Genomic DNA, 72,089 nt, shown 5'->3' on the forward strand with positions numbered 1-72,089 from the left:
TAGACAGACCTGGAAAGAGACAGACCTGGAAAGAGACAGCCCTAGAAAGAGACAGACCTGGAAAGACACAGACGGGCAAAGAGACAGACCTGGAAAGAGATAGACGGGGAAAGAGACAGCCTTGGAAAGCGACAGACGGGAAAAGAGACAGACGGGAAAAGAGACAGACGGGAAAAGAGACAGACGGGAAAAGAGACAGACGGGAAAAGAGACAGACGGGGAAAGAGACAGACGGGGAAAGAGACAGACGGGGAAAGAGACAGACGGGGAAAGAGACAGACGGGGAAAGAGACAGACGGGGAAAGAGACAGACGGGGAAAGAGACAGACGGGGAAAGAGACAGACGGGGAAAGAGACAGACGGGGAAAGAGACAGACGGGGAAAGAGACAGACGGGGAAAGAGACAGTCGGGGAAAGAGACAGTCCTGGAAAGAGACAGACGGGGAAAGAGACAGACGGGGAAAGAGACAGACGGGGAAAGAGACAGACGGGGAAAGAGACAGACGGGGAAAGAGACAGACGGGGAAAGAGACAGACGGGGAAAGAGACAGACAGATGCACACATAGAGACAGCCACAGAGATAGAGACGGACAGACACAGAGATGGAGACAGATAGACTGATATAAATACAGACAGAGATAGAAATAGTCAGACAGAGACATAGACACAGAGTGACAAGGAAAGAGAAGAGACAGACAGACAGACAGCGACACACAGACAGAGACTGGGAGAGAGACAGTTACTATCCTGGGCAAAGCCTGGGTACTACAGCTAATATATATATATAGATATATATATATATATATATATATATATATATATATATATATACATATATATATATATATATACATATATATATATATACATATATACATATATATATATATATATACATATATATATACATATATATATATATATACATATATATATATATACATATATATATATATACATATATATATATATACATATATATATATATACATATATATATATATATATATATATATATACATATATATATATATATACATATATATATACATATATATATATACATACATATATATATATACATATATATATATATACATACATATATATATATACATATATATATATACATATATATATATACATACATATATATATATACATACATATACATATATATATATATATATATATATATATATACATACACACACACACACACAAAGACACACACACATGTCTGACAAGAGACCATTGTGTTGCATAACAAAGTGGGAAATTAGTAAATGTGATCATATCAATTAGTGACAGCAAAGGATGGGGCAGAAGCTATTATTTCTCTAATTAACACCCAATTAACTGTTCTCTGTACGACTAAGAAAAGTGGTGAGGTGTGCATTGTCCTGAGGTTACTGGTTGTGCACGCCCATCAGTGGAATAGACCTTGCATGGATGGCGGTAATGCCACAGGGAAAGCCACAGCCAGCTGGGCCTCCAACGTCTGCAATGAAGCCGAGGCAGCATGAAAAATGCGTAGCCAAGCGATAAGAATGGAATAATTTATGTTCCAAGAACACATTCACTCCGGCAAGGAGGAGAATGCTGTGTGCCAAGGATGCCTGCTAACACGTAATCTTTTATTACACAAATTATTAACGACTAAGAAATAAATGACCATGAGATCAGATCAGGTTGCCAGCTCTCTTATTCTCTCTTTATAAGTATACATCTCTTCGAATCTTCCCTATGGTTTTACGTCTCTCTACTTGAGATACAGCATTTACCTCTCCCTCCTCCTTCTTCCTTCCTTATTTGGCAGGAGGATTATGGATCCTGATTCACAAATCATAGCTTGGCTGTGCCACGTCCTTCGTCGCCCTACACGCTGCCAGTTATTGTTTGGAACACAAGTGACGAGTCGGATTACTGCGCAATTCCAACTCAGATGACATTGGTAGTCTCAATTAGAGTCTTTTCTGCAAATAATACAGCTTACAGGGAACACTGTCATAAGGATCCGGCGAGTACTAAATGAAGGAGAACAGAATAAATAAGGAACATTAGCAATTTTAGAAAAAGGAACAGTGCGATCACACTATGATTTCCAATTGCAGACTGGTCTATGTACAAACTTGTGCAAAACTAAAGTGAGTACATATACAATGATCTTAAAAGTAAGTTTTTGTTGGTAAATTGGGCCACAAGTTAAAGGAGAAGAACCTCTAATATTACTATGGACTTCAAGGAATACATAACTCGTTTTTTTAATGAATAAGGTCCTAAGTGCTTTGCACCTCAATAGAGTTAACCAACATGATTTTGGCCTCTATCAGTTACCGCTAGAGTAAGACTTAGGCGGGCTTTGCACGTTGCGACATTGCACGTGCGATGTCGATGGGGTCAAATCGAAAGTGACGCACATCCGGCGTCGCAGTCGATATCGCAACGTGTAAAACCTTTTTGATACGATGAACGAGCGCAAAAGCGTCGTTATCGTATCATCGCTGCAGCCTCCGACATTTCCATAATGCCGGTGCAGCGACAGGTGCGATGTTGTTCCTCGCTCCTGCGGCAACACACATCGCTGTATGAAAAGCCGCAGGAGCGAGGAACTTCACCTTACCTGCCGCCGGCTGCAATGAAAAGGACGGAGGTGGGCGGGATGTTTACATCCTGCTCATCTCCGCCCCTCCACTTCAATTGGCCGCGTGCCGTGTGACGTCGCTGTGACGCCGCACGACCCTCCCCCTTAGGAAGGAGGCGGGTCGCCGGCCAGAGGGACGTCGCACGGCAGGTAGGTGCGTGTGAAACTGCCGTAGCGATAATAATCGCTACGGCAGCTTTCACTAGATATTGCACGTGCGACGGGGGCGGGACTATCGCTGCAGCATCGGTAACACATTGTTACCGATGTCGCAGCGTGCAAAGCCCGCCATAGGAGTTTACTGAAGACAATTGTATCATGCCCCCCTGAGGAAGCTGAACTCGAAACACATGTCAGGGAGGTGACCAGGGCATAGCACTCTACTATACATTTGTATGCACTTCTTTACATCAACAGAGTTTACCCATGCCACAGATCTATAAAAAAAAACACCTAAAAATACAGAACTGCATGGAAGAGTGACAGTTAAACACAGAGATTGCACCTATCGAGCACTGCATATGGGTATCAGTCTGCATTACCCAATGATAAATCTGTCCAAACATCAATAAATATACTTTAAATCTGTTATACTGATAGTCTATGGCCATAACTAGAAAATCAATCTACCATTCTTAAAGTTCTTTCATTGTAACATGGAATGAGAGGAATCTTGAACGAAAAAAAATAATTATATCAGTAATCTGTAGCAAGTCTCTCAGGTGGTCTGGACCTGCGTAATCCTTTACAATATCACCAAGCTTTTTGAATGCTTCAGTAAGTTTCTATGTGATGTTCTCCGAGATGTCTATAGATAGGATCTAGGTAAAAGATGGTGGTGGTCTTTTGAACACTTTCGATGAGTATAACAGATTTCTTAGTAACAAACACACAAGACTAAGCTGGCTAATCTCTAAAGAAAAGATAAAGAAAAGATAAAGCGACAAGGCACAACAGAAAGAAAAATTGTATTAGAATTTTGGTAAATAGCAGCTTATATGAGTGAACCCATGTCTGTAAGTCCTGATAGGGTATATAAATATCAATGTGATATGAGGGGAAGCCACACTGTAAAACCATCTCCCAGTCTGGCAGACCTAGTGCGTGCATGCTCTACACCACAACTCACCGAATAGGTACCATGAGCTGCCATGTTGGATAAACGTCAGAAGCCTTAATAGATCATTGCTAGGGGTAAGAGAAGCCTCATTGAAAAGCTAATCTTTGCAGCTATTTGGTTTTCTAAAAAACAATGGTATGGTCTTCATGAGACAACTAGTTTAAGACCATGGACATCTTTGACATATTATTTGACTAAAGCCCCCCCGTCACATTTAACGACTTACCAGCGATCCTGAAAACGATGTGACCTGATAAGGATTGCTGGTAAGTTGCTGGGAGGTCGCTGGTGAGATGTCACACAGTCACATCTTACCAACGACGCAGTAACGATCAGTGACCTGTGTAACGATCTCGGCGGGCATTGGGACTATGTTAGGAGGTCGTTAGTAGGCGTCAAACACAGCGATGGGTCCTGCCCAGCAGGACATCGCCTTTGAAGAAAATGGTCCCAACCATTCATCAACAACTAGCGATCTCACAGCAGGGGCCTGATCGCTGGTAGGTGTCACACATAACGAGATCGCTGCTGCGTCACGGAAAAAGGTGACACAGCAATGATCTCGTTAGCGATCTCGTTGTGTGTGACAGGGCCTTAAGGGTCAGCACACACAGCGAGTAATACGGAGCGAGTGGAATGTGATAAAAAGAAAAAAGAAACGCATTCCACTCGGACCAATATTACTCTATGGGGCAGCTCCCATGTGAGATTATTTTCTCAGCCCTAATTGGACCAAGAAAACAGTTGCCGCATGCTGCGAGTGCAATCCGATTCTGTTTCACTCGCACTCATACAAGTCTATGAGGCGAGAGAAACATCGCTTTGCTCTTGTGTTACACCGGTGTAACGCGAGAGCAGTGCGATTCTCGCATCAGACGGTAACGTAGGAGATAAGGAGATAAATCCCTCCCTCCGCAGTGCCGGTCCTCCCCTCTGCAGCGCCGGTCCTCCCCTTTGCAGCTGTGGTCTGATCGCACGATTGGACCACAGTCGCATGACACTTGGCTCCCGCTGTGCTGCGAGCGTGTGCCAAGTGTCATGCGAGCACTCGCAGTAATCCCCGTGTGGCCTCAGCCTTATATGTTAGTTATTATCTTTACAAAAATGCAGTAAGTTTCAGTTTTCAATCCTCATTAATTGTTAAATCTCTTGAAATTCAGTTTGCAGCCCAATTTCAAGTTTCACATTTTTCTCTTATGGTGTGTCATTACATGTAATACACGCTGATGTGAGGTCTGTGTGTGTCTATGGGTACCACTGTCTTCATTAGCTCATATATCAGAGATGAGTGCACCATTAAAAGTTCTGTTCAGCAATGCAGCTGGACTTTTGAAAAAGTTCTGTTTGGGTCCCAGACACTAACTGAACCCCAATGGAAGTCAGTAATTGTGCATGTCGAGTCTCTGCCCACATACAACCAGCCATAAACAGATCACTTCTGGGGAAAGGCGGGCGGGGTTGTTTTTGTTTTTTTTTTGAGTGACCACTACATTTGATCAAGCTGTTGTTACACCCAGTGCAAACCGATCAAACACAACAAGCGGCTCACACTGGGCTCAGCACTGAGTGTAATTGGGCACAGTGATGTTCGTGCAAGTGGTTTGCATACATAAAGCACCTGATCTCCGAACTCGAACTTCGCTCATCTCTAATCAGCACAGCTCCAGAACTGCACTTATTTCTCTCCATGTTTTCTCTGCTATCCACTAAACTTTAGATTTTTCCTCTCTTTACTCCAGAACTATGCAAATTCATCTTCCTCCTGCTATTAATAATAATGAGAGAAGGAAGGGATTGCTGAGAGATGTCAGGAGCGGGAATTCAGCCGGATTTGTAACTTTTTTTTGCAGAATATTCAGCTAGACAGATGACTAAGGGTGTGTGCCCAAGATCAGTGTTTGCTGCGTTTCGGACACAGCAAGCTTCACCTGTATTCAAAAAGCAGTGTTTTACAGTACAAGCATAGTGGACGGGATTTCTTGAAATCTTGTACCCACTATGCATGTTTTTTTCTGCAGCAAACACTGACCTGCAGTGCGTCTTTCCAGACGACAGCATGTTACTTGTTTGCTGCGGAATCGCATACGTCCTCCGTAGGGAAAACACAGCGAGGAGACCGCAGCGCACTGAACCTTGATCGTGGGAACAAGCAGCTGCAGTCTCCTGCATTCTCCTGCGGAGGAGACGCGCGGCCCCACAGGTCAGGACTCCCTGCATCCAAGAGGCAGTGAGTCCTGATTGTGGGCACATACCCTTACAGACACTCTGCAGCAGAAAACTGGAGAAAGTTTTTTTTTGTTAATTAAAACTATTTAGAAAGTTGCTTAACTTTGCACTTAGGAAGCAAATGACCAATTAAAAAACATATGTATGAAAGTGTAAGTACCTTTTAAAGGGGATTTCCCATAAACAACATTTACCACTTAGCCACAAAATAGATGATAAATGGGTGAGGTTAACAAAATAGTGTGCATGTGCATGAATTACTCTATTTTACTATCTATTGGAGTGGTCGTCACACATGCTCACTACTGCTCCATTCAGATTCGGGACTTTAGGAACCCCATTCTCAGGATTGATGATGGTCTCGCTGGCTGGAGACCCCAAACATTTGGCAAATGTTGCTCGAAGTGCTTCTTTAAGAAGCATTAGTTTTCTCCCAGCTGTCATCCTTTATCATTTCCAAAAAAAATAAATAAAAAATTATAAAAGCATGCAAATTCCGTTGTGATAATGCATTTGCTTACTCAGCCTGTCAATGAAGAGACCTTTGCTTTGGTGATGGTAGGTTGAATTTACAAGCCGCAATTTCTATAGTACTCTTCTGAGAATTTTGCAAATTTACAATGAAGTGAGCTCAGGATTGTTCGCATTACAAACTGCACATGCCTTGGTGAATACAGAAATGCCAAAATGTTCATATTTGTTTGGACATCTTATGTGTGCCCTAAGGTGTGGTCATCACATATAAGGTGTCCTTTAAATGGGTTGTCTGGTGAAAACACATTATCACTTATCCACAGGACAGGAGAAAACTTATTGATTGGTGGTGCGACCACTGAGATCTGCACCAATCAGCAGAATGGGACACTTTTATCCTCGTTACAATAGAGAGGCAGTGTGCATCCTTGACTGCTGGTCCATTCATTCCATATGGGGCTGCCAAATGCTGCCCTTTGTTTTCTTCTGGCAGCCCTGTAGTGAATGGAAGGGATAGAAGTTTGACCCCAACAGATTAGGAAGTTATCACTTATTGTGTAGATAAGAGATAACTTCTTTTTTCCTTGTAAAGACTATTAATTTGTTCAAAAACGAATTGAGCTGTATACCTTTTAAAAATATCTAAAGCCCCCGTCACATTTAGAGACTTACTAGCGATCCCGAAAACGATGCGACCTGATAAGGATCGCTGGTAAGTCGCTGGGAGGTCGCTGGTGAGATGTCACACAGTCAGACTTTACCAACGACTCAGTAACGATACAGGTCGCAGTAGCAACCTGTATAACGATCTCTGCTTTCATTGGGACCCGGTCACACAGTGGTAAACATAGCGATGCGTCCTGCCCAGCAGGACATCGCCTTTGAAGAAAATGATCCAGGACATTCAGCAACCACCGGTGACCTCACAGCAGGGGCCAGGTCGTTGCTGGATGTCACACATAACGATATCGCTAGCAAGATCGCTGTTGCGTCACAAAAACTCAGCAGCGATGTCGCTTAGTGAGACGTGGCCTTAAGCTTCCGATTCTGCCCAATTTTTCATTGCATCGCTCAATTGTAGAGATTTCCACATTTATTGGTTTTGGAGCACAATATGTGAAATCTCTGCTTATAGTTCGACTGGGAGGTTCTGTATCATTTTCTCTGGGGAGCTTTCACCCCTCCTTACAAGGCGTTGCCAATCACAGCTCGGCAGCTGATCTAGCGGTCTCATATACTGCCAAAATGTGATTTTCAGTGTCTGGTAGGGAGACTTGAAAATACCCAGTTGAACTGCAAGCAGAGATTTCACATACTGTGCTCCAAAAGTAACAAATGTGAATACTTCTGTAATGGAGTGATGCAGTGCAAAATAGAAAAATCTTTGAGCGTTCCTGGTTTTGCTGCTTTTTTTGAAGGTAGTTAACTCAATTTTTTTGAACAAGAGACAGGTGTTCTTTAAAGCCTCCGTCACACATCTGTGTCTCCGGTATGTGTGACGTCCGTTTTCACATGTACCGGAGACACGGGCACACGTAGACCCATTAAAATCAATGGGTTTGTGCACACGTGCATGTTTTTCCATGGACTGTGTGGAGCATACATGTGTCAGTGTGCTCCACACGTAGACATGTCTGTTTTTCTCCAGCAGCAAGGGAGTCACATGGACCACACGGATGTGATCCGTGTGACAGCAGTGTGACACGTACCGGAGAAAACACACATGTCTGTGAAATAAAATGAATTTCTATACTCACCGTCTCCAGCACTGCTGTCTCTGCTGCTGCTGTCACTTGCTTCCGACCCCCGCTCATTACATATGCACGGCAAAGAGGACTGGAAGAAGTAGCAGCGGGGAGTCGGCAGTGCCGGAAAGCATAGATCAGCACCAAAGACAGCAACGCCAGGGACAGGTGAGCAGAAAGCTCCTGCTCTCCATGTGTTATCACGGATAGCACACAGAGAACACACGTGTGCCAAGATCACAGCACACGGAGGGCAATACGCACCTTTTACACGTCTGTGCAAAACGTGCGTGGTTTTCACGGACGTGTGAAAGAGGCCTAAATGCAGTTTCCTAAAGTATCACTCCTAGTAAATCCTTTTATAATTGTTTTACAAAACATTCATCTACCGTAATCCCAGCAAGAATTTTATTTTTCAATGGAAGTTTGGCTCTCAACAGCACTATTACCTTTGACATAGAATACAAATTTAAAATGAGATGTATCTATTGTACAGATTAATATGAAAACAGAAATGTTACATTATAAAATACCTGTGAGCATTTACTATAGCCAAATATGTTAAACATTGAGGGAATATATTAAAATACAATTTCTTGTTAAAGTGTTATGATGAAGACAGAGCCTATATAAAGCCGCTATTGGCCAAAAGTGTATCATGGGCTGTGGGTACATTTAACATGTCTTTTGTGGTGTGTTTAAATTTCACTGCTCCGTGCCGCTATGTAGGTAACCACAATGTACTTGTGTCACAATTTTGCAGCCCACAATTTATTTCTAGTGTGGTTTTCTAAGTGTATCATCTGTTAACCCTTCACCAGAAATATCGGAGTTCTGTATTGTATTTTGTTACAAGGTGGAGAATAAACTGTAGTTAGTAGCTGCAAAGAGGATGTAGTAGTAATCTGGAAATGAAGCATGTATTTATATTTTGCAGTTTTACTTTTGAGAAGCTGCAAATGTAATTGTAAGAACATTTTTTTTCTATATCTTATTGGAGACTGTCAATTAATATCATAGTAAGAACTAATACTCACCTTTCAGTGCCTAATACAAATGCTAGAAGATTTGACATTGGTCTTTGTACATACTGGCAATTTAAAAATAGTCACATAGACCCTTAGAGAAGGATATCTTCTGACTGGAGAGTCCTTGAAAGGCTATGTGCGCACAGTGCGTTTTTTGCGGCGTTTTTGCGCGTTTTTCGGGTGCGTTTTTGGCCTCAAAACTGCAGGACTTTGCTTCCCCAGCAAAGTCTATGAGTTTTCATTTTTGCTGTCCGCACACATCTGTTTTTTTTACCTGCGTTTTTGAGTTAAAAAAAAAAAAATGGACATGTCAATTCTTTCCTGCGTTTTTCTGCGTTTTCCGCCCATGCAATGCATTGGAAAAACGCAGCAAAACGCAGAGATCAAAAACGTAGCAAAACGCAGCCAAAAACGCACCAAATCGCGGCAAAAACGCATGCGTTTTTTGATGCGTTTTTTCAACGCAGGTGCGTTTTTGTGCGTTTTTAGCGGCCAAAAACGCACAAAAACGCAGCATCAAAAAGACGCAGTGTGCAAACCTAGCCTAATGTGTTCCTGTAATTAACAGGAAAACATCGGAACCCTAATCTCAAGTCTGTATTATTGTCATCTCTATTTTATCAGTAGTTAGACAATGTTTTTCTCCGGAAGTCATCATGATTACTTATATTGCTAGTGTATTGGCAACATGTAGGGGATGAAAGCTTTGCTAAAGAGTAATGGCCAAAGGAACTGTATGATGTAATTTTTTGGGAAACTGTATAACTTTTATTTGGTCATTTAATAGCAGCATCTTTTGGGCAAAGAACTGACGTAAAAATTGTACAGTGGAACCTTGGTTAACGAGAACAATCCGTTCTGGGAGTGTGCTTGTTAACCAAGTTACTCATTCAGCAAAGCAAGATTTCCCATAGGAAATCATTGCAATGCAGACAATTCATTCCACAACTTGTTAAATGTCCCATCCTGGTCCCCTATTGTGCCATTCCACACATGTACAAATACATACAAACACACACAAACACACACAAACACGCACACACACAAACACACACGCATTATGCTCACCTTACCTTTCGTTCCATCGCCAGCCTCCTGGATCTTGCAGTTCGCCGGTACAGTATGTGTATCGGGTAACCATCGCGACCAGGGAGGAACTTCCGCTGCCAGAGCGCTGACGTCAAAGGCAGGAGCCGCTTGCCTCTGATTGCTCAGCGCGCTGCCTTTGAGTAGCGGTTGACAGCAGAAGTTCCTCCATCGTCGCGATGGTTACCCAATACACATCCTGTAGCGGCGAACTACAAGAACCATGAAGCCAGCGATGGAATGGAAGGTAAGGAGAGCATAATATGTGTGTGTGCGTGCTTGTGTGTGTTTGTACGGACTGTAAGAGCGAATTAGAGCGCGGTGGATGTACGGAACCGGAAGTGTGTGCGGTGAGTATTTTGCTCGTACAGCAAAGCTTGCTCATACACTAAGTTACAAATTTACAGCAAGCATTGCTCGTTAAGCGAAAACTCGCTAACTGGGATACTCGTTAAGTGAGGTTCCACTGTATTCTAAACAATGGAATTTTAAGGACATAAATCAATATTCATAATTTTCTAATGCAAAAAATAAACACAAAACATTTTCCATCTGATATCATTACAACTTACAGGCAGTACATTTTTTTTTCTTATAGTATTACATATGTGGAAGCAGACTAATTATATCCGGATGGCAATACAGACAACAATATAACAAATGGTTTAAAGTACATGTCACCAAGTCAACAATTTTTACATCACATAGGACGCTTGACTAAATGATTCCAGTTTCCTTATTTTTTTTTGGGCAGTCTATGAAAAATTGTTTTAATAATATTTAAAGTGAATTTCCTATTTTATAATGAGCGCATAACTTGCATTGGGCAGGAGAAATGTCAGTCCCATGGTTGTTATAGCAATAAAATGCCCAGCTCTATTCTTTAAGTTGGGTTCACATGTAGCATTTTTCACTGTGTTTTTAACAGCATTTTTTTATGCAGCCAGAGTTTAAATTTAAGTCTATAGTGTAATATTTAATATGACACAGTTGGGTGAATTTACTAAGACTGATATTTTATAAATTGAATTAAAGTGGTTGTCTACTACTAGGACAACCCTTTCTCATTCCCCATGTTTGGCTCCATTAAAATAAAAACATTTATAACCCCCTCCCGTGCCGTTGCTCGTGTTCCCAGCGCTCATGTGAGTTTGTTATGTCACGTGAGCCCTGCGCCCAATCACCGTCAGCTTTTCTCTCTCCGCCTTGGGACGTATGGTTAATAAACAGGAGGTAATTCTGCAGCTGTCGCTCACTCCTTGTTGACTACACATCCATCCGATGAGGGGAGAGAGAAGCCAGCACTGAATTGGAGCGGGGCTCGCGTGATGTCACAACCTGACATGAGCCCTGGGAACAAGATCGCTGGCACGGGATGACGATTAGGATTGTCTTTATTTTAATGGAGCCAAACATGGAGAATGAGAAGGGGTTGTACGACTAATGGCCATTTTGTTTAAATCCATAGTAAATATAAATGTGACCAGCATCACTGAAAATGAGATATTTACCAATCCATTGCTCAAATACCAGTTGACTGTAGGATACAGACAGGCCCCAATCGTATATATAATGAAGTTAGCACAGGTGCAGAATACTGATGAACATCCACCCATGCATTTATGCACACAGATAAGGTTTGTATTAGGTGACAGTCAAAATGTTACATGTAGTCCACATGGCTGACTAAAAGCCGATTGGTCACACTCATACTATTAGATCAGTATTAAGATAATGATAATATTATATAATAATAGATGATATTATTATCAGCAGCTATTATTACAGCTGATAATATATTTCAACTCTACCCCACATGTGGTTTCATTGGTCATATATTGTTTTTGCTTGTTTTTTTAATCACCATTGGGTATAGTGTTTTTTCCTGACTCTATAAACTTCTCTGTAGAAAAGAATATACACTGATGAACTTTTGACTTTCAGGCTCCATATCTCAACATACACTATAGTTTCAAACGTGAGACAACCTTTATTTTATAGACAATCATTTTGGCTATCTCATGCATAAATTTGACTTTGAACTATTTAGGATATGATTAGTTAAGCAGTTTCTTGTAATTTCACCGCATTGTTACTGTTCTGCCCCTGATGGTGGAATTGCTTTTTTCTTCCTGCATACTACAAATTACAATCTGTTCTCACTTTCCTTAATACCTCTTAATACCTCAATGTGCAATGTAAGGAGGTGGACCAGTGGTCTTGTTTTTCTCCGTGAAGACATTGGTTGTTTTACTACAGCTGTGTGATATATGTTACATTGCAAATATGTGGGCTTTAGTGTTTTCACTCTCATCCATATGGCCACAGTCTGTTTTAGGACCATTATAGGGTTAACTGTGGGGCCGATCCTTTTTGGGCTGAATAATAGGGATTCGAGTGAGTTAAGTATTGTAACAACGGTGTAGTGTAATATAAGAATGTATAGTGTAAGGTATTCTAATGTATAAGATGTAGCAGAGTTGATAATGTAATGCATGTGTATTAGGTCAAGGTATAAAGTAATGTGTAATGCATAGTAATGTTGGTATATATTTATATAGGTAATGTAGGATCTGATAATGCAGTGTTATAATGTGTGTGTACAGAAATGTACGTAAAAGGTCAAATCTGCCCAGCAACAAGCAGCTAATAGGGTCAGTTGGTTAGGGAAACAATGAGTCGTGTGGTTTGGATAACAGAAAGTGAAAGTTCAGGAGGTGCAGTGGTGCGAAGTATTAGGCTCGAAATGACAGTTTATCGGTTATAGAGGGTTAGAGCAGTTCAGTTAAGGATTGGTGACAGGAGAAAGAGGAGTCCTGCAACAAAGGAAGTCCTATAGATCTGGGACAGGTGTTCGACAGCAAAAGGAGGCCTTTGTCATCAAAAGGTTGTCCTAAGCTATGGACACTGTAATAGGAGTATCGGCTCTAGGAGTCATAGCGACGCACATGGACCCATGTGGCTCTTTATCAGGAAAGATGCAAGTTACCCAGATATCTCCCCATAAGCCTGTGGTTTCTGTTGTCAAAAATAGGATGCTACCTGTAAGGCCTGATTCACACGTAAGTGAAAAACACAGACAATTTTTCCCTGACGTGTTAAAAACGCCTATGTCCCTTCGTGTGCCCTGATTCACGGCACACGTGAGTTGTCCATGTGCAATCTGTGATCCGTACTCCGTGATTGCACATGGCGATAAAGTCTTCTGTCCCGCTCCTGCTGTCCGTGGTGCTGAACTCTCCGGCTCCACTGCATCCGGCCGCCGCTCTCTCACCTCTGCAGCTACTTCCGAGTCGACTCTGGCTGCATACATGAATATGCATACCAGTAGTGAGCCGGCCAGGAAGAAGCAGAGAGCAGCTGTCAAACACAGCATCGCTGGAGACGGGTGAGTTGAAAATGCTTTTTAATTTGCAATGTCTGTATTTTGTGGTCTGTGGGACATCAGTGATGCCAGAAAAAAAACCGAACATGTCTCTGTCGCGGGCGGGGAGGAGGGTGTCAGCACACCGCGCTCACCTCCTCTGCTCGGGTCCGGCAGCTGCTCAGTGGTGGCTCGAGCTGTGGGCCGGATCCCAGGGTTTCTCGAGCGACACTCCTCGCCCGTGAGTGAAAGGGGATTTGTGGTTGGGTGTGGGGGATTGTTATAGTTCGTGACGCCACCCACGGTTGTGGTGATTTCACCACCGCTGCTCAATTCGGGGGTCCCGGGGATGGTGATGCGGAGCAGCCAGGTGTTGTGTTGCCCCTCCGTGGGTAGGGGTTGGTGATCCCGGGGCCCGGTGGTGGAGAAGGAGGTGCGGGGCCTGGTGGGCGCAGGGACGCGGGGGCAGCGCTGTGCCTTGCGGCACTGTGGTACTCACTCAGCCTGAGACTTGGACACAGTTTGTACGGTAAACCAAACGGCTGGTAGGACGGTCCCACAGACGGCTGCACCTGCACTCCCGGTAGTTGAAGGTGATGTCCCTCTTCCTTGCACCTAAGTTTTACTGATGGTAGCGGTGGATTCCCTCCGGTTACCCGCTCCCCGACTGCAATCTGGGCCGGAGGAGCTCTACACTTTGCCCGCAGGCGCTGGCCCTGAGAAACTGGTGCCTTGGCGGTGGCGGTGTCTCTCTGCTTCAGGTTGGGCTGTTGCCGTCAATCGGGACTTGGTTGCTGGGGGATCTACGTCCCCTTCACTGACGGATTCGGCAAATCTGGCGACTCCTAGCCTTGCCGGGGTCCGAGAGGCCCCTGCCCTGGTGCTGACTGTCCTTCGGAACACTGCTCCAGACTACCGGGCACACAGCCAACGGGGTCCTTCCAGGAACTTCCAAACGGTCCCCCTCCAGACAGTCACCGCCGTCGCTGACCTTGCTGTTCTGGCCCTACACAAAGCTGGACCCTTCAGGCTTTGCACACTCTCTGCTCTGTCACCACTTCTTGCTTTCCTCCTTTACTACTCTTCTTTCCTCCACTTTCACTTCTCTTATCTGCTCCTCACTCAACTCCGTTGTTTACTCTTGCCCTCCCCGGGCTAATCTTTACTCCTTCCACTTCCTCCTCCCTGACTAGACTGCCTGGTACTTCCCGCCTCCAGAGCTGTGATCTCCTTGGTGGGCGGAGCCAACCGCCTGGCCCACCCCCTGGTGTGAATCATCAGCCTCTGGAGGGAGGCAACAAGGATTTCTGGTTAGCTGTGATGTGCCTACCTGGAGTGTGGGGTGTGGTGGTGTTGTGACCTGTGACCCCTGGCTTGCCCAGGGCGACACATCTCCATGCGGCAATCACGGACACGCGTGTACGCAGCATGGAGACACGGTCAGTGAAAAAAAATCACTCATGTGTGCGCAGACCCATTGATTATAATGGGTCTGCATATGTCAGTGATTCTGGTACGTATAAAAACTAGCACTTACGTACCAAAAACCACTGACGTCTGAAACAGGCCTTACTCAGGGGAAGGAGTTGGTGCATTGCAGAGTATGTGATGCAGAACCTATGTCATATTAACCTCTGTTCACCAGTCTGGCCGTATGTAAAAGGGACACTGCTTTTAAAAGTCGACTCAGATTCCTTATTGAATTGCAGAAACAAAATGGTTCGGCACTTAGTATTTAGAGTGGACTGTGGCGATCTCATACTATGAGATCACAACCCAAATACCCAATTTTCCGTAGCATGCCCAGGTGTAGAAAATGAAGACCTCTCCCATGATTACCGCCTTGGGCCACGTTACACATTGTTACTGTTTTCCTCCTGGTGTTGGAAAAATCTTTTTCTTCCTGTATACTAGAAACTACAACCTATCCTAGCTCTATGTGTTATTAGGTTGATTCCCTAATGAAACATGACTGGTCTGAATTGAGGAGCAGCCATTAAGAAGATTTCCCAAGAAAAGAGAAACGACATCGTCCAGCTCATGAATAGTGGTCTTTCAGCCAAGAAAATTGCCAAAGTGCATCATGTGAGTGCCATGACAGTTGGAAGAATATGAAATGAAGTACATCCATCCATTCAAAAGACAAAATATCTAGGGAAAATATCGGAGTCAACAAGTCAGCTCATCACAAGATCTATTAGTTCTGGAGCGACAAACACGGCACTTGAGGTGGCTCGTATGCTTCGGAATAGTGAGATCACAGATGTCCATGCAAGTACCGAGTGATGCATGTTACACAAGTCTGGAATGGTGGCCCGAAAAAAAGATGAAGAAAGCTCGACCTTAATATTGTCTTAAGAGTAGTCTCAAGACTGCAAAAAAGTATGAAAAGTGGACAACAGAAGATTGAAAATGGGTGGTTTGGAGCGATGAAATGAAAGTCAATAGACTAGGCTCTGATGGGTCAAAAGGGGTCTCGAAGAAACAAAGGGAAAATTGGCTAATGAACTGAGAAATGGAAGGAACGTCAAGTTTGGTAGACAAAGCCTCATCATATGGGGTTGTTTAACAGCCAAAGGCGTTGGATACTTGACCAGGATCGATGGTGGTCTCATTGCTGAGCTATATGTAAGTATCCTACAAGATCAGTTACTTTGTACACTTGAGTACTAGCGGTATGGAAAGGATGACAATTTTCTAGCAGGTCAATGACGTCAAGCATACATCGAGATTGGCAAAAAAATGGTGATGTAGAGGTGCTAGATTGGCCCCCACAGTCCCCAGACCTCAACCCAATCAAACGCTTGTGGTTAGAGTTGAAGAAAAAGCTTAAGTGAGTCGACTTGTGTGCCCCAACATTTGGAACGTGTAGAAGAGACCTCGGATGAGATTTCGGTCAAGACATGCTTGAAATTGATTGAGAGCATGCCCAGAAGGATTCAGGCAGTGTTGACACCAAAAAGGTGAATTTACAAAATGCTAGCAAAATAATAAAAATGTAAATTTAGAGTTTTAGAAGCAAGACAGTAACAATGCAGTGACATGACAAGAATCGTATAACTAATCATATGCTAAATAGTTGCAATCCAAATTTATGAATGAGATAGCTAAGATGATGGTCTATAAAATAAAGATAGTCTAAAGGGTACTTTACACACTGCGACATCGCTAGCGATCTCGTTAGCGATGTGAAATTCTAGATCGCAAGTGTGATCTTTAGAGATCGCACGTAGGTCATTTTACGCATGTGCGATCTCAACTCAAAAGATCGCACTTGCGATCTAGAATTTCACATTGCTAACGAGATCGCTAGCGATGTCGCAGTGTGTAAAGTACCCTTAACACTCAAAGCTGCAATGAATGAGATATGGAGCCTGGAAGTCAAAAGTTCAAAACATTGTTACCCATTTGCTGATCAGTGTATACCAGAAAAAGGCATGATCTCTAGGAGCCCCAGCGATCCTAACAATGAAGATGCCGCAATTCCCTGCAGAGTGCTCTTATTGTCAGAATAACTGGAGTTTAGACTCCCAACAATCATTGTGTAATGGTATATATCAGCAATATGCCATAATTTTAAACGGATCTATTACTAGATTTCACAATACAAGCAGTATACCTTATAAAATAGATCTTTTAAGACCTGATGACGCTTGTATACTTATGATAATAATGACTCCAAGTGTATTCAGTCAATTTCAACCCAGCGCAACCAAGAGCTGCAGCTTGTATTGAGCAATGTGAGATCTCAGCAGCAACAGGAAGGAGGGACACTAAGGGAATGTCCATCAGGCTACGTGGATGGAGACTGAGTTTAAACTTTAAAAAAAGGATTATACTGCCAATAGGACAGGGCTTTGTAAAACCAACATGTCACCTGATTCACAAACCACAGACAGCATGAATCAGAGCCTGATTGCAGCCAATTATATGCTTTAAAGATCCGGCGGAGAACCATAGCCAGAGACGAGACAAGTCTGGCGACTCTGTAGGTGACTAACAGGTCTCTCGCTATGGGAGAGACCTCTCAGTCACTTCTAGCAGCACTGGAGAAGCTGGCTGGAGGTGGTGCCAGATTATTCTCAGCTCAGACTGTAGTGCCTTTCGGATCGTTAAAGAAAAAAAATGTACCTTGCTGCAACTGTACAACCAGACTCTGAGTCAAGCTTAGGCAGTATGCGTCAGGTGACAGGTTCCCTTTAAAGTACCCAAGCTTCATCAGGTCTATGATCTTTTGAAAAGTGTATGCAGTTTGTATTGTAAAATCCAGTGACAGACCCACTTTAAAAAGTTGAGTGAACCCTTTTAGTGTTAAAGGGCTTGTCCAGGACTTTAACATTGCTGACCTATCCTGATAGGTCATGAATAGCTAAATCAATGGGGGCGTGACACCCAGCACCCCACCAAGCCTTTTTTCCCGCTGCAAGCCATTACTATTTGTGGAGCAGCACAGCATAAGCGGATATGAAGTACCCCACCAAGACCACTAGTCTGTCTACAGAGTTGTGCTGTGCTGAGTAGTTGCGGCCGGTGGCAGCAGGGGTGGCAGGTATTGCCCCATCACAGATCAGAGATTGATGGCCTATTCTTAAGGATAGTTCATCAATGTTAAAGTCCCTAACAACCCTTTAAGCATTCATTCATTCATGTAAACACCCACTTACAAAAGAATATACACTGCTCAAAAAAATTAAAGGGAAGACTCAAATAACACATCCTAGATCTGAATGAATGTAATATTCTCATTGAATACTTTATTCTGTACAAAGTTGAATGTGCTGACAAGAATATCACTCAAAAATCATCAATGGAAAACAAATGTTTTAACCAGTGGAGGCCTGGATTTGAAGACACACACAAAATGATAGTGGAAACAAGTCAAAATGAGGCTCAGTATTGTGTGTGGCCTCCACCTGCCTGTATGACCTTCCTACAACGCCTGGGCATGCTCCTGATGAGGTTAAGGATGGTCTCCTAAGGGATCTCCTCCCACACCTGGATTAAAGCATCCGCCAAATCCTGGACAGTCTGTGGTGCAACGTGACGTTGGTGGATGGAGCAAGACATGATGTCCCAGATGTGCTCAATCGGATTCAGGTCTGGGGAACGGGCGGGCCAGTCCATAGCTTCAATGCCTTCATCTTGCAGGAACAGCTGACACACTACAGCCACAAGGTCTGGCATTGTCCTGCATTAGGAGTAACTAAGGGCCAATCGCACCAGCATATGGTCTCACAAGGGGTCTGAGGATCTCATCTTGGTATCTAATGGCAGTCAGGCTACCTCTGGTGAGCACATGGAGGGCTGTGCGGCCCTCCAAAGAAATGCCACCCCACACCATTACTGATCCACTGCCAAACCGGTCATGCTGCAGGATGTTGCAGGCAGCAGATCGCTCTCCACGGTGTCTCCAGACTCTGTCACGTCTGTCACATCTGCTCAGTGTGAACCTGCTTTCATCTGTGAAGAGCATAGAGCACCAGTGGTGAATTTGCCAACCCTGGTGTTCTGTGGCAAATGCCAAGCGTCTTGCATGGTGTTGGGCAGTGAGCACAACCCCCATCTGTGGACGTCGGGCCCTCATGCCATCCTCATGGAGTCGGTTTCTAACCGTTTGTGCAGACATATGCACATTTGTGGCCTGCTGGAGGTCATTTTGCAGAGCTCAAGCCTCCTGTTCCTCCTTGAACAAGGGCGGGGATAGCGGTCCTGCTGCTGGGTTGTTGCCCTCCTACGGCCCCCTCCACGTCTCCTGCTGAACTGGCCTGTATCCTGGTAGCGCCTCCATCTTCTGGACACTACGCTGACAGACACAGCAAACCTTGCCACAGCTTGCATTGATGTGCCATCCTGGATGAGCTGCACTACCTGTGCCACTTGTGTGGGTTGTAGAGTCCGTCTTATGCTACCATGAGTGTGAGAGCCCAACCAACATTCAAAAGTGACCAAAACATCAGCCAGAAAGCATTGGTACTGAGATGTGGTCTGTGGTCCCCAACTGCCGAAACACTCCTTTATTGAGTGTGTCTTGATAATTGCCAATAATTCCCATCTCATGACCATCCCATTTACACACGAGCATGTGAAATTGATAGTCAATCAGTGTTGCTTCCTAAGTGGACAGTTTGATTTCACAGAAGTTGGATTAACTTGGAGTTATACTCGGTTGGTTAAGTGTTCCCTTTCATTTTTTGAGCAGTGTATTTGTTTCAGAATCTGGCAATATGGTCGCTGGTGGAGACTTTATAACAGTCACAGACAATCATTTACACATAATGTTATAGCCTAAATAATCATTAAGTAATTGCTATATTTAATGTTTATTTAATACCAGCAATGTCACGTATCACAGTTTCATAGCGACCAACAATTATTTTTAAGCTCATGTAATTGATTACTCTCACAATCATCTAGCATTTTAATGGCTTTCATTTTGTCGCTTCCCCAGTATACATTAAGATATTATCTTGCACTCCTTTATTATACTTTATAAGATCATATGCTTGTGTAAATCGGCCTTAGCTGACACTAGATAGTACAAGTAAAAGGGGCTGGCAATTTGTATTTATTTTTTATCTTCTTTTTATTAGAATTCACAATTTAAATCTGGATAAATACTTTGCTTCACTTATTTTATAATGATTAGGAATTACGTCATGTCTTTTCCTCGAACAATATCTATAGCTGCTTTCAAAATACTCCTGATTTCTCTACATTTGACATCACAAAATGCAGCAATATTACATTTTTATGTCTTTTTTACGTCTGTATTAGCATAATTTGCTCATAAAGCCTTGTGTTGTATTAGGATGCATGCATGAGTTTTGCTCTCACGCTATGTTTAAGCTTAGCATAGGTTGGTGGAATTGTATAATAGGATTATAGATACCATCAGAACTTCTCTCCACGCTACACATTCCTTCTCCACCTCCGCTCCTTCGCATTGACAGCTATGGGAGACAGGTTTTCCTCTCTCTGCTATGTGTATATGTGTTGTCACATCAATTGCTGCCAGGGTGAGCAGGTGGCGAAGGAGGTTAGTGGCAGATATACTATGTTAAACCTTTCCAAGCCAAATGATTCACTAAAAACAAATATACGCTGCTACATGATAGATATTTTTGCTGCCTAGTAACGTGTCACTCATGACCAAATATATATATCGCTGAAACTGAGATATAAAAAGTAAGATGCCTCTTGGACTTCCTCTCTTATCATTAGCGCTAACTCACCATGAACATTTATGCAATATAAATTTTGCAAATATTTTGTTGTTTTCCCGCACTTTTTTGTTTCAACTGTTCACATGTTTAACCCCATAGCGACGGCCTAACGTCTCAAGACGCCGGAAAAACAGGGTACTTATTCTGTTTCGACTCTTTGAGACGTCAGGCCGGAAAAAGCCTGTAGCGCCCCCCATTGATGGAAAATCTCGGGGGTTTCAGCTACCAGAGGTAGCTGAGACCCCCAAGATTATGAATCGGGGTGTTTTTTTTGGACCCCGATAATGTGATCGCCGGTATACATCGTATACCGCCAATCACATAAAAAAAAAATGGCAAATAATACTGATTTCTTTCTCATCTGACATGATCAAACATGTCAGATGATAAAGAAATATAAGGCCATAGTGCCCCCAAAGCCCCCGGTACCGGATAAATCAACCCCCACCACCCCCACCCCCTCCGGAACATCCAAAATGGCGCCGACGCGCGCCGAAAACTGCAGCCGCCGCCGGCTCTGCATTCATTTCCCTCTGATCTGGAATGATGAAACATTTCAGATCGGAGGGAAATGTCCTCCCCGAGCCCTCCTCCGGGACACCGGAGCCCTCTGGTCCCCCGGAGCCCCCTTCGGTTCTCCAGAGCAATCCCCCCTCCCCTCCGGAGCATGCAAGATGGCGACGTGCACAGTAGTGCGTGGCCTGCATTCATCCTCCTTCCCTCATTTCTGTTGCATGTGACATGTCACATGCGACAGAAAAGTCGTCCCTAGGTCCTGCCAGGTCACCCCCCGTCAGCCCCAGCCCCCCGATCTTCCCCGGTACCTGGCTGCTGCTCCGGTCCCCGCGATCACTCCGCCTCCCTCTGAAAAGCTGGAGGCGCATGCGCAGACAGCGGCTGTCAGTTGGCTCCCTGCAAGCAGGGACACTGAGCTCACTACCGCTGAAACTGCTGTACTGTGGACCGGGGGAGTGTGAGTGCAGTAATCTGCAGCCACACTCCTCACATGGAGGGCCTGCTGTTCCAGAAAATGGGGGGTACATTCTCTCAGCGTGCCCCTCATATTCTGGAATGAGGTTACTGCAGGTCACTCTGCCCTTGGTTGAACCGGGGCAGTGTGAGTGTAGTATTCTCAGATTACTGCACCCACACTGCTCACAGGAAGAGCTTGCTCTTTCGGAAAATGGGGGAAACGTTCCCTGAGCATGCCCCCCATATTCTAGAAGGTCCAGAACCTCCAAAATGGATTACGGCGGACCGGAATTTTTTTTATTTTCAATAAATTGGTGAAAGAGGGAATGTTTTGGGGAGTGTTTTTTCAAATACATTTTTTTTGTCGTCTTTATTTTTTTTCTATTACTGACTGGGTTAGTGATGTCGGGTATCTGTTTAGATGCTGTGACATCTCTAACCTCTGGGCTTGCTGCCAGGTGACATTACACATCTGGCATCAACCCCATTTATTACCCCGTTTGCCACCGCTCCAGGGCAACGAGATGAGCTGGGGCGAAGCGCCAGAATTGGCGCATTAAATGGATGCGCCACTTCTGGGGCGGCTGCGGCCTGCTATTATTAGGTTGGGAAAGGCCAAATAACTATGGCCCTTCCCACCCTGATAATACCAGGCCACAGCTGTCTGCTTTACCTTGGCTGGTAATCCAATTTGAGGGGGATCCCACTTTTTTTTTAATCATTTATAAATAATTATAAAAAAACAGCTTGGGGTGACCTCCAAATTGGATCACCGTCCAAGGTGAAGCTGCCAGTTGTGGTCTATAGGCTGCAACCGTCTGCTTTACCGTAGCTGGCTATCAAAAATAGGGAGGACCCCACGGTTTTGTTTTTTTTTTAATTATTTATTTATATTTGGGCTAAATACAAGGCACAACACAATGAAAGTCACTAATGGGCACCAGCTTAGAATATGCAGGGGGTAGGACATTATATATGTGTTAGACATCTATCCATCCATCCATCGATCCTAGCTCTTTAGGCTATGTGCCCACAATCAGGATTTGCAGCATTTTGGATGCAGAGTGTTTTCACTGTGTCCATAACGCTGCGTTGTGCAGTACAAGCACAGTGGAAGGATTTTTAGTAATCTCCTGCCCACGTCACTTCTTTTCTCTGCAGCATAAACTGACCTGCGGTGCGGCTTCCTGAGCAGCAGGATGTCAATTTATGCTGCAGAGAATAAAAGTGTTCTTCGGAGGAAGAATAAAGTCTGCAGCAGTTTGAACCCGGAGTGTATACACAGGTAGCTGCGTTCTCCCGTGGACAGCACATACATCTCCGCAGGAGGGCTGGCACTGCATCCTAGACAGTGTCGCCAGATTGTGGGCACATAGCCTAAAAGTGAGAAATTTGACGCAACAGCAACATTTTTGTGAAGTACCTATAGATTCAAAATTCTCCCTATACCCCTGAATAAAGTGCTTGAAGGGTCTAGTTTCCAAAATGGGGTCACTTGTGGGGGTTCCTGCTGTATAGGTGACCTAGGGGCCCTGCAAATGCGACATGGTGCCCACAATTTGTTTCAACTTTTACAAAATTCAAATCATGCTCCTTCCGTTCCGAACCCTACTGTTTGTCCAAACAGAGCTTTTTTTCACCACATATGGTGTTTCACTGCGCTCATAAGAAATTGGATAACAAACTGTGTGCACCATTTTTTGGTATTTCCTCTTGAAAAGTGAGGAATTTTGTGCTAAAGCAACATTTTTCTGAAAAAAAAAAATCTAATTTTTCAATATCTACCTAAGGTTATGAAATTCTATGAAGTATCTGTGGGTTCAAATGCACACTATACCCCTAGATAAAATCCTTGAAGGGTCTAGTTTCCAGAATGGGGTTACTTGTGGGGGAGCTCCACTGTTTAGGCACCTCAGGGGGTCACCAAACGCAACATGGTGTTCGCTAATAATTCCTGCCAATTTTGCAGTCAAATTGTGCTCCTTTCCTTCCGAGCATTGCCGTGCACCCAAACAGTTGATTTCCACCACATATGATATATCAGTGAACTCAGGAGGGGTCTATTTTCCAAAATGGGGCCACATGTTGGGGAGCTTCACTGTATAGGCACCTTAGGGGCTCTCTAAATACAACATGGCATCCGCTATTGATTCCAGCCAATTTTGCAGTCAAATGGCACTCCTTCCCTTCCGAGCCCTGCCATGCGCCCAAACAGTTGATTTCCACCACATATAAGGTATCGCCAAACTCAGGAGAAATTGCACAATAAATTTTATGCTGAATTTTTTACATTTACTCTTGTAAAAAAAAAAAGCTACCTGGTTGAAGTAACGATTTTGTGGTAAAATGTTATTTTTTTATTTTCATGGCTCAACGTTACAAAATTCTGTGAAGCACCTGGGGGTTCAGGGTAGTCACCAAACATCTAGATAAATTCCTTGAGGGGCCTAGTTTCCAAAATGGGGTCACTTGTGGGGGTTTCTCCTGTTTAGGTACCTTAGGGGACCTCCAAATACGACATGGTGCCCACAATCTTTTTTAGCCAAATTTCCTTTCCAAAACTCAAATACTGCTCCTTCCGTTCCAAGCCCTCCCATTTGTCCAAACAAAGGTTTCAGACCACATGTGAGGTATCACCGCGCTCATAAGAAAGTGGATAACAAACGTTGAGGTCAAATTTTTGGAATTACCTCTTGAAAAAAAGGGAGAAAATTGATGCTAAAGCAACATTTTTGAGAAAATTATTAACATTTTCAATATGATAACGTAACGTTAACAAAATCTGTGAAATACTTGTGGGTCCAAAATGCTCACTATACCCCAAGATAGAGGCCTTGAGGGGTCTAGTCTCCAAAATGGCGTCACTTGTGAGGGGATTCTTCTGTTTAGGTACCTTAGCGGACCTGTAAATGCAACATGGTGCCCGCAATCTATTTCAGCCAAATTTGCTTTCCAAAATTCAAATATTGCTCCTTCTGTTCCGAGCCCTCCCATTTGTCCAAACAGAGATTTTTGACCACATGTGGGGTATTGGCGCGTTCATAAGAAAGTGGGTAACAAGTTTTGGGGTCCATTTTGTTGTATTATTTCTTCTAAAAGTGAATAAATTTGGGTTAGAGCAGCATTTTTAGGTAAAATTTAATTTTTGCTTTTTTTCATTCCACATTGCTTTTGTTCATGTGAAGCACCTGAAGGGTTAATAAACTTCTTGAATGTGATTTTGAGTACTTTGGGGGGTGCAGTTTTTAGAATGGTGTCTTGTTTGGGTATTTTCTGTCATCTAGGCCTATCGAAGTCACTTCAAATATGATGTGGTCCCTAAAAAAATGGTTTTGTAAGTTTTGATGTAAAAATGAGAAATCGCTGATAAACTTTGAACCCCTCTAACTTCCTAACAAAAAAAAATTTTGGTTCCAAAATCACGCTGATGCAAAGTGGGAAATGTTATTTATTAACTATTTTGTGTGACATAACTCTCTGGTTTAACGGTATAAAAATTCAAAAGTTGAAAATTGCTAAATTTTCTAAATTTTTGCCAAAATTATTTTTTTTTCATAAATAAACACAAAAAATATTGTCTTAAATTTGGTACTAACATGAAGTCCAATATGTGACGAAAAAACAATCTCAGAATCACTGGGATCGGTTGAAGCATTCCAGAGTTATAACCTCATGAAGTGACACTGGTCAGAATTGCAAAATTTGGTCTGGTCATTAAGGTGAAAATTAGCTCCGTCACTAAGGGGTTAAAAACAGGGGACTAATCCACTGCAAAACGCCAACCACTGATCAAAAACTAGACATGAGTCACGTTGAACATTCCAAAATGTATCTAATGACACCGATGTCATCCACAAACTTGATGCCCCCAGCTGGTTGGCTTTCCATTGTAGCCCTAGGTTATATTAATATGCATTGCTCAAAGTACCGTATAACATTCCAATTAACAATGCTCTGGACATGTCCTAACCCCCTGAACAGAGATAATTTCACAGTCTCTTGAATGGGACTGAGGTGCAGTGCTTTACTGAAGCATCTCTGAAGATCTGTGACACTTTAGCAAGTACTGGTCTACTTTATTCAGACTGATTTAAATCACATTATCCGAATCACTCAATGGCAGCCTATCTAAAGTAAAGTCATTATTGTAAACTAGAAGGTGGCACGATTCTACGCATCGGGTATTCTAGAATTTACGTATTGTGTAGTTAATGTATGGTTTTTGTTATATATATATATATATAGATGTTGTTGTCTGTAGTTACCAAGTGTTTGTGTAGGGGCTGTAAATGTTCTGGGTGTTGTCTGGGTGTGGCGGGGGGTGAGAGCGGTGTTGTTTGTGTGTTGCATGTGTTGCGTTATTTGTTGAGCGCTGTGTGTCTGTAGCGTTGTGTGTGTTGCGCGGTTTGTGTGGGTGTGGGGTGTGTGTGTTTTGGGGGGAGGTATGTTTTGTGCAATGTGTGTGTTGTGCGGTATGTGCGTATATTTGTGTGTGCCGTGGTGTTTGTGTGTTGGGTGTTGTGTGTGTGCGGCGTTGTGTGTGTGTGGGTGTCTGTGTAGGGCGGTGTTTGTGGTTCCCAGTGTGTGTGTGTGGTGTGTTGTGCAGTGCGTGTGTGGCAGTGTGTGTGTGTGTGTGTGTGTGTGTTTTGGGGGGAGGTGTGCACCCCCCATCGTGCTCCATCCTTCATGCTGCGCACCCCCCAACGTGTTCCATCCCCCATGCTGCGCACCCCCCATCGTGCTCCATCCCCACTCCCCATTGTGCTCCATCCCACATGCTGCGCACCCCCATCGTGCTCCATCCCCCATGCTGCACACTCCCCATCGTGCTCCATCCCCCATGCTGCGCACCCCCCATCGTGCTTCATCCCCCATGCTGTGCACTCCCCATCGTGCTCCATCCCCCATGCTGCGCACTCCCCATCGTGCTCCATCCCCCATGCTGCACACTCCCCATCGTGCTCCATCCCCCATGCTGCGCACTCCCCATCGTGCTCCATCCCCCATGCTGTGCACCCCCCATCGTGCTCCACAGTCCCACATCAGACAGTATACACGCACACATCTGATCGCATACACTCACACACACACCCCACTTCTCCCTGTGCCCACCGGTGGGCGCTCCCAGCAGCTGTGCTGCACGCCGTGCTCCTCTGCCGACACTCACAGATCCGATCGCATACACTCACACACACTCACACATCAGAACACACTCACACGCATCCGATCGCACACACACACACACACACACTGACGATATCGCACATACGCGCTCACACAATCACAACATCCAGAGATACCACATGCTTCTGGCCATGTGATCCTCCGGCAGGTCCTGGAAGGTCACTGAACAGTATCGCCGCCGAGAAGCAAGCGATATCACGGGATATTGTGAGTATGTGGATGCGATCTGATGTGTGTGTGAGGTGTGTGTGTGAGAATGAGTGTGATCTGATGTGTGTGTGTCTGTTCTCACCTGCGAGTCGGGTCTCCGTATCAGTTTGTGGAATGCGTGCGGGGGGCGGGGCCAGAGCGAGCATGCAATGCGTGAGGGGGGCGGGGCGTGGCCGAGTTGCCAATGTATGCAGGGGGCCAGGGCGAGAGGCCAATCCGTGGGGGGCGGAGCCTGGGCGAGCGGCCAATCCGTGCGGGGGCGGAGCCGAGGCGAACGGCCAATCCGTGCGGGGGGCGGAGCCGAGGCGAGCGGCCAATCCGCTGCTTGTCACCGTAAGGACACAATTTTGGAGCAAGACAGACAGACAGTCAGACAGACAGAATAAGGCAATTATATATATAGATTCTGGAAAAGATCTTTTTTAAGTTACAGTCGGAGCCAAAAGTGTTGGCTCCCTTGAAACTGTTTAAAAAAATGAAGTATTTCTCCCAGAAAATTGTTGCAATTACACATTTTGATATATACATGTTTATTTTCTTTGTGTGTATTGGAACAACACAAAAAAAACCATACGAAGAACAAAAGGCAAATTGGACATAAGTTCACACAAAACTCCAAAAATGGGCCAGATAAAAGTGTTAACACCTTTCCAAAATAGAAACAACTTTGTTTCAAGCATGTCATGCTCATTCAAACTCATCTGTGGCAAGTAACAGGTGTCGGCAATATGAAAATCACACCTGAAACCAGATAAAAAGGAGAGAAGTTGACTCAATCTTTGCATTGTGTGTCTGTGTACCACACTAAGCATGAAGAACAGAAAGAGAAGAGAACTATCTGAGAACTTGAGAACCAAAATTGTTGCAAAATATCACCAACCTCAAGGTTACAAGGCCATCTCCAGAGATCTTGATGTACCTTTGTCCACGGTGCGCAACATAATCAAAAAGTTTACAACCCATGGCACTGTAGCTAATTTCAATGGATGTGGACAGCATGGAAAAAATTGATGAAAGGTTGCAACGCAGGATAGTCTGGATGCTGAATAAGCCGCCCCAATCAAGTTCCAAAGAAAATCAAGCTGTCCTGCAGGCTCAGGGGGCATCAGTGTCAGTGCAAACTATCCGTCAACATTTGAATTAAATTAAATGCTATGGCAGGAGACCAAGGAGGACCCCACTGCTGACACAGAGACATAAAAAAGCTAGACTTAAGTTTGTCAAATGTGAGTAAGCCAAAATCCTTCTAGGAAAGCATCTTATGGATAGATGAGACAGAGCCTTTTGGCAAAACATATCATTAATGTCACGCAGTGACTACCAGGGTTTCGCCAGGTATAAGGGAACTCCCATCGAGCACCGCAACACGAGGTATACCGGGAACACGATACAACAGTGGACCCTGGTGCTAGGGAGAGGGGAGCTGGGTCAACTTCTGCTACTCACCTGAGGATAAACCCTGCACTCCCTAACGTCCCTACACGGGTTCTTCCCCACATCATCGATGATGTGCCTAAGCCCTTCCTTGTGCTGACCTGGCTACTGAGAAGCCCAGCAAGAGTACTAGTCTCACCACTGCAATAATACAACACAGGATAAGGGGAAAACAACAGACAGGGGGAAGATAGACAAAAAAGGAAAACACTCCAAACTCCTCCAATGCAGCTAAACACCACAGCTGCAATTGTCACAACTCCTCAGCTTCTTCCAGAGACTGGCTCCTTCCAAAGTGGTCAGCATAAGAATGAAAATTCTGTCATCGACTTCAGATGGTAAGACACGTAACTTTGTATAGTGAAGGGAAGTGGTCACAAAGAGCTGCACCTCAGATTAAGGCTACAAAGGATAAAAATATAGGAGTCCTTAACGCTTACAGCATCAAAAAAGACTAGATTTCCTCAAATACAAGCTGCAGACCTGTGCATAATAAGGTGTGGTGACTTCCTTGTCCCAGACTCTACAGAGCTCTCCCCAGAACTGGACACATCCATGACAATTTTACTGTTTAATAAAATCGGAATGAGGCCTACAAAATAATGAACACAGTACCGACAGTCAAATATGGAGGAAGTTCAAAGATTTTTTTGGGGTTGTTTTGATGCCTTTGGCACTAGATGCCTTGACTGTGTGCAAGTCATCATAAAATCTGAAGATTAACAAAGATTTTTTGGTTGCAATGTAGTGCCCAGTGTCACAAAGATGGGTTTGTGTCCTAGCTCATGGGTCTTCCAGCAGGACAATGACACCAAACATACTTCAAGAAGCCCCCAAAAAAGGATAGAAATAAAGCGCTGGAGAGTTCTGAAGAAGCCAGCAATGAGTCCTGATTTTAAATCCCATTGAACACATATGGAGAGATCTTAAAATTGCTGTTGGGAGAGGAGACTCTTCAAATATTAGAGACCTGAACAGTCTGCAAAAGAAGAGTGCTCCAACATTCCAGTTGAGAGGTGTTAGAAACCTCTTGGTGATTATAGGAAGCAATTGATTGCTCTTATACTGAAGGCTGCATATTAGCTTTTCTTAATTTTATACTGACAAAAGCACGTGAGAAGTTAGTAGGCACATGGCATCCAATGTGCAAATTTGATATTTGCAGTCATGTGATGATCACTAGATTTGGCAATGGAGGGGAATCCCGACAATGTATATGCTACCGATGTGTCAGTCACATAACGTGAATGCAGAAATTTAGCTGAAGGCCAGAAAACCCTTTGAGTAGCAATTCCCTAATGTAATTTTAACTTTTTCAATTTAACGTTTGCAAGATTAAATTAGACTGTGGCATCCATGGTATTTGCCTGCCTTCCATCTGGGGTAAGAGCTGCGTGATCAGTATTTGGCAATGATTCCCTCACACTGAGTAAAATTTTTTTTTTAATTGTAGCATGATATAGAATTGCTATAAAACTATATATCGTCATCACATCATTTTCGATACTTTCACTTTTTGCATGGAACATTATGCAGTACATACAAAGACAAACAAATATGATATCCTGAGTAAGTCTTGTATTAATTCTACAGCTGCCACCAGTGATGTAATGCTTGATCCCAGCTTGCTTTGCATAGCTTTAAAGCCTGAGTGAGACTTAGCAATTTACTACAGAGAGTTCACGCACACTATTGCTTGCCCCTGTTTGGGTATTTTCCAAGTGTTGTTTAGTAGGGAAAAAAAGAAACAAACTTGTGATATTTTATTCACACATTACTTTTTTTCATGGTGTGTTAATGGAGCATTTTTTCTATCATCTCCATTTTTTTAAACAGAACCTACAATTTGAACATGCGGTTTGATTTGCAGGCAGGATGTTAGAGGGCAGCAGGAATCACATTCATATAATGACAATCGAATGCTAATATATAAAAGATTTGTTATAAGACAAGGTTCAGACAGCCGTGTTTCACAGTCCGTATACTGTTACCGCAATGCTCAGACTGACTGCCAGGCTCCAGACACAAACTTACAGGCTCACAGGCATATATAGAAGTGTATCTCAATAAATTAGAATATCATCAAAAAGTTCATTTATTTCAGTAATTCAATACAAAAAGGGAAACACATATATTATATACATTATATCCTCACCTATTGTATCCTTACCCATCCCCTGTAGACTGTGAGCCCTCGTGGGCAGGGTCCTCTCTCCTCCTATACCAGTCTGTCTTGTATTGTTAATGATTGTTGTACGTATACCCTCTTTCACTTGTAAAGCACCATGGAATAAATAATAATACATTCATTACACACAGAGGGATCTATTTCACGTGTTTATTATATATTATATAGAGTCATTACAAACCGAGTGATCTATTTCAAGTTTTTATTTCTGTTAATGTTGATGATTATGGCTTACAGCCAATGAAAGCCCAAAAGTCATTTTCTCAGAAAATTAGAATTACCACAAAACACTTGCAAAGGCTTCCTAAGCGTTTAAAATAGTCCCTTAGTCTGGCTCAGTAGGCTACACAATCATGGGGAAGACTGCTGACTTGACAGATGTCCTGAAGGCAGTCATTCACACACTCAACAAGGAGGGTTAACCACATAAGGTCATTGCTACCTGGGCCAAGGAGAAAAAGAACTGGACTCAGTGATCCAAGGTGTTGTTTTCAGATGAAAGTAAATTTTGCATTTCATTTAGAAATTAAGGTCCCGGTGTCTGGAGGAAGAGTGGAGAGGTACACAATCCAGACGTTTCCACAATTGGTAATGATTTGGGGAGCCATGTCATCTGCTGGTGTAGGTCCATTGTGTGCTATCAAGACCAAAGTCACTGCAGTCGTCTATCAGGAAAATTTAGAGCACTTCATGCTTCCCACTGCTGACAAGCTTTTTGGAGATGGAAAATTCATTTTCCAGCAGTATCACTTTGCACATTGGCCAACAAACTCGCCTGACTTAAACCCCATAGAGAATCTATGAGGTATTGTCAAGAGGAAGATGAGAGATACCAGACCCAACAATGCAGACGAGCTGAAGGCTGTTATCAAAGCAACCTGGGCTTCCATAACACTTCAGCAGTGCCACAGGCTGATCGCCACACTGTATTGATGCAGTAATTCATGCAAAAGGAACCCTGACCAAGTATTGAGGGCATTTACTGTATAGACTTTTCAGTAGGCGCCAACATTTCTAAGTTTTAAAAAAAAATTTCAGTTGATTTTATATAATAATCTAATTTTCTGAGATAATGACTTTTGGTTTTTCATTGGCTGTAAGCCATAATCATCAACATTACCAGAAATAAACACTTGAAAAAGATCACTCCGTGTGTAATGACTGTAATATATAATATATATATATATATATATATATATATATATATATATATATATATATATGCATTTCCCTTTTTGTATTGAATTACTGAAAAATGTACTTTTTGATGATATTCTAATTTATTGAGATGCACTTATATATGGGGCTGTAAGTTCAGTCCGTGCATTGTTGTTGATGAGCATGCCATGGAACATGGCCATCTGAGCCTGAAGGCTAAATTCACACTTTTGTATCTATTTTTACATCTGTGTACAATGAAACATTTTTCTCTCATGTGTCATTCGTGCTGCCTTCATTTTGCATAAGTGTTTCATCAATTTTTTCTTATCCATTTCAAAAAATAAAAACAACAAAAAACTCAGATAAAACAGATAAGACACGGAAGGAACACTGAAGTGGAAAGTATGTCTTCCATTTTTCAACTGACTACCATAGACATTAATAGGAGAGTTTGATCCATAAAACAGATGAGACTAGAACATGCACTCAGTCAGTACCCCCGATTGGACACACAGATCCATGTTTTAAATGGATGTGGATCAATAAAACTCCTTGGATTAGCGTGCTGTCCGAGAAAAACAATCCAAAAAGCATATGGATGTGTACAACAGCTGTGTGAATTTAGTCTAACTTATATTTTTATTCACTGACATCCTTGCTCATTCTGTACTAAGCAGTCAAGGGAGTTGTTCTAATCCATGATTGACAACTGTGTCTGTATGCCCATTTTTACAGGAAAGGCTGTCAATCATGAATTAGCACCACCCTCTTGACTGCTAAGTACAGTATGAGCAGGGATTTCTATGGTTAAAATACACGTTATATAGAATCTTTTCCCAGAAAGCTGTTCAGCTGCTTCTGCTCTACATCATTCTGATCATTGTTTGCACAGAATTTTCAGGCTGACAGGTTCCCTTCAAAATCGCACCAGCTCAACAAATGAAATATTTGCTTTACCCCATAAAAGAAAGCTACAAGATAAATGTGTACACATCTTTAAACCTGTCTACAAAGGGTAGTTATAGGGTGATATGATATTGCTTGGTTATATGAGCCAATCTCTCAGTGCGAATTTTCACTCTAACAGAGTATTGAGGATATGAGCTGATCAGTGGCTGATGATTGGCTGCAGTGGTTAAGTGACACACCAATGTCATTTCATCCTCTGTGAACAGCAGCCCCGACATTGCTGGAAGGGTGCAGCGACAGGAGATGTGTATACATTGTTTTTATTTTCTATTGCCCTTAATTGGTTAAGCAGTGGTTGCCTATTAGTGGACAACTCGTTTAAGGGCGGCGTCACACGCTACGATATATCAGGCGATATGTCGTCGGGGTCACGGATTCCATGACGCACATCCGACATCGGGAGATATTGTAGCGTGTGACAGCTACAAGCGACTGTTAACGAGCAAAAATACTCACCTTATTGTTGCTCGTTGACATGTTGTTCATTTTCATAAAGTCGTTCCTCCTTCTGCACGCTGATTGTTCATCGTTCCTGAGGCAGCACACGTCGCTCCGTGTGACACCTCGGGAATGATGAACTGCAGCTTACCTGCGGCGCCGGCAATGCGGAAGGAAGGAGGTGAGCGGGAAGTTACGTCCCAGTCATCTCCGCCCCTCCGCTTCTATTGGGCGGTTGCTGTGTGATGTCGCTGTGACGCCGAACGTCCCTCCCCCTTCAGGAAGAGGATGTTCGCCGCCCACAGCGAGGTCGTTCGGGAGGTAAGTACGTGTGACGGGGGTAAACAACTGTGCGCCACAGGCAACAAATTGCCCGTGACGCACAAACGACGGGGGCGGGTGCAATCGCTAATGCGATCGCACGATATATCGTCCCGTGGAACACCGCCCTTAAGCTTTCTTCACACGTCCATGCAAAACAATAACTTTTTGCACAGTCCGTGGTGAAGGTACGTATGTGTGTGTGTGTGTGTGTGTGTGTGCCCATGTGTGTGTTTTACGTGTGCTGTCCCTGTGCTATTCGTGTGACATCCTGATAGCACACGGACAGCGTGAGGTGGTATACTTCCGTGTCTCCATTGCTGCTGTCACTTCCAGGTCCGCGCTAAGTGCAGGAAATATGCAAAGAACATAATGAATGGGTCCAGAAGCAACAGCAGAGGCAGAGACAACAGCAATGGAGACACTGGAGGATTTTTTGGTAAGTTTTTGCTGTGTTTTTTAGCTGCAGATTTGTCTTGGTTTTATGCAAATCCATGCTAATAAAAAGCTGCTTTTTACAGTACCAACAAGTCTATGACATTTCTGAAATCTCATGCACACACAACCCTGCAGATTTGTTCCGGAAAGTTTTGTCAAATACTTGTGTTTTTGCTGCAGATTTCAAAGAATGAGCATGTCAATTCTTTGCGGCGTTTTTTCATTGATACAACCCATTTTATAGAAAAAAAAAAACACACCAAAAACGCCACTAAAAATGCACTAAAAACGCAAATGACTCAAAGGAGATTTCCTGCCACAAGATCACGTTTTGGTCAGGAAAAAAACCTTACCAAAAAAGCCTGTGTGAACATAGCCTTACTAGGATTAATAGTTAGCAAATATCCCATGCACAAAGATAATTATTACTTTACATACAGTACATCTTGTACAATAGATAACTTTCTAATATTTAGCAAGAGATCACTGCCCAACTTGCATCACCTTTTGAATGTTTCCTTGTTGGTGATACTGTGAGGCCGGGGCCACACGGGGATTACTGCAATCCTCACATGACACTCGGCTCACACTGGCAGCACAGCAGGAGCTGAGTGTCATGCAAGCGTCACTGCGACTGAGGTCCGATCATGCGATTGGACCTCAGCTGTGGGGGGTAGGCCGGCTCTCAGGAGGGGCGGGCCGGCTCTGAGGAGGGGCAGTCCGGCTCTGAGGAGGGGCGGTCCGGCTCTGTGGAGGGGCGGTCCGGCTCCGAGGAGGGGCGGGATTTATCTCCCTCTCTTCTCCGTTGCCGACTATTGCCATTCTCGCCCTGCACTCGCGGAACACTGGTGTACCGCTAGTGCAGTGCGATTTTTCTCTCGCCCCATAGATTTGAATGGGTGCAAGAGAAACAAGACTCGCATTACAATCGCAGCATGCTGCGATTGTTTTCTCGGTCCGATTAGGGCTGAAAAAATAATCGTTCATGGGTGCTGGGACACAGGCTTGTCATGATAGACTCCTGGCTCAGCTGGAGCTGAGCCTTTTTTTAGTTTCACTTCTGATGCAAGTCATGTTAGGGGTTAATCCTTTCTGCCTCGTTCTGGAGGTCAGGCTGCTTTATTAGGGCACTGTTTCTCTTGGACTTCGCCAGTGATACTTCTGGCTCTGCTGTGTTCTGCTCTTGAGTGACCTGTTGTCTGCCCTGCCCCCTCCTGACCTCCGTGTTCACCTGACCTGTTAACCTCCTCTGCTGTCTGTTTCCATCAGTGTCTCTCCCGCTGTCTCCCTGTTCGTTCCTTATCTGTTTACCTTTATTCTGTCTTGTCCTCCCACTCCCCCTCGCTTCTAGGCTCTGATTTCCCGGCTACTAAAGCTGGTGTCACACTAAACGACAGCGACAACGACGTCGCTGTTACGTCACCATTTTCGGTGACGTAACAGCGACCTTGTAAGTCGCTGTTATGATCGCTGCTTAGCTGTCAAACACAGCAGAAGCAGCGATCATAAGGTCGCTGTGCTACATGTTCAGAGAGCAGGGAGCCGCGCTTAGCGCTGGCTCCTTGCTCTCCTGCAGCACACATCGGGTTAATTAACCCGATGTGTGCTGCAGCTACATGTCACAGTTCAGAGAGCAGGGAGCCGCGCTTAGCGCTGGCTCCTTGCTCTCCTGCAGCACACATCGGGTTAATTAACCCGATGTGTGCTGCAGCTACATGTCACAGTTCAGAGAGCAGGGAGCCGCGCTTAGCGCTGGCTCCTTGCTCTCCTGCAGCACACATCGGGTTAATTAACCCGATGTGTGCTGCAGCTACATGTCACAGTGCAGAGAGCAGGGAGCCGCGCGCACTGCTTAGCGCTGGCTCCTTGCTCTCCTTGCTACAGTATGCATCGGGTTAATTACCCGATGCGTACTGCAGCCACATGTCACAGTGCAGGAGCCGGCGCTGGCAGCAAGGGCGGAGGCTGGTAACCAGCGTAAACATCGGGTAACCAGGGAAAGGTCTTCCCTTGGTTACCCGATGTTTACGCTGGTTACAGCTTACCGCAGCTGCCAGTGCCGGCTCCTGATCGCTTCATTTCGTCGCTCTCTCGCTGTCACACACAGCGATGTGTGTGTCACAGCGGGAGAGTGACGACCAAAAAATGAAGCTGGACATTCAGCAACGACCGGCGACCTCACAGCAGGGGCCAGGTCGTTGCTGGATGTCACACACAGCGACAGCGACGGGACGTCGCTGCAACGTCACAGAAAATGGTGACGTAGCAGCGACGTCGTTGTCGTCGTCGTTATGTGTGACACCAGCTTAACTATTTGCTTCCCTCTGACTATGTTTAGACATTGCCCCTGTGTACTTACAAGACCTCATGTTGTGACACGGCTTTCTGACGATTCTACTGCCATCTGGTGAGCTTGACTAGTATTACCTCTGCTAGGGAATTCCCTGCTCATACGTTTCCTCCACTTTTACGCCCCCTAGTGGTTTACCAGCTAACTACCTTCTCAGATAGTTTCCTCTCAGTCCCACATTACTGCGCTGTACTGCTATTGTACATCTTAGAGTACAGCGTGACATTGCTAATATTGGTTTGAGTGGAATTCGATAAAACATTGCATTCCACTCGCTCCGATTTTCATGCCGTTTGGCCATGAAGACCAGGACACAGGATGAAAATGAAGTGCACACTGAAGAATTGGCAAGACAGTTCATTCTTATATTGAATTTGTACCCTTACCAATCCTCATAGTGTACACTTCACTGGAATCAGGTATAAGCTTGAATTCTTGCCTGATTTAACATCAGACCTAGTGAAACTCAATGATTTAGAGACTTTCCTTGAATTGTTATTAGCTTGCTGTTCTTTTTCTCTTAATAATGTTAAAGATTCTTTTGGTGTGCACCTTCATCCTATGGCCCCGATTTATCAGTGTAAGGCTGGGGCCACACGGGGACTACTGCGATCCCCTTGCATGACACTCGGCTCGTGCTGGCAGTACAGCAGAGCCGAGTGTCATGCGTGTGTCCTTGCAACTGAGGTCCGTTCGTGCGAGCAGACCTCAGCTGCAGGGGGCGGGCCGGCACTCAGGAGGGGAGGGAGGGATTTCTCTCCCTCTCTCCTGCGTAGCCGGCTATAGCCATTCTCGCACTGCACTGGCAGTACACCGGTGTACCGCGAGTGCAGTGCGATTTTTCTCTCGCCCCATTCACTTGAATGGGTGCGAGAGAAAGAGTCTAGCATTACAATCGCAGCATGCTGCGATTGTTTTCTCAGTCCGATTAGGGCTGAGAAAATAATCGCTCATGTGTGCTGACACACAGGCTAGAATTGGTCCGAGGGGAATGCGATGTTTTATCGCACTCCACTCGCACTGTTTTTCTCGCCGTGTGGCTTAGGCCTTAAGAGCGGGTCGGAGTAAGATGCGCCAAAGGCCTAAGCCACACGGCGAGAAAAACAGTTCAGATCTGTGTACATTCTCCCCTAGGGAATTGTTGGTATATTAGTGTTGTATACATGCTAACGTATAATGTGATTGTTTCATGTACTACATTTTTTCATGTATGATACCGGTCCACCTTCTATTGAGGATTTACTGCTGAGATAATGTTGTTTGTTTTATTATGTCTTGATTTTATGATTTTTCAATAAAATTTAATATTTTATCACATTGGAGCTATACCATTTGTTTCTCTGGCTTAAAATTGATATAATGGTTATCCAACCTATGTTGTCTTGCTTGATCTGATTGTTCTTTAGGTGGCAATTATGTTTTGCATATACACTCCACCCATTTTTGTGGTGTCCATCCTTTTGTTTTTCCCTTTTATAAAGATTCTCATTGCTTGACTGCTGCATTCGACTAGTAATTCACATTGGCTCCTATACTTTTTACTGCTGTCTTTCTAATTAACAGTTTTAGTGACATCCTAGATATTCCTTTGAACTAGTAAAAACTGCAGCCATACCATGTTGCAGGTTTTAAAGGGGTTGTCCGGTCTTAAAGGGGTGGTTCACCCATATTTTTTATTGTCTAGATCAATATTATATTGAGAAACAATGTTTCTCTCAAATACCTTATGTTGGAAATAGTGCCCGTAAGAGGCGCTATTGCAGATCGCTGTTCCCCACTCCGTGACCCCCGAGCTCCGTGACCTCGGGGATGCGGTGACATCACGTCAAGTTCCTGACACCGCGGCTGGTCTCAGTGTCCGTGAGTGATGGGCTGTGATGAGCGGTGAAACCACCCACGGCCTATCTGCTCCCTCCTCCCTCACAACAGAAAGCTGCAAGCAGGAGACACACTGTGCTGTGACACGGGGTGAAACACCGCCCACAGCTCAGTGAGTCAGGAAGACTGGGGCCAGCCGCAGGGATGTGACATGTCCGGAACTTGATGTGACGTCACCAGATCCCCGAGGTCATGGAGCCCGGGGGTCACGGAGCGGGGAACAGCGGTCCGCAATAGCGCCTCTCACAGGCACTATTGCCAACACAAGGTATTTGAGAAAAACATTGTTTCTCAATATAATATCGATCTAGACAAAAAATATGCGTGAACCACACTTTTAAGGCTAAGTTCACATTTCCGCTAAAATCTATCAGTCACAATCCGCTGCTCTTGTAAACAGCGGAATCCGTTTAGCGGATTCCGCTGTTCCCATAGACTTGTATGAGCAGCGGATTGTGACTGATGATGCTGCGTTGCACCCTCCGCCCGACTGATCAGTCGTGGAACGACTGACCGCCGGGCGGGAGGAACGCAGCATGTAACGTTTTTTGAGCAGCGAGATCCGTCGGATTTCGCTGCGCATGCTCTCTGGCTCCCTGCACACGTCACCAGCTTTGGTTGGTTACCCGATATTTACCCTGGTTACGGTGCAAGGAGCCAGCGCTAAGCGGTGTAGGCCCGTAACCAAGGTAAATATCGGGTAACCAAGGTGTGAGGCAAACCCTGGGATATGAAGATGAATTATGACTTCCAGTCATAATCGCTCTCATCACTCCATGGCAGTGCCCCCTCCCTTCTTGTTCTCAATGTCCACCATCTGGGAAGGTGTCACATCCCACTTACACCTCCAACAGCCATCTCCTGTGATATGGAAATTAGGTGATGTGGGAACAATGGACACAGGATGACTCCCTGCCGTGACCCTGTAGTAGGGGCTGCTATCTAATTAGCAAGGCTATGGAAGTATCCAGACAGAACGACTCCAGTAAAAAATGGTTCATATCTCGCAAGCCATATTTCCGATAAATATGGCAACCATAAAAATGGTGTCTCCGCATGCGGACGATGCTGGCACACCCTTTTTATGGGAGCAGGACCTGGGGAAATACCCCAGGCGTGATATCAGCCAATGGGGAACTAGTAGACAAGTCATGAGTCCTCTCGTTCTGTAGCTAAATTCATAGCTGTCACAATGAGAGCGTCGGCGTCCGCCTACGACGCTCCCAGGCCAAGTTATGGCCATATTCCATGTTGTGGATTTTGTCCATAACTCCAGCCAGGGGTGGAGCAGTGCTCCCTCTGAGGTCACTAAGGTAGGAGGGGACCTGGATTTGCCCAGGTTGATAACCCTACTTCGGCCATTTTCCAGTGTTCTTTCGCTGGGGGTCACGTGTAGGAAACATCTGTGGGAAGGATCCTAGAAACCTGGCCTACAGCGCCCCCCTGTGGCCAGACGCACAAGGTAACTGCTGGAACTGTGTATGCCTGTTTGTAACCCATGCTTTGCTTGTAACTGTACTCTGACATAACTGTATATTCTGTAGATTCCCTATTGTATATATTGTAGTTCTAGTGTGCTTTAGGCTGATTAAATTATATAATTAATCTTGGGCTGTTCTGTTATCTCGATCTTGAATCCCACGTCTGTGTGTTCGGCTAATAGTTACCGTAAATCGGTTGGTGGCAGCGAGTTTGTGCCAAGGATTATTGTGGGGAGGCCAGTGAGATTCGGGGAGGTTTTATATATTCCGCCCGCGGAGGTCGGGGGGAATATATACCCTACTCTCACCGGGGACCCTTCAATAATCGGCATAAGTAGTATAGCGGCCTCCTTGCTTATCGTCGGGCAATTCCATAATTGGCCTGACTATAAGAGGGGCGCTAGAGAGCGCATCACGTGCTCTGTCTGTCGGTCGGGAGGTATAAAGGAGGGGTGACCCCCCACTTGTTACACCCCGATTGTGACGTACTGGTAGCCAGCGCGGGGGATTTCTGAGTGACCCCCCCGGTGGTTTGTGACATATTGGTGGCAAGCGGTGGGATCGAGATAATAGTGTGTGTGAGTGTGAGACCCATACTCCCAGACACTAAAGACTGCCTGCAGCAGCTATGGCTGCTGGGGTCTTCAGACTAGCTCAACACTAGAGTGTCAGAGTGCAGATACTGTAAGGTGTGTGGAGGCATCAGGTGTCAGTTCTGTGTCAGTGACCAAAGTCTGCAAGAATGGCTGAGAGCACCAGGAGCAAAGCCAAAGGAATGGCCGATGCTCAGGCCAGAGACGATGAGGAGGTTGTCCACGAGCCCTCCAAGAGCCCGACGCCAGAGAACAGCTCTGCAGAGGACATCGCACAACCTGGCACTGCTGGACAAAATGAGGAGGAGCTCGCCCAAGGGTCCTCAACGAGCCAGATGCCAGCCCTCCGCTCTGCAATGGACAGTGAATCACCAGGCTCCGCAGCGGGCCGCAGATCACCACGTGCCATTCCACCGAGCCTGGGAGGCTCGGATAGCCTTCTTCAAATGGCTATGGCCCTTCTCCAGGCTGGAGACCAGGAGGGCTACAAGGAACTCCTGGCAGAGCGCAGGGCAGAGCGGCAGGCGGCGCGTGACGCTGAGGCTGCGGAGCGGCAAGCAGCGCGTGAGGCTGCGGAGCGGCAAGCAGCACGTGAAGAGCGACGGCAACAGGCAGACCGTGACCACCAGCTGCAGCTAGCTCAGCTCCGGCCCTCATCAGCCACACGTGACCTTCAAGACACCAAACTTCCAAAGGTCCGTGTTGAGGACTTCCCAGTGCTGGAGAAGGATGGAGACTTGGACTCTTTCCTGACTGCTTTTGAACGGACTTGCTTGCAGCACCATCTGGACAAGGATCAGTGGGCCAAATACCTGACCCCCCGTCTAAGGGGTAAGGCCCTGGATATCCTTGGGGACTTGCCTGCTGAGGCAGATCAGGGCTACGACACCATCAAGCGGGCCCTGATCCAACAGTACAACCTCACTCCGGAGTCCTACCGCAAGAAGTTCCGGACCCTGCAAAAGGGACCAAAGGACTCCTGGGCTGACCACCGGCGGGCACTTGCCCGAGCTGCCGACCACTGGACCCAAGGCCTGCAGCTTTCCACCGGACCGGAGATCCTGGACTTGTTCATCACGGAGCAACTCTTGTGGAACTGCCCTGAGGATCTCCGCCAGTTCATCCGAGACCAGAAGCCAAAGGGGTCCACGGCTACAGCTGCCCTGGCCGATGACTACACCAACAATCGGGCTCCTGAGGCCAGGAGAGCAGCCACCAGCAGCACCTGGAGAGGGGGTAAGATGAATTCTGCGACTGCCCCACCTGCCCCTAGACTGCAGGGGGTGTCCCCCTCAACTCCCCTCTCCAGGCCCGTGGCAGAGCCAAGACGGTGCCACCAGTGCAACCTACCTGGACACTTCAAGGCCATGTGCCCTCAGCGTCCCAAGGCCCCGGCTCCGTCCCCGTCCCAAGGGCCGCCCAAGGTGTATTGTGTGGGTGGGGGTGGTGGTAGGTCCCTGGACAGCTTCCAACCTGTCACCGTCGGCCGGTCTGTGACCATAGGACTGCGAGACAGCGCCTCGGAGGTGACTCTGGTGCGGCCTGAGATGGTGTCCCCCCAAGACTTGATCCCTGGAAAAACCCTCGCTGTCTCCGGGATTGGAGGCATTGACCCGGCGCTGCCTGTTGCTGACATTTATGTGGACTGGGGCGCAGGGCGAGGGGTGAGGGAGGTGGGGGTAACTGATCGGATCCCCGCAAACGTGCTACTTGGGACAGATTTGGGGCAGATAACCTCCCAGTTTGGGCCCCCACCAAGGGCTGAACCTTCAGCCAGTACGGACATGACTCCTGACAATGTTAATGTGTTATCTATGAATGATGTGAGAGAGGGGGGAGTGAACTCTGATATTTCTGCTTGCACAGACACCATAGACACACACACAGCTGCAGCTGTGACAGGGGAGGGGGTCAGAGAAAGGTGTGACAATGCCTCTACAAGTAATCAGCCTGTGAGCTGGGATCTGCTGCCCTCTGCAGGGATAAGCAGAGAGCAGGGTGCTGCAGGGGGAGGACCAGTGTGTGGGGTCGGGGCTACCACAGCAAATGTGGGGTCCCCAGAGATTTCACAGCGGGGTTCTGTTGCTGCAGGAGGGGAACAGGCAGGTGAGATTGGGGCCGGTCCAGGAGCGGAAGTGCTCCCAGGTAAGATCTCGGTGCATGGTTCCCCCACAACCGGGGTGTCAGGAAGCCAGGTAGGTCTGCCTGAACCGGCGACTTGGTCAGGAACGGAGGAGGAGCAGGCACGACCCACGGTCGCAGCGGCTGTGGCCGCTGTCACCCGCAGTGGGAGTGCTGGAAGCCAAGGGGCCTCCCGGAGGTCCGATAGCTCTTCCCCTTCTGACCAAGTGGCAGCCGAGTCAGGTGGAGGCCAGGACACAGGTCCCGGGGTACTGACCGAAGATGTGACAGTCTCGTCGATTCTGGCCACATCTAGTCAGGGGTTTCAGGCAGCGTTAGAAGCTGACGACAGCCTGAAAGCTCTTAAGGAGCAGGCGGCACAGCCTCCCTCGGACTCGGACCCGGAGCGAGTGGTCTGGGACCAAGGACGGCTGTACCGGGTCACGGTCCAGCAGGGTTCACCGGAGGCGTGGCCCAGGGACCGACAGTTGGTGGTACCCTATCCGTTCCGGACGGAGTTGTTGCGGATCGCACATGAGATTCCGATGGCCGGACACCTAGGGATCGCTAAGACCAAGGCCAGGTTAAACCAGCATTTCTACTGGCCAAAAATGGGGGCCGATGTGGCTGCCTACTGCCGTTCGTGTGAAACCTGTCAGAGAGTGGGGAAGGCGGGGCCACGCCCCAAAGCCCCACTGGTATCTCTGCCCATCATCGATGAGCCTTTCAGGAGGGTGGCTGTGGATCTGGTCGGCCCGCTGGCCATCCCCAGCAGCTCCGGGAAACGCTTCATACTGACGGTAGTGGACTATGCCACCCGGTACCCAGAAGCAGTGGCCTTGTCGTCCATTCGGGCTGACAAGGTGGCCACCGCATTGCTGGAGATTTTCTCCCGAGTGGGTTTTCCCCAGGAAATGCTCACTGACCGGGGGACCCAATTCATGTCCCAGCTGATGGAGGCCCTCTGTAAGCAAGTCCAGGTGCGACATCTGGTGGCCAGCCCGTACCATCCACAGACTAATGGCCTGTGCGAGCGGTTCAATGGCACCTTAAAGCAGATGCTTAAGATGTTGGTCGACTCCCATGGGCGTGACTGGGAGCGGTATCTCCCACACCTGTTATTTGCTTACCGGGAGGTTCCACAGGCCTCAACAGGATTCTCACCGTTTGAGCTCCTGTACGGGCGACGTGTGCGGGGCCCCCTGGCTCTGGTGAAAGAGGCTTGGGAAGGGGATTTGGCCACCCCTGGAGTGTCGGTTATCGAGTATGTCATGCGCTTCCGGGACAAAATGCAGGCCTTGACGCAACTGGTACACGACAATATGGCTCAAGCCCAGGCCGATCAGAAGCGTTGGTACGACCAGAACGCTTGTGAGAGGACCTACCAAGTGGGTCAAGAGGTGTGGGTACTGGTCCCCGTACCACAGGACAAGCTTCAGGCAGCCTGGGAAGGCCCATACCTCGTGTACCAGCAGCTCAACCCTGTGACGTACCTGGTCACCCTGGACCCTGCCCGTGGAAGGCGGAAGCCCTTCCATGTGAACATGATGAAGGCACATCATGAGCGGGAGGCATGTGCGCTCCCCGTGTGCAACCTGCCCGAGGAGGGAGAAGCGGAAACCCTCTTGGATATGCTAGCCCAGGTTAGGGCAGGCGGATCCCTTGAGGATGTGGAGGTTGGCCACCAGCTCTTGGAGGACCAACGGTCCCAGCTGTGGGCCACCCTCCTCCCCTTCCGGGGGTTGTTTACCAACCAGCCCGGAAGGACTGACTTGGCTGTCCATCACGTGGACACTGGGGATCATCCCCCGATCCGGCGTTCAGCATATCGGGTCTCCCTGGAGGTGCAGCAACACATGCGCCAGGAGATTGACGAGATGCTGAAGCTGGGGGTGATCCAGGCATCCAACAGCGCTTGGGCCTCGCCTGTAGTCCTCGTCCCTAAGAAGGACCGAACCACTCGGTTCTGCGTGGACTACAGGGGGCTCAATGCTGTCACGGTCGCCGATGCGTACCCAATGCCACGCATCGATGACCTGCTCGATCAGTTGGCCGGGGCTCAGTACCTGACCATCATGGATCTGAGCCGGGGATATTGGCAGATCCCCCTGACTCGCAAGGCCAGGGAACGCTCTGCCTTTATTACCCCATTTGGACTGTACGAGTCCACGGTGATGCCATTCGGGATGAGGAATGCCCCTGCCACTTTCCAGCGGATGGTCAACACCCTGCTCAAGGGACTTGAAGGGTACGCGGCCGCGTACCTGGATGACATTGCCGTCTTCAGTCCCACCTGGGAAGATCACCTAGAGCATCTAGCACAGGTGCTCAGGCGGGTCCACCATGCAGGTTTGACCATCAAGCCGGGAAAGTGTCAGCTGGCCATGAGCGAGGTCCAGTACCTCGGTCACCGGGTAGGCGGGAGAACACTGAAGCCCGAGCCTGAGAAAGTGGAAGCCATCGCATCCTGGCCCACCCCCAGGACCAAGAAGCAGGTGATGTCCTTCTTGGGGACCGCTGGGTACTATAGGAGGTTTGTTCCATGCTATAGTAGCCTGGCAAAGCCCTTGACGGACCTCACCAAGAAGAAGCTGCCCTCTGCAGTCGATTGGACAATGGACTGCGAGACAGCCTTCCGGGCCCTAAAGGACGCCCTGTCCAGCCCGCCCGTGCTACAGGCAGCCGACTTCACGCGGCCGTTTGTAGTACAGACCGACGCCAGTGACTTCGGCCTCGGTGCGGTGCTCAGCCAGGTGGACTCTGCGAGCCAAGAGCACCCAGTCTTGTACCTGAGCAGGAAGCTGTTACCAAGGGAAGTTGCCTATTCCACGATGGAAAAGGAGTGCCTGGCCATAGTGTGGGCCCTGCAGCGTCTGCAACCCTATCTATACGGGCGCCACTTCATCGTGGAGACGGACCACAATCCCCTCAGCTGGTTACACACTGTCTCCGGGACGAATGGCAGGTTGTTGCGATGGAGCCTGGCGCTCCAGCAATACAACTTCACCATTCGACACAAAAGGGGCCGTGACCACGGTAACGCAGACGGGCTGTCCCGACAAGGAGAGGTCGCGGACGGGCGCACGGGGGAACACCGGAGTGTGCTGCCCCCTAGCGCCCTCAAAAGGGGGGAGGTGTGAGGCAAACCCTGGGATATGAAGATGAATTATGACTTCCAGTCATAATCGCTCTCATCACTCCATGGCAGTGCCCCCTCCCTTCTTGTTCTCAATGTCCACCATCTGGGAAGGTGTCACATCCCACTTACACCTCCAACAGCCATCTCCTGTGATATGGAAATTAGGTGATGTGGGAACAATGGACACAGGATGACTCCCTGCCGTGACCCTGTAGTAGGGGCTGCTATCTAATTAGCAAGGCTATGGAAGTATCCAGACAGAACGACTCCAGTAAAAAATGGTTCATATCTCGCAAGCCATATTTCCGATAAATATGGCAACCATAAAAATGGTGTCTCCGCATGCGGACGATGCTGGCACACCCTTTTTATGGGAGCAGGACCTGGGGAAATACCCCAGGCGTGATATCAGCCAATGGGGAACTAGTAGACAAGTCATGAGTCCTCTCGTTCTGTAGCTAAATTCATAGCTGTCACAATGAGAGCGTCGGCGTCCGCCTACGACGCTCCCAGGCCAAGTTATGGCCATATTCCATGTTGTGGATTTTGTCCATAACTCCAGCCAGGGGTGGAGCAGTGCTCCCTCTGAGGTCACTAAGGTAGGAGGGGACCTGGATTTGCCCAGGTTGATAACCCTACTTCGGCCATTTTCCAGTGTTCTTTCGCTGGGGGTCACGTGTAGGAAACATCTGTGGGAAGGATCCTAGAAACCTGGCCTACAGCGCCCCCCTGTGGCCAGACGCACAAGGTAACTGCTGGAACTGTGTATGCCTGTTTGTAACCCATGCTTTGCTTGTAACTGTACTCTGACATAACTGTATATTCTGTAGATTCCCTATTGTATATATTGTAGTTCTAGTGTGCTTTAGGCTGATTAAATTATATAATTAATCTTGGGCTGTTCTGTTATCTCGATCTTGAATCCCACGTCTGTGTGTTCGGCTAATAGTTACCGTAAATCGGTTGGTGGCAGCGAGTTTGTGCCAAGGATTATTGTGGGGAGGCCAGTGAGATTCGGGGAGGTTTTATATATTCCGCCCGCGGAGGTCGGGGGGAATATATACCCTACTCTCACCGGGGACCCTTCAATAATCGGCATAAGTAGTATAGCGGCCTCCTTGCTTATCGTCGGGCAATTCCATAATTGGCCTGACTATAAGAGGGGCGCTAGAGAGCGCATCACGTGCTCTGTCTGTCGGTCGGGAGGTATAAAGGAGGGGTGACCCCCCACTTGTTACACCCCGATTGTGACGTACTGGTAGCCAGCGCGGGGGATTTCTGAGTGACCCCCCCGGTGGTTTGTGACACAAGGTAAACATCGGGTGCTTTGCTGTTACCTGATATTTAGGCTGGTTACGTGTGCAGGGAGGCCGACACTTCCCCGCTCGGCCCCGCCCCCTCCCGCACTCCGCACATGTATGTACACACACACACACACACCTGTCCCCAGCCTTGCAGACAAGCACTGACACCCTCGTCTGGCCCCGCCCCCTGCTCGGCTCCGCCCCCTCCCGCACTTTGCATGTGCACACACACACATACATACATACATGCACATACACACACTCACTCACACATACACTCACCTGTCCCCAGCCATGCAGACCGCAGCACTTCCACTGACATCCTCAGCGCCTGGCCCCGCCCCCCGCTCGGCTCCGCCCCCTCCCGCACTTTGCATGTGCACACACATACATACATACATACATACATACATGCACATACACACACTCACTCACTCACAGATACACTCACCTGTCCCCAGCCATGCAGACCGCAGCACTTCCACTGACATCCTCAGCCCCTGGCCCCGCCCCCTGCTCGGCTCCGCCCCCTCCCGCACTTTGCATGTGCACATACATACATACATGCACATACACACACTCACTCACTCACAGATACACTCACCTGTCCCCAGCCATGCAGACCGCAGCACTTCCACTGACATCCTCAGCGCCTGGCCCCGCCCCCCGCTCGGCTCCGGCCCCTCCCGCACTTTGCATGTGCACATACATACATACATACATGCACATACACACACTCACTCACTCACAGATACACTCACCTGTCCCCAGCCATGCAGACCGCAGCACTTCCACTGACATCCTCAGCGCCTGGCCCCGCCCCCCGCTCGGCTCTGCCCCAGAACTCCGCCCCCCGCACACAACGGAATCCGACAAAGAATTCTGTTCTTTGTCATCCGTTGTACAGCGTTGAACAGCGCATCAGTCACATGCGTCAAGCGACGCATGTGACTGATACAAATCAACGGAAATGTGAACTTAGCCTAAGGTACAAGTTTGCAGTTACAGTATGTGACTGTGACTTGTGACTCATCACGTTGCGCACTGCGCGCTGTGAGGATTCACCCTGCTGGAGTATGTGATTTGCATACTTCATGCTACCTTCCCACTAGACTGTATCAGGCATTGAGCAAGGCCAGATACAGTCTAGTCGGCACATGACCGTATGTATGTAAATCGCATACTTGTTGTCATGCGCCTGCCAACTCAGTACCAAGTTTCTGGCATTAGCTGTATGAACTCAGCCAGGTATGTTTTACTCTAAAATGCTGCCACACTTCATAAAAAAACCCCCATACTTTTACTATCCACTGGACACTAGTAGTACAGGTGGGTCCCTGTCAACCTCTCCCCACCCACGTCCCTGGACTGACAGGTCTTTGCCAATGTGTGAGTATAGGCAGTCCAACTAGTCTCGGCTCCCGGCAGGTACTAGAAGTATGTTCTCTCAATAGCCGCAGTGTTTCAGAGTTAAACATACAGTACCTGGCTGAGTTCATACAGCCAGTGCCTGACACATGCTGCCCATGGATTGGGCAGCATGTATCAGATGTCACGTTCTCTTTAAGAAGTGTCCAGGATGCTGGGTTGCAGAAATGTATAATTCCCATGTCCAGCAGCCATGGAGGAATGAACCAGGGCAGTGGTACTCTTTTTACTGAACTCTTGCATCCATGACTTACTAGTTCAAAGGTTGTCCTTCTATGGGCCATTTTTTTGTAAGTACTCACCACTACACCCTACCATGTCAAAATTGATCAAATGATATGCCTCCAACGCATCAAAATGAGTAACTACTGATCAGTTGCTGCCTAATATACACCACTTTATGACACGTGGCATTTTCCCAATATATTTATATGGACTATACTCAAGCATTTTTAAAACTTTGTAAAACCACAATGTGTGACATCAGTCTGATGAACTAGCTTTTGTTCATTTTTGGGGGGGCAGGAGAAAGCACAAACAAAAATCCAGCAATCCTGTCATTCTTTTTTCCAATTTTTTTAAAACTGTTTCGGCACAAAAAAAATCTTATCTTTATGGTACTATTAAGTCCCTGTCACACACAGAGATAAATCTGCGGCAGATCTGTGGTTGCAGTGAAATTGTGGACAATCAGTGCCAAGTTTGTGGTTGTGTACAAATGGAACAATACAGTGCTGGCCAAAAGTATTGGCACCCCTGCAATTCTGTCACATAATACTCAGTTCCTTCTTGAAAATGATTGCAATCACAAATTCTTTGGTATTATTATCTTCATTTATTTTGCTTGCAATGAAAAAACACAAAAGAGAATGAAACAAAAATCAAATCATTGATCATTTCACACAAAACTCCAAAAACGGGCCAGACAAAAGCATTGGCACCCTTAGCCTAAAGGCCGCTTTACACGCTGTGATATCGTGACCGATATCGCTAGCGTGGGTACCCGCCCCCCCATCGGTTGTGCGACATGGGCAAATCGCTGCCTGTGGCGCACAACATAGCCCAGACCCGTCACACTACTTACCTGCCCTGCGACGTCGCTGTGACCGGCGAACCGCCTCCTTTCTAAGGGGGCGGTTCGTTCAGCGTCACAGCAAAGTCACAGCTGCGTCACTGAACTGCTGCCCAATAGAAGCGGAGGGACGGAGATGAGAGGGACGGAGATGAGCGGGACGAACATACCACCCACCTCCTTCCTTCCGCATTGCGGGCGGGAGGCAGGTATGGAGAGCTTCCTCGTTCCTGAGGTGTGTGCTGCCGCAGGAACGAGGAACAACTTTGTTACTGCTGCAGCAACGATTTTAGAGAATGGACCCCCATGTCACCGATGAGCGATTTTGCACGTTTTTGCAACGATGTAAAATTGCTCAAAGGTGTCACACGCAACGGCATCGCTAAAGCGACCGGATGTGCATCACAAATTCCGTGACCCCCAACGAGATCGCTTGAGTGATGTCGCAGCGTGTAAAGCGGCCTTAAAACTTGGTTGCACAACCTTTAGTCAAAATAACTGCGAACTGCTTCCGGTAACCATCAATGAGTTTCTTACAATGCTCTGCTGGGATTTTAGACCATTCTTCTTTGGCAAACTGCTCCAGGTCCCTGAGATTTGAAGGATGCCTTCTCCAAACTGCCATTTTGAGATCTCTCCACAGGTGTTCTTAGGGATTCAGGTCTGGACTCATTACTGGCCACTTTAGTAGTCTCCAGTGCTTTCTATGAAACCATTTTCTAGTGCTTTTTGAAGTGTGTTTTGGGTCATTGTCCTGCTGGAAGACCCATGACCTCTGAGGAAGACCCAGCTTTCTCACACTGGGCCCTACATTATGCTGCAAAATTTGTTGGTAGTCTTCAGACTTCATAATGCCATGCACACGGTTAAGCAGTCCAATGCCAGAGGCAGCAAAGCAACCCCAAAACATCAGGGAACCTCCGCCATGTTTGACTGTAGGGACTACAGTACTGTTTTTTTCTTTGAATGCCTTTGTTTTCCCCTGCAAACTCTATGTTGATGGCTTTTCCCAAAAAGCTCTACTTTTGTCTGATCTGACCAGAGAACATTCTTCCAAAACGTTTTAGGCTTTCTCAGGTAAGTTTTGGCAAACTCCAGCCTGGCTTTGTTATGTCTTGGGTAAGAAGTGGGGTCTTCCTGGGTATCCTACCATACAGTCCCTTTTCATTCAGACGCCGACGGATAGTACGGGTTGACACTGTTCTACCCTCGGACTGCTGGGCAGCTTGAACTTGTTTGGATGTTAGTCGAGGTTCTTTGTCCACCATCCGCACAATCTTGCGTTGAAATCTCTCCTCAATTTTTCTTTTCCTTCCACATCTAGGGAGGTTAGCCACAGTGCCATGGGCTTTAAACTTCTTGATGACACTGCGCACCGTAGACACAGGAACTTTCAGGTCTTTGGAGATGGACTTGTAGCCTTGAGATTGCTCATGCTTCCTCACAATTTGGATTCTCAAGTCCTCAGACAGTTCTTTGGTCTTCTTTCTTTTCTCCATGCTCAATGTGGTACACACAAGGACACAGGACAGAGGTTGAGTTAACTGGTTGCAAGTGTGATTTAGTTATTGCCAACACCTGTTAGGTGCCACAGTTAAGTTACAGGTGCTGTTAATTACACAAATTAGAGAAGCATCACATAATTTTTCAAACAGTGCCAATACTTTTGTCCACCCCCTTTTTTATGTTTGGTGTGGAATTATATCCAATTTGGCTTTATGACATTTTTTTTTTTCTTCATTGAAGACAAATTAAATGAAGATAATAATACCCAAGAATTTGTGATTGCAATCATTTTCAAGAAGAAACTGAGTATTATCTGACAGAATTGCAGGGGTGCCAATACTTTTGACCAGCACTGTATGTCCATGATTTCACTGCAACCACAGATCTGCCAAAGATTTATCTTTGTGTGTGACAGGGCCTTTAAGGTACAAATATGGTAATACCAAATGACTCTCTTTCTGCTTTAGTACATTTGCACAATAAAAAGTCCTTTTTGTATCACTGCATTTTGACAGTCATAACAGTTTTGCATTGATGTCGCTGTATGGGGGCTTGCTGTTTGCTTATAGGTTGTAGTTGCTATTGGAATCATTTTGTGGTACATGAAATATTTTGACTAATTTTTTTTTCCCGAGTTGGGTGGGTAGAGGAGAGGCGAGTGCTTAGGGCTTGAAAATAGCAAATCCACAATCAATTTAGGTTAAATGCTGCCACTTGACTGGCTATAATAATTCATATGTATGTACACTGTATCTCAATGTATGTCTTGTATCATTATCTGTAACAATATTTTATGTTTGTAGACAGAATATTATATATATATATATATATATATATATATATCTTATTTACACTTTTGGTTTTCTTATTGCACATGAAGTACGAAAGTTAGGTAAGGCCTTACATATAGGGCTGAGTGGACCCGGACTGTTATAGTCCGGATCCACGCAGTTTCAAAGGTGCCCAAGTGCTGGACTCGGGCCCGGGATTCTGGGTGTACGATCCGGATTTGGCACTGGGGAAATTAATAGAAAAATAAAGAAAAAAAAGAATTAAGCGAGCGTTTCATACTTACGGCGACTCGGTATCATGGCAGCAAACTGCTTCCGGGTCGTGCATTCATTCCTGTACTGCGTATTAGGCTCATCGCATACACACAGCCTTCCGTGCTTTCCCCGCCCACTGGCAGTCCTGTCATCTGTGATTGGTTGCAGTCAGACGTGCCCCGAGCCTGTGAAAGCGTCTGCCTACAGTCATTGCTCATTGTGGCTCAGTCATTGTGTACACTCACAGCTGGCGGTCTAGTTCTATGGCCGCTCGCTGTGAGATGCAGCAAAGCTGGAAGCAGTGTGGGACCTCGTGTAGATTACGTCGGACCTGGAGGGGTGTGTTGGAGGTTAATAAAGTGGTGAAAGAGGGTGTGTTTTTGTATTTTATTCCAAAGAAACGATTTTTTCTCTGTGTTTGTACTTATTTACTTTCATCTACAGGTTAGTGATGCAGGGATCTCATAGACGCCTGTGCCATCACTACCTAGGGTTTAGTAGCAGCTGTGCACTGTTATTAACCCCTGCTGTTACCCCGACTGCCACCGCAAGAGTCGGTAAATCACTGGAATTGTCACATCTAATGTATACCGGGCGGCTGCAGGCCGAGAATACCAGCCCCCAGCTGGCTTTATCTTGGCTGGGTAACAAGATTGGGGGGACTGCACATCGTTTTTTTATATTTAGTTAAAAAAAAAAGCCGCATACGGTTCTCTTAAGCCGGAATAACACTTGCGAGGGACTCGCGGGAGTCTCGCGTCGCATCACCTGACACAGCCACACACTCTCCTAGCAGGAGTGGGTCAGCTGTTGTGTTTCTATGTACCTGCACGCTCATGTTTGGAGAGCGGCAGGCCGTGCCGAGTGATGTCATGCCAGACTCGCACGAATCTCGCATCGCATCACCCGGCACAGCCACACACTCTTCTGACAGGAGCGGGTCGGTAGCATGTGTTTCTATGTATCCGCATGCTCCTGTAAGGAGAGTGTGGCGGCTACTGGGTGATGTCATGCTAGACTCGCACGAGTCTTGCACCGCATCACCCGGCACAGCTGCACACTCTCCTGACAGGAGCGGGTCGGCAGCATGTGTTTCTATACACCTGCACGCTCCTGTCAGGAGATTGTGCAGCTGCCTGGTGATGTGATGCGAGTCCCTTGCACGTGTGACTCTGGGCTTATTTTTATACACAGCCATGATAAAGCCCGACAGCTGCAGCTTTATCTGTGCTAGTATCAGAATACGGAGACCCTATGCCAATTGTTTTATTTATGAATTAATTTTTATACCACCATACTGACCCGCAGACACTTGCACTGCTTTCCCCGCCCACCGGCCGTCCTGGCGCCTGTGATTGGTTGCAGTCAGCTGACACTCAGGGTGGGGTTGATCTGACAGGAGAGTTTGTAAGCATATAGGGAATGTGCTCACTACGTAATTGTCAGTTGGATCTCACCCGAAACCTGTCTAAAAAACGTCAAAAGGAATGAACATGGGGACCGCAAACAAATGGCTGTTGTATGTGTTCCATCTTTTGTAATTTCTTCAAGTTTCCAAAGACACCGAGCAGTTAAAAAAGTGACCTGACCAGTCTTGACTAGGTTATTCAATATAAGTTAAAAAAGGCGTTGCAAGAAACAAACAAAAAGAGGCCAAAAAAGAAGCGTCAGGACAAATTGTGCTGGTATGGCCTGAAGTGTCTTCCTCCTGAAAATCCCGTCAGGTTCATCTAAGAAGGGTTCACTCACATCTGCATATAAAAAAAATTGCACCGATTTTTATCCATAACAGTAAAGCAAGAGAAATCAAGTTGGTATTCCGTATTTCATGCGAGTGTGCAATTTTTTTATTTTCTCGCCTGGCCTCCGTATTCAATGCGTTTTTTTTCTCAGCAGCTATTATTCTACAATAATCATTTACAGTGTTCTTTGCTACAGAATCGCGATGTATTCGTAAATAATAGACGGCATACAGATGGTCCGTGTGTCGTGTTTTTTCTCTAGCACCCATAGACATGCATTTGCGAATCTCGGGCATTTTTTACATGACCATACGCAGCATGCTTTTTTTCCTTAGCCAGATAACATTTGAAGAAAACTCAGATCAACTCTGATTCATTGAATAACATTGGTGCAAGTGCAATGCGATTTTTTTTATTGCATTGCACTCGGCATATTTATATGCAGATGTGAGCGAACCCTAAAAGACGTCACATGCACATACGGTTATCTTTTTTTTAAGTCGCCTCCACAGATTTATGACCACAGACCACATCAAAGTTGAATACGCAAAGAAACAAAGTCTGTAAAAGACAAACGGTGCAAAATCTTCAATGGAACCAAGTTGGAAAAAAAAAAAAAACAACATTTTTAGACCCCCCCATCAAAAAAATGTCCTCAGACATGGACAACTCCTTTTAGCACACGGCAATATCAAACATATTTTTTACTTTTTAGATTGTATTTATGTTTAGGGAAATGGTGGGTGATTGGAATTTTCATATATTTTTTTACTGTGGATAAATTGAACCTGGGATCCCTTGTAAAGTACTGTAATATTTCATATCTCCTCTGCAGTCCACTAGTATAAATAGCATGGCTTTTACGGGGGGGGGGCCTCAGTAATCACTCCAAATGAACCATAACAATGCCTTCGGCACCCTGTATTCTTATTTTTGAGGCACCAGTTCTAACATCTTAGGCTCAATGTGCAAGCGCAAGTTTTTGACGCGTTTGTTGGTGCAGTTAGGATCTCAAAAAGTTCCCCCTTTTGACTTCCCTGTAAAGTCTATGAGAATTCAGATTTGCTGTGCGCATGTTCTAGTTTTTTTTGTCTCCAGTTTGTCACCAACTTCTGACAAAAAAAACTGCAGCATGTTCTATCTTCTTGCGATTTTGGCTTGCTTCTACTGAAAAAAAACCGCATGGTCAAAAACGCACCATTATAACAAGTGGGGGTTTTTTTTACATTTCTGGGACAAGGTGCAGTTTTGATGTCTCAAAGGTGCCGTTTTTTTGTGACAACAAAAGTGCAGTGTGTGCATGTAGCCTGAAGGAGGGTGATCTTCGGTGGGGAGGTTCACGGCCAGGGCCGTGGTGTTTAGGGATATAAGTTCGTGACGCCACCCATGGGTTGTGGTGAATGTGGACACCACTGCTGCCGTTAACTAGGCTCCCGGGGACGGTGTTGTGCAGCCTGGTGTTGACCCCTCCGTGGGTGGGGGGGGGGGGGGTGCCAGGGCCCGGTGGTTGCGAGGTGCGGGCGTGTTGGTGCAGCGCGGTGCGCAACCCGAGGGCACTGTTGTACTCACTATGACAGATACACCGGAGTCTCTGGTAAACCAAAAGGATGGTGGTCGGTGCCCGCAGCCGGCAGCGCTTGGTCCCCCACCCGATTCGGTGGTTCCCGCCTTTCTCCTGCACCTCGTTTTGTAGAATTTGACTGCCTATGCTTCAGCAATGGTAGTACGCTCCCCGGCTTTATGTGTATCGGGGAACCTGTTTGCCCGCAGGCGCTGACCTGTGGGATCTCTCTGCCTGTGCGGTGGCTTTCTATCCCCCTCGGTGGGCTGTTGCCGTCTTTCGGGTCTTGGGACGGGAAAGGACCTAAGGTCCAGACCTCAATCACTAAATTTGACGTGGTCCAGGGGCTTCTGGACCTCGTTCTGGGTCTGAGTACCCCTCCTGGTGCTCCGGTTTCCAGTTGGTTCCCCGGTTCGGTACCGGCGGCCACTACCCTGTCCCGGTCCCTTACGGTTCCACCAGCCGTCTTCCCGGCTCCTGCAGGCAGCAACCACCATCTGCCTCCTGGCCACAGGGTATCCGGGCTATGACCCAGATCCCTGACAGACATTAAGGGGTGCTTCACACACAGCGAGCTCGCTGCCGAGATCGCTGCTGAGTCACGCTTTTTGTGACGCAGCAGTGACGTCATTAGCGATCTCGCTGTGTGTGACAATGAGCAGCGATCTGGCCCCTGCTGCGAGATCGCTGCTCGTTACACACAGCCCTGGTTTGTTTTCTTCAAAGGCGCTCTCCCGCTGTGACACACAGATCGCTGTGTGTGACAGCGAGAGAGCGACAAATGAAGCGAGCAGGGAGCAGGAGCCGGCGTCTGACAGCTGAGGTAAGCTTGTAACCAAGATAAACATCGGGTAACCAAGGTGGTTACCCGATATTTACCTTAGTTACCAGCCTCCGCAGCTCTCACGCTGCCTGTGCTGCCGGCTCCGGCTCTCTGCACATGTAGCTGCTGTACACATCGGGTTAATTAACCCGATGTGTACAGCAGCTAGGAGAGCAAGGAGCCAGCGCTCAGTGTGCGCGGCTCCCTGCACACACAGCTAAGCGGTGTGCGCTGGTAACTAATGTAAACATCGGGTAACCATACCCGATGTTTACCTTAGTTACCAGTCTCCGCAGCTTCCAGACGGCGGCTCCGTGCAAGCGCAGCGTCGCTTGCACGTCGCTGCTGGCTGGGGGCTGTTCACTGGTGAGATCTGCCTGTTTGACAGCTCACCAGCGACCATGTAGCGATGCAGCAGCGATCCTGACCAGGTCAGATCGCTGGTCGGATCGCTGCTGCATCGCTAAGTGTGAAGGTCCCCTTACTTTTTACCACTACTCTCTTTCAACTCCAAAACTGATCTGTTTGTGTTTTTCCCGCCTCAGGCTATCCGAACTCATCGGTGGGCATGGCCAACCGCCTGGCTCCACCCCAAGACCTGAGAGGGGTGACTCAGGGATTTTTTGTTGGCTGCTGTTACCTTGTTAGGAGACAGGTGTTTGTGCAAGGGCCTACCTGTGACTACCTGACTAGTCCAGGGCGTCACATGTACATGTAGGGGGGTATATATGTACTGTGGTTGTTAGAAGTGGACTTCGGACATAATAGGGCCCCCGGTACTCGCCCAGAGAGGGTCACCGAGGGCTGACGAGTCGTCTGCATACAGATGTGTGCGGTATAGCCTCACGTCACATATAATCACCACGGGGAATGATAGGAGAATACATAGGATGGCGACTTTGTCTATACACATCAGTCCACATTCATCAGTGTGTGTCCTCCATGCTCTGAGGAGATGACAGGCCGTGCCCTGATCTCTGTGCACAGGCCAGGCGGCCACTCTGCTGACTACAGTCACAGACATTACACTGACAGGTATGTGGGAGGTTGTATTATTGGCAGCCTGTCCCTCCTGTCTGTCTGCAGCTGGCTCCAGGCTCGGGGGTGGGATGTGCTGATTTTCCAGTGGGTATTTGTTAGGTCAGACGCTGCTCTCTCTCCGGGTTATTTATTACCTCTCTCCCCCGGCGGCAGAGCTGCGGCTCCGGGGCTGCTGCCAACAACCGGCCCTGGCTGGGGGGCCCCGTGAAGGGGGTATGCTGAGCAGCGACGGCAGCGCTTCCTTCCTTCCATAAGCGATGCACGGGCTGCGTCGTGTGGAAGAAAAACGCTGCGGTTTATTTTCTTTCCCGCCTAAAATGACTCGCCTCAGGACAGAGACTGGCGAGGAGAGAAGTAACCAATCAGACGCCAGCTAGTATTTGAGCGCGCAGTGTGAGGAGATGATGACGACGCCTGATTGGTGGTTGTCCGAAGCTCCTCCTCTTTTAGCTGTGGTGTAACAGAGACTCCCAAACAAATGGGTCCAAAACTCACTGTAGTCTCCTTCACATTTTGCTGAGGTGATTTATAAATTGGTGCTCTGTGTAAATAAAGTCCCTCCTATTTACTAATTTTTAACATATAAACTTTCCATAGTGTTTACATAACAATGCTGGCTTTATTGTCCTCATAATAGTGACAGATTGTGTACCCCAAATAGTGGCCGCCTCAAAAGAGCCCCCATATGGTGACAGCCATATTATCCTCATAATGGTGACAGTCATAGTGTCCTCATAATGGTGACAGTCATAGTGTCCTCATAATGGTGACAGTCATAGTGTCCTCACAATGGTGACAGTCATAGTGTCCTCACAATGGTGGCAGTCATAGTGTCCTCATAATGGTGACAGTCATAGTGTCCTCACAATGGTGACAGTCATAGTGTCCTCACAATGGTGGCAGTCATAGTGTCCTTATAATGGTGGCAGTCATAGTGTCCTTATAATGGTGGCAGTCATAGTGTCCTTATAATGGTGACAGCCATAGTGTCCTTATAATGGTGACAGCCATAGTGTACATGTAATGGTGACAGCCATAGTGTACATGTAATGATAACAGCCGTAGTGTCCTCACAATGGTGACAGCCATAGTTTACATGTAATGGTGGTAGCCATAGTGTCCTCATAATGGTGACAGCCATAGTGTCCTCATAATGGTGACAGCCATAGTGTCCTCATAATGGTGACAGTCATAGTGTCCTCATAATGGTGGCAGCCATAGTGTTCTCATAATGGTGACAGCCATAGTGTCCTTATAATGGTGACAGTCATAGTGTCCTCATAATGGTGGCAGTCATAGTGTTCTCATAATAGTGGTAGCCATAGTGTCCTCATAATGGTGACAGCCATAGTGTCCTCATAATGGTGACAGCCATAGTGTCCTTATAATGGTGACAGTCATAGTGTCCTCATAATGGTGGCAGTCATAGTGTTCTCATAATAGTGGTAGCCATAGTGTCCTCATAATGGTGACAGCCATAGTGTTCTCATAATGGTGACAGCCATAGTGTCCTTATAATGGTGACAGTCATAGTGTCCTCATAATGGTGGCAGTCATAGTGTTCTCATAATAGTGGTAGCCATAGTGTCCTTATAATGGTGACAGTCATAGTGTCCTCATAATGGTGACAGTCATAGTGTCCTCATAATGGTGGCAGTCATAGTATCCTCATAATGGTGGCAGCCATAGAGTCATCATAATGGTGACAGTCATAGTGTCCTCAGAATGGTGACAGTCATAGTGTCCTCATAATAGTGGTAGCCATAGTGTCCTTATAATGGTGACAGTCATAGTGTCCTTATAATGGGGGTAGCCAAAGTGTCCACGTAATCATGACTGCCATAGTGTCCTTACAATGGTGACAGAAATAATGTCCACGTAATGGAGAAAGCCATAGTATCCACGTAATGGTAACAGCCTTAGTGTCCACGTAATGGTAACAGCCGTAGTGTCTTGGAAATGGTGACAGCCATATTGTCCTCACAATGATGACAGAAATAATGTCCTTGTAATGGTGACACTCATTGTGTCCCATAATGGTGACAGCCATAGTGTCTACGTAATGGTAACAACCATAATGTCCACATAATGGTAACAGCCATAGTGTCCACGTAATATTAACAGCCATAGTATCCCCTTAATGGTCAAAGCCATGGTGTCCACCTAATGGTGACAGCCATAGTGTCCTCATCATGGTGACAGCCATAGTGTTCTCGTAATGCTGACAGCCAAAGTGTCCTTGCAATCGTGACTGCCATAGTGTCCTTATAATAGTGGCAGCCATAGTGTCTACGAAATGGTAACAACCATAATGTCCATGTAATGGTAACAGCCATATTGTCCTGGAAATGGTGACAGTCGTCGTATTCACGAAACGGTGGCAGCCATAGTGTCCACATATTGGTGAAAACCTTAGTGTCCACATAATATTTATAGCCATAGTCTCCCCTTGAGGCCGAAGTCACACTTGTGAGAGACTCTTGCAAGTCTTGCATCACTTCACCCGACATGGCCTGCAGCTCTCCGGACAGGAGCATCTCAGCTGCATAGAAATACATGCAGCTGACCCGCTCCTGTCAGGAGAGTGTGTGGCCATGCCAGGTGATGCGAGTCTCTCGCAAGTGTGACTCCAGCCTAATGGTCAAAAGCCATGGTGTCCACGTAATGGTGACAGCCATAGGGTCCTGATAATGGTAACAGCCATAGTGTTTTCATAATGATGACAGCCATAGTGCCCCCATAATTGTGACACCCATAATATTAACAACAGTTCCTCCTTATAAAATAGTTACCATTGCTACATAGTTCATTGCTACATAGCTTCTGCACCCCCATAAAAGCATCCCCAGTGTAGAGTATATAAAACACACATCTAATCATCCCCTTCTTCATGCTCTCATGCTGATCTTTACTACTGCCAGAAAGTGACATGTGGGCAATGAACGTCCTGCAGTGAGTCGTCTATGACTGACTGCCTCCATCAGACAGACTCCGGCTCCACGGGAGACTCTGCTGCTCTGCTGAGGAGCTCAGGAGATTCCCTCCTATTATATCCTGGACATTCAAGAAGTGAAATAACAACATTTCAGAATGGATTGATCTCAGTTTATAGTCAGAGGCCGCACTCCAGTAAAGAGCAGATATAATTGAGCCCACCACATACCAGCCATCAGATTCTCAACTGTCTATAGAGATATTATGCAGCCTAAGAGCAATATATGGACTATAAATATGGGGCTGCGTGTATAGTTATTCCTAGATATTATAGCACTTGACCTTGTTCTTCTTTTCTATAACATAAGGAGCATTGAGACCTGTTCACAACTGTATCTGTACTGAATGCCACCACTTATATAATACAGACTAGTGCTGACATTGTAAGTGTCACAAGGAGATTTTTGCAGGCATCAACAACTGTCATGGCGACATCAGGATCTATGGAGACTACAGATTCTGGCACTCTGCATTCTAACATCTCTGAGGTCTATGATCAGCACAGGAAGACAAGGACGTCAACCCACAGGCTTCAGCAGGCTAGCAGGAGTTAATCTCTGCTGGGCTGTTTGTTACTCTCTTTGATCACATGCTGTGGGGGAGCCAATCATGTTGGCTCCCCTCCTATATATGCTGGCTGGACTATTTCATTAATGCAAGCTATAGTTTACCTATACTGGTCTGGTGAGGTGTTGTGATCCAGACTTACTGGTGGTTGTTGATAAAAAAAAAATGTTTAAAAGAACTGAGAGTCCTCAGTGGTTGATACCTTATAATGGCTAACGGAAAAGATGGTAATGATAGCAAGCTTTTGAGACTACTCAGGTCTCTTCATCAGGCTCAGACCTGAGTAGTCTCGAAAGCTTGCTATTATTACCATCTTTTCAGTTACCGTATTTTTCGGACTATAAGACACACCCTTTTTTTAGGGTACTTTCACACTTGCGTTCAGCGGAGTCCGTCACTATGGAGAATAGTGCAGTCCGTTAACGCACTGCGCTATTCTTCATAGACTTGTATGGATGACGCACTGTAACGCAAGTGTCAGCGTGGCATCCGCCGGACGACGTAGCGTCGTTATTTTGACGCTGCGTCGGGTGGAAGGAACGCAGCATGTAAGGTTTTTTTGAGCAGCGGAATCCTTTGGATTTCACTGCGCATGCTCTCTCTGGCTCCCTGCACCCATAACCAGGGTACACATCGGGTAACCAAGGAACCCTGGTTACGTGTGCCAGGAGCCCGACACTTCCCCGTTCGGTTCCGCCCCCCTCCTGCACTCCGTATGTATACACACACACACACACACAATCACACACACACACACACACTCACTCACTCACTCACTCTCACACTCACTCACCTGTCCCCCAGCGATGCAGTCCCTGCGGCACTGACGTCCTCAGCCATGGCCCCGCTCGGCTCCACCCACTTTGCACTTTGCCCCCCGCTCCCGCCCCCACAACACATTGTCGGTGACCGAACGATCAGCTGATCACCCGGCGGCCGGCTACTGTTAGCGATCAGCTGATCATTCACAATAGTCTGCTGACGGTAAAACTGTAAAAAAAACAAAAAAAAAAAACGGATTGCGTTGTTTTGCAGCATCCGTTGCATCCGTCACACAACGCAATGCAACGGATACCGTTCAACGCAAGTGTGAAAGTAGCCTTAGAGAAGGAAAATAGGAAAATAAATTTTTTAAGCAAAAAAATGTGGTGATGACACTGTGCCGCCCCCGTGCCAGCAGCCAGCGCTGCTCAGATCCGGGGCCTACAGTACGGCTCGAGGGGTCGCCCGGACCCGGGGGTCACGCGGACACTCAGAATAAAACGGACGCAGTGAAAAACGCTGTAAACCCTGATGGTGGGCATGCAGCCTTAGGGTACACAATTATTTATCGCCCTACATTGAAATAGTGTACATGGGCAAACATATGATTGATGCAATGTGTCCCAAGAGGTGAGGGGCACATTTCTACTTCTCAAGCAGGTGGAATTGTGCATTTTGATAACCTCATGGGCTGCAAAGGACCCATATATTGTTCTTGCACAGTGCCCTTTTCTGTCTGTCTGCCAGTGATAATGTATATGTACCCCATTTCCCACAATGCATTTGTTTTTGTGTAATGTATCTTGTCAAAGGCTAATACTGCTCATTAATGATAATTATACCTTCCAACACAACAGACACCACCGCTTTAAACGGGATGGTGAAAAAAATGGAGCACATCTTATTAATTCTCTTTATGTTATTTGCTTGCAGCTGTCTACACAATTCACGCGGGGTTCAGAAGTGCTGCATCTATAGATAAAACGCTTTGGGCGACTGCTGCAAAAGCTAATGTGTGAGGTATGTTTGTTTAGACAAACATGCAGTTTTATGTATCCCAATGAAGCATGCAGCTGTGTCAAATAATATAACGTTAGATTGACAGTGTCATGGTGGAAAACCTAAATGTTACAGAGATTGCAGACAGCTTTTAACACTGGCAGATTTTGGTGTCATGAAAGTCACCACTACAGAGGGCTATCCTCTGGCCACTGGAGCAGTGATTGTCAACATGATTGAAAGGAGCTTTACAAACATGTTGGAAGACTTCCTTGTGCGTTATCGATCGCATCTAATAATCTGAACCGCTTGTCATCACCCCCACATTACCTGGCTATCGGTCTGGAAAATTATACTGCATAACTGTGTAGGAGAGGCTAAATACAGCTTTCTAGTCTTTACCTGTCTGAAGCTGCCGTGTAGGGATCATCCACTTAAAACATAGGACATTATTTTCCAATCATCTATCTGTTTACATGACAAGTAAAGCCAGTGATATGGATTAGATGGCTAATGGCCAAAAGATGCTTTGGCCAATCATTCGGCCGACAGCCATCTCATAAGACTGCCATGCACAGGAGCGCTCGGCAGAACAAGCGCTCCTGTGTTCTCTATGTGAAAGCCACCGGCTGATGTTGACTGGAAACATATCTCCGGGAGGACAATGAGTTTGGCTGTCTGAAAACCGACATGCCCAATTGACATCTCCGCGACAATCAGTAGGGTGCCCCGATACACATTAGACTGTCATCTGAACCCGTTGATATCAACAGGTTCGTCAGCCATTCATCTAATATTTATGGGGTCCTTAAAGGAATATTCACATCTTCAACATCCTATATCAATATGTAGTAGGTGTAATTTTAATAATATTAGCAAATATCTCCAATTAGAAATGTAGTATAGTTCTGATTAGCTATGTCTCTTACCTCATGTGCAGCGCATTGCCGCTTAGGTATCCATGGTTTCAACCACTCATGTAGTGACAGCTACTTACTTAGTTGCTCATGGTCATAACAATGAATTCCTAAGCTGCAAAGCCTTGCACATTAGGTTTGCGACATAGCTAATTAGGAGAACTATACTACATTTCTATTTGGAGGCATTTGCTAATATTATTACACCTACAACATATTGGTATAGGATCTCGGAGATGGGAACAACGTTCTGGCCACCCATCGTATGTATAGGTAGGCATACGGTTGCATGCACCACTTAATTACTCCTTTTGGGAAAAAAAAAAGCATATGGCGAGAGATAAAGGTTTTTTATTTTTATAGTCATCCATTGTATAGGAAAATGTATTTTACTGCTTTTTCTTATACCGCTGTTTAACAGCCATGTGGTAGGGAATCATGTGGTTCCCTTAGAAAGGATGAACATAAATGAATAACCTCCCCTAATAATTCTAAATATTTTATTAACACACTTATTAAAATGTATATATTCCCCAGTTATTATACATTATGACATTGAAAATTTGGTGACACAACAAAAAAAAAGCGTAAATAAGCATTTGGAACAGGTATGGTAAGGAAGGATGGTGGATAGATACAGTAGAGCAGAGGTCCCTAACCTTTCTGACCTTGGGAGCAACATTCAGCACTGAGAGAGGGTCGTGAGCCACATTCAGTCCAGAGAGCGGGTCATGAGCCACATTCAGCCCTGAGAGAGGGTCACAAGCCACATTCAGCCTTGAGAGAAGATCACGAGCCACATTCAGCCATGAGAGAGGGTTACGAGCCTCATTCAGCCCTGAGAGAGGATTATGAGCCACATTCAGCCCTGAGAGAGGCTTTCAAGCCACATTCAGCACTGAGAGAGGGTCGCGAACCACATTCAGCCCTGAGAGAGGAACACGAGCCACATTCAGCCCCAGAGAGAGGGTCGCGAGCCACATTCAGCCCTGAGAGATGGTCACGAGCCACATTCAGCCCTGAGAGAGGGTCGTGAGCCACATTCAGCCCTGAGAGAGGGTCTCAAGCCACATTCGGCCCTGAGAGCAGGTCACAAGCCACAATCAGCTCTGAGAGGGTCGCGAGCCAAATTCATCCCTGAGAGAGGGTCGTGAGCCACATTCAGCCCTGAGAGAGGGTCGTAAACCGCATTCAGCCCTGAAAAAGGATCACGAGCCACATTCAGCCCTGAGAGAGGGTCGTGAGCCACATTCAGCCCTGAGAGAGGGTCACGAGCGACATTCAGCTCCTGCCTCCCTAACAGTAGACCCCCATTACCAGTATAATTATAGAAAAAGTTTTTCCACAGAAATTACACCAAAGCAGTTTGCCAAGATCCAGGAGTCCCACCTGCTCACCATCTGTAGACCACCTGCTCTTTATAGCTGTTTGCTAGACCTGATGCTTATGCACCAAGCTGGAATGTATTCGCACGCCACACATCACGGGCCCGCAAGCCACATGTGACTCCTGTGCCACACGTTGAGAACCCCTGAGTTATAGTGATGTACTACATAGATAGGTGAATATATTCAGCCTCTGCATCACCAAAGCCAACACGGTTAACCAGCCTAAAGCCTGCTTTACATGTTACGATTTAGCATACGATATCGTATGCGATCGTAACCGCCCCCATCGTATGTGCAGCACGTTCAATTTGTTGAACGTGTCGCACAAACGAGTAACCCCCCCATCACACGTACTTATCTGTCCATACGACCTCGATGTGGGTGGTGAACATCCACTTCCTGGAGTGGGAGGGACGTTCGGCGTCACCGCAACGTCACGCGGCAGCCGGCTAATAGAAGCGGAGGGGCGAAGATAAGCGAAACGTAAACATCCCGCCCACCTCCTTCCTTCTGCATTGCCGGCGGGAGCCGCAAGACACAGGTAAGATCTGTTCATCATTCCCGGGGTGTCACACACTGCGATATGTGCTACCCCGGGTACGATGAACAACCTGACTTTCAATTTTTAGGAATTGAACGACGTGCATGCGATGAACGTTTTACCGTTCAATCGCAATCACATGTAGCTGTTACACGCTACAATGTAACTTACGATGCCAGATGTGCGTCACTTACAACGTGACCCCGCCGACACATCGTAAGATATATTGTAGCGTGTAAAGCGCCCTTAACATGTAAATAATAGGTGAACCAATCATAAATGAATAAGACTGTATCTAATTCAGGTGTGGACATATAATTGGTGCAACCCAGGGGCCCAGGAGGTAAGGGAGTCCACCTTCACAGCAGTAAAACAGTTGGGATATGTCCCTCAATCATTCCAATCCATATAACTAGCGAGCAATACCCCCCTTGGAAAAGACCATAAAAATAAGAACAAAATAAAAGTCCACATTTTTGGAACTGTATGGTGGATTATAAAAATAAAAACCCTGAATACTTGGGCACAGTGAGAATAAAATAAAAACAAAAACTGGCCACTTTTGACTTGGTGACAGGTCTTCTTTAATAAACATGTTGTTTCCTTCTCTTACACTGAATTTTTTACTAAATTATAAGTTCTTTTCCATTCATATTTTAAATTACATTCATAGCCTATGTGCTCGCGCTGAGCATTTGTTTGCAGAAACTTCTGCATCTCTTGGCAGGAAAAATGCAGCTTTTTTTTCAATGTGTTTTTGACGCATTTTCAGTGCATTTTTCATTCATTTGGGGTGGAAAAAACCCTGGAAAAAAATGCAAAAAGAATTGACATGCTGCAGTTTATTTTTTGGTGCAAATGTGCAAGGGAAAAAAGCAACATATGCACAATTCAGAATTCTCATTGACTTTGCTGGTATAAGTGTTGTGAACGTTGTCTATGTGGGTGCTGTTCTGGAGCTTCCTTTGGTGGCCAGGAATGGTAGTGGAGCTGAATCTGAGCCTGTGACTCAGACAGGTGTCGGTGTTAATTGGGAATTGGGGAAGTCCTATTGCAGACAAGTCTGGTCTATATAGGAGAGCACCTTTTGCCCAGCTGGCACTGGTTATAATTGTATATTCCTTGGTCTCTGTTCCTGACCTGGAGCTTTGTCCTTCCCTGTATCCCTGAGCAAGACTTCTGCAGACAGGTTTTCATTTTTTTGCCTTGCTTCCTGGTTTACACCTTAGGGTGTTGTTTTTCCTTGTTTTGCTTTGTGTCTGTTTTCTTGCAAGTGAAGTTTTGTTTCAATTGTGTTGTGAACATGGGGGTTCCTCCTGTGCTAGCCCTCCTACAGGAAAAGGGATTTTATCCCTGTCTGATTTGACTATTTGCTCTTCTGTATTTTTTTTGTTCTTTTTTGGTATTTTGTTCTCCCATTATTTACAGGAGTACCTGATATAGTGGGGGTGAGGTCGTATGACCTTCCTGGCCTTTTTACTATCAGGAGTTTGGTATTTTTCTACAGGGATTTTGTACTGACCACAATCAGTTCCTTTTCTTTTCTTTGTATCAAGTTAGTTGGGCCTCGCCTTTGCTAAATCTATTTTTCCTATCTGAGTATTGTGTTTTCCTATATCACAGTAATCTTTGTATGTGGGGGGTTACCTACTCCTTTTGGGACTACTCTGAGGCAAGGTAGACTTCCTCATTTCATTCTGTGAGGCGTAGCTAGTTTCCCAGGCTGTGACGTAGCGTCTAGGTTTTTAGGAACGCTCCACGGCTACTTCTAGTGTTGTCTGACAGTCAGGGGATTGCGGTCAGCTCAGGTTCCAACTACTCCTGTTTCTTGGTGTTTTTTCATCAATGAGAGTTTTTTGTAATCTTCCACGGTTATCGGATCATAACACATAAGGCTAAGCATGCAGTTTTGTGGCAAAACTGCACTAAAAACTCATAAAAAAATGCACTGTGTGCACATAACAACAATGTGTTTAGGGTAACACAATTTAAAGTTACACAGGTAAGTCTTTTATGTACAGCATGATATGAATTTACAACTATATACAACAATCTCTTCCTCATCACGATTGACCAATCTGTGTTTGCATGTCTATTTCAGTATAAAGACGGCGATAGGCCACCAGGTCAACAAAGGAGCCCGGCAGACTTTATCCAACAGCAGATATAGTGGATTTTTGGGTTTCTCTCAAACTCAAACCCTATGCAACCATGTATATATATTTGCTACCCCTACCACATATCGTTACCAGTAGAAACAGAATGTATTTACATTGGACCTGTCATCATGTTTACTGAAGGGAAAGCATATAGTCTTGACAAGTCTGCTGGATTATTATACCAACAGCACAAAAATATGCTGAACTGTTAATATAATAGCCTTAAAGAGAATATGGCAGAAATATAGTTATGAGTCCGCTGTATTTATGAGCCCATCGATCCACCTGCCTTTACCCATCTTCTTCCACCATGTCCCTAGTGATTGACGGTCACAAGCCAGTATATTAGCAACCGTAAGTCATTAGTAATCATGGCAGAAGGAACTGTGGGGAGAACTACATTTAAAGCTACAGGCCAGCAATTTTGTTGTTTTTTTTTAGCGCTAAAGTGGTGCTCTGAATGTAAGTCCCTCGTCTTATACTCTCCCTCCGGCTTTTTTGACGTCGCTGCAATCCCACAACGACGTCCTGTATCTTCTGACTGGTAGGAAGTCAGAAGTTATGTCACCAGTTTCCAATGCATCTCTATGAGGGCCAGAACGAGGCTCTCATAGAGATGCATTGAGTTGTGACCTCCGGCACGTTCCATGAAGCACTGGAGGCGGAGCTGTTGGCAAGTCATAAATCGCCGGAGACCGATAGTAGCGGCAGTAATAGAAGGGTAGGTATAAGAACGGGGGCAGGGAACTTGGATTGATTTAAAGTGCTACTGTAGCATTTTTTTTTATTTCAGAGCTGGAGTGGTGCTTTAAATCTAAGTCCCCTGCCCCCCGCCCTATAATCACCATCTGGCAGCTTCACCTTTTTCAGCATCGCTTTTGTCCCACAGTGCCATCTAGTACCCATAACTTCTGACTGTCCAAAAGTCAGAAGTTACATTACAGCCGCTCAATACAAGTCTATGAGAGCAAGAACGAGGCTCTCATAGACTTGTATTGAGTTGTGGCCTCCAGCGCTCTGAGACACTGGAGCTGCTGAAAGGTAACAATTTGCCAAAGACCAACTAGTGGGGTGGTGAAGGTAAAGCTGCCAGAAAGTGGGTATCAGGAAAGAGGCAGGGGACTTAAATGGAAAGAACCACTCCGGTGAAACAAAAAACAAACAAAACAACGAAAAAAAGTAGAGTGGTGCTTTAAGCATACTGTTAACGTATATGTCATACGTATTATAGGCGGTTTTCCAAGAATCACACTGACTAAAGAAACCTGCTGATAAGTATCTGATCCCACCATTAACCCTTTCACGACCGGCCGATTTTTCGCTTTCCGTTTTTTTTTTTCGCCATTCTTTTTCTGAGAGACGTAACTTTTTTATTTTTCAGTCAATATGGTCATGTGAGGGCTCATTTTTTGCGGAACGAGCTGTACTTTTAAATGAAACCATCAGTTTTACCATATTGTGTACTAGAAAATGGCAAAAAAATTCCAAATGCTGAAAAATTGCAAAAAAAGTGCGATAGCACTATGGTTTTTGAGATATTTTATTCACTGTGTTCACTATATGGTAAAACTGATGTGTGGGTGTGATGCCTCAGGTCAGTGCGAGTTCGTAGACACCAAACATGTATAGGTTTACTTTTATATAAGGGGTTAAAAAAAAATCGGAAGTTTGTCCGAAAAAAGTGGCGCACGTTTTACGCCATATTCCGTGACCCGTAGCGTTCTCATTTTTCGGGATCTTAGGCTTAATGACGGCTTATTTTTTGCGTCTCGAGCTGACGTTTTTAACGGTACCATTTTTGCGCAGATGCTACGTTTTGATCGCCTCTTATTGCATTTTGCGCAAAAGTTGTGGCGACAAAAAAACGTCATTTTGGCGTTTGGAATTTTTTTGCCGCTACGCCGTTTACTGATCAGATTAATTGATTTTATATTTTGATAGATCGGGCGTTTCTGAACGCGGCGATACCAAATGTGTGTATATTTTTTATTTTTTTAACCCTTTAATTTTCAATGGGGCGAATGGGGGGTGATTTGAACTTTTAGGTTTTTTTGGTTTTTTTTAATTTTTTAAAACTTATTTTTTTACTTTTTTTTTTTTATTTTACTAGTCCCCCTAGGGGGCTATTGCGATCAGCATTCCGATCGCTCTGCAGTATCTGCTGATCACAGCTGGAAGGCTGTAAACAGCAGATACGCTGTCTTTCTCTTTTGCTGTGCCCCGGGCACAGCGAAAGTGAAACCAATTCATGTGTAGTACAGGAGTCATCACATGACCCTGTGCTACCATGACAACTATCGGGAGTCACGTGATCGCGTCACGTGACTTCCGGTTTCGGCGGTAAGTAAAACTTTACCGCGATCGCGCTTATAATGGCGCTGTCATGTATTGACAGCGCCATATAAGGGGTTAATCGGCACGAGCAGATAACGATTCTGCTCGTGCCTAGCAGGCACACATCTCAGCTGTGAAAATCAGCTGAGATGTGTGCCGATCGCGGCATGCTGCCGCCGGAGGACCGCGGGCAGTAAGATTATGTCATTTAGGACGTAATTTTACGGCCCGCGGTCGTTAAGGGGTTAAAGAGGACCAACCACCAGGATTTTCATATATATACTAAAGCCAGAGCTATACTGGCACTATCATGCTTATTCTATCCATACTTTTAGTTGTGAGATCGGATGTATACTTTCTGAAATACAGGCAAGTAAAGTTTGTGAAATGCACTGTTACTTGATTGATAGCTACTGCAGAATATCTAATAGATGGGTCAGGTTTTGCTAGTTATTCTCGCCCCTGTCTGCTGCCTGTCCTTCCTCCCCCTGTCTCTGTTATAACAGGGGAAGAAAGGAGGGAGAAAGGACAAGGGGAGGAAGGACAGGCAGCAGACAGGGGCAGGAATAACTAGCAAAACCAGACCCACTTATTAGATATTCTGTAGCTGTTATCAATCAAGCAAAAGTGTATTTCACAAACTTTACTTGCCTATATTTCAGGAACATCCGATCTCACAACTAAAGGTATGTATAGAATCAGCATGATGTATGTGTGTATATATATATACACATATATATATATATATATATATATATATATATATATATATATATAGCACTGGCTTTAGTTTATATATGAAAATTCTGGTGGTTGGCCCTTTTTAACAGAGCTCACTGTTAAGCCTGCTTTACACGTTGCAATTTCGCATACGATATCGTATGCGATTTGCAACGCCCTCATCGTATGTGTGGCACGTTCAATTTATTGAATGTGCCGCACAAATGATTAACCCCCGTCACACGTACTTACTCGTCCATACGACCTCGATGTGGGCGGCGAACGTCCACTTCCTGGAGTGGGAGGGACGTTCGGCGTCAGAGCGACGTCACGTGGCAGCCGGCTTATAGAAGCGGAGGGGCGGAGATTAGCGGGACGTAAACATCCCGCCCACCTCCTTCCTTCCACATTGCCGGCTGGAGCCGCGGGAGGCAGGTAAGATCTGTTCAATGTTCCCGGGGTGTCACACACTGCGATGTGTGCTGCCTCGGGAACACCGAACAACCCGACGTGCAATTCGGCAGGATTTAACGACGTGTATGCGATGAACGTTTTAACTTTCAATCACAATCGCACGTACCTGTCACACACTGCAATGTACCTTACGATGCCGGATGTGGCGTCACTTACGACGTGACCCCGCCGACACATCGTAAGATATATTGTAGCGTGTAAAGCGGGCTTTAGTCCCATAGACTTTGAATGGAGCTGCAGTGTGTATGCTCAACGAGGGGATACAGAATCCTTGTTCTCATGATCAAATGGAGTTCGAGTTGGGACCCCCAGCAATAAGAAACTTCTCACCTATCCTATAGATAAGTGATAAGTTTTCATTTTAGGAAAACCACATTTTACTTAAAATTCACCTAAGGTTATTTTTGGATTGTTAACTCTTTTTCTAAACTAGGTGAATAATAATTAGTTCAAATTATAATTGTGCCTAACTTAAATATATATTAAAAAATAATACTGTATATCCAACATTTATGTTCCGAGCCATTGTATACGGTGAGTTGAATGTTATATGACAAGCGGTAGGGAATATAGGAGCAGTGTAACTTTCCTGCTGTCGGTCATACCCCATGCCTTTTGTCAGGATTCCTGCTGTCCCTATATTGACTTATTTATTAGAACTTTAAATCTTTCTTTTACTCAAGTCTTTGCCAGAGGACACTAAAATTTCTCTGTTCTCTTAGAACAGGATCTCCCAATGGACCAAGGGTTTTATCCACAGAACTGCCCTGGCACTGAGAGGCTCATGTGAAGACACTGAGATGGAGCTGCAGGCAAAAGCAATTTAATTTCCAAACATATAGAGTCTGCAGGTTTAGAGAGCCGCATGTGCAGGTAAGAGTGATTAGTCATAGCAATCTATAATTCTTCCAAGCTAGCACCCC

This window comes from Anomaloglossus baeobatrachus, chromosome 11, assembly GCF_048569485.1.
Source record: "Anomaloglossus baeobatrachus isolate aAnoBae1 chromosome 11, aAnoBae1.hap1, whole genome shotgun sequence".
Lineage (NCBI taxonomy): Eukaryota > Metazoa > Chordata > Amphibia > Anura > Aromobatidae > Anomaloglossus > Anomaloglossus baeobatrachus.